Source organism: Saimiri boliviensis, chromosome 2 (assembly GCF_048565385.1).
Source record: "Saimiri boliviensis isolate mSaiBol1 chromosome 2, mSaiBol1.pri, whole genome shotgun sequence".
NCBI lineage: Eukaryota > Metazoa > Chordata > Mammalia > Primates > Cebidae > Saimiri > Saimiri boliviensis.
This window is the reverse complement of record NC_133450.1, coordinates 8,883,611-8,955,480: the sequence shown is the minus strand read 5'-3', so window position 1 is coordinate 8,955,480 and position 71,870 is coordinate 8,883,611. Positions and strand designations below refer to the sequence as shown.

The 71,870-nt window shown below is 47.5% G+C and overlaps 1 long non-coding RNA gene across 1 annotated transcript; it reads left to right on the top strand.

Annotated features, from left to right (window-relative positions):
• Nucleotides 1–20,425: 20,425 nt before the first annotated feature.
• On the top strand, nucleotides 20,426–65,952 carry LOC141583468 (uncharacterized). The gene is made up of 3 exons (XR_012516084.1): nucleotides 20,426–20,564; nucleotides 64,637–64,813; nucleotides 65,568–65,952. It is a non-coding gene; the product is annotated as an uncharacterized LOC141583468 (long non-coding RNA).
• Nucleotides 65,953–71,870: the final 5,918 nt, after the last annotated feature.

Genomic DNA, 71,870 nt, shown 5'->3' with positions numbered 1-71,870 from the left:
ACAGCTGGGCCTGGTGGCTCACGCCTATAATCCCACACTTTGGGAGTCTGAGGTGGGCAGATCACATGGTCAAGAGATCGAGACCATCCCGATCAATATGGTGAAACCCTGTCTCTACTAAAAACACAAAAATTAGCTGGGCATGGTGGCGTGCACCTGTAATCCCAGCTACTCAGGAGGCTGAGGCAGGAGAATCGCTGAGATCTGGGAGGCAGAGGTTGCAGTGAGCCGAGATCGCGTCACTGTACTCCAGCCTGGTGACAGAGCGAGACTCCATCTCAAAAACAAACAAACAAAAAATTACAGTCAAAATGCATCATCATGAGAATCACTTATCTTGCCCTATTATAAACGTCTCTGTATTCCCCTTACCCTCCACCTCCATCCCTGACTCCTAGAAACCATGAATCTATTCTCTACTTGAAGTATTTTGCCATTTCAAGAAAGTTATATAAATGGAATCACACAGTGTAGAACCTCTGTGATTACCTTCTTTTACCCAGGATAATTCTCCGGGGATTCATTCAGGTTGCTGCAAGCATCAATAATTCATTCCTTTTCATTGCTACACAGTATTCCATGGTATGGATGTACAGTAGTTTAACCAGTCACCACTGATGGACCTCTGGGCTGTTTCCAGTTTTGGTGACTACAAATAGAGCTGCTGTAAATGTTTGTGCACAAGCTTTTGTCAGAAAATGTCTTCATTTCTTTGGGATAAATGCCCAGGAGTGCAATTGCTGGATCATGTGGTAGATGCATATTTAGTTTTCAGAGAAACTGACAAATTGTTTTCCATAGTGGCTCTACCGTTTTACACTCCCACCAGCAATGTAGGAGTTATCTAGTTCCTCCATGGCCTCAGCAGCATTTGTTGTCATTACTCTGGTTTATTTTAGCCATTCTGATAGGTGTGTAGTGATATTTCACTGTGGTTTTAATTTTCATTTCCCTGATTGCTAATGGTGTTGAACGCCTTTTCATATGCTTATTTATGATCTATATATGCTCTTTGGTGAAATGCCTCTTCATTCATTCTGTTCATTTTTAAATTGCATTATTTGTTTTGTATTGCTGACTTGTGGGAGTTCTTTATATGTTTTAGATATGAATCCTTTGTTGAATATGTGGTTAGCAAATATTTTCTCCCATTCTGTAACTTGTCTTTTCATTCTTCTACCAGGGAAGATTATTTTCCTTGGAAAAGAAAACAAATTTAATTTTGATAAAGTCAATTCATCAATTTTCTTTTTATGGATTATGCTTTGGGTGTTGAGTCTAAGAACTGTGCCTAGTCGTATATCCCAAACATTTTCTTTTTGTTTGTTTGTTTTTTTTTTTAAAAAAAAGCTTTAGAGTTTTGCATTTTTCATTTTGAATTCATTTTTATATAATTATAAAGCATGAGACTTAGGTCAGCGTTCTTTTTTTCGTTTGTCTCTGAATGGTGTGCAGCTGCTCCAGCAGCATTTGTGGAAAAAACCATCTTTACTTCATGGAATTGTTTTTGTACCTTTGTCAAACATTGATTGGGCAGATTTGTGTGGGTCTATTCCTGGTTTCTCTTCTCTGTTGTACTGATTTATGTGTCAATTCTTCTGCCATTACTGCCCAGTCCTTATCAGAGTGGCTATTTGAGTCTTGAAATCTGGTAGACTGAATTCTTCCATCTTATACTTTTTTTTTTGAAATTGTTTTTAGCTATTTTAAGTTCTTTGCCTTACCATATAAATTTTAGAATAATCTTGTTCATATATACAAAAAATCTTGTTGGGATTTTGATAAGAATTGTATTAAACCTGTATATCATTTTGGAAAAATGGACATTTCTACTATGCCAAGTTTTCCTCTCCAGAAACCCAGTATGTCTCTCCATTTATTTAGATCTTTGATTTCTTTCATCAGCTGTTGTATAGTCTTCAGCATACAACTCCTATATAGGTTGTGTTGGATTTCTGTCCTGAGTATTTCTTTTTTTGAACAATTATACATGATATTGTATTTTTTGATGTTGGTGTCCATGTGTTCATTGCTAGCATATAGAAATACAACTGATTTTTATGTATTTGTCCTTTCTCTTGTGATATAACATCCCTGATTTGTTCTAGGAGGTTGCTGGTATTTTGTATTTTTGTAGTATCCTTGAAATTTTCTATGTAGACAATCATGCTGTAGCTGCACATAGAGACAGTTTTTCTTTTCTGATTTGTATGCTTTTTAGTTCCCTTGTTTGCCTTATTACATTGGCTAACACTTCCAGCACTGTGTTGAATAAGAGTGGTGAGTGTGGACACCCTTGCCTGTTTTAGTCTTAGAGGGAAAGCATTCCTTGCTCACTGTTAAGTATAATGTTACCTGAAGGTATTTGGTAGATGCTTTTTATCAGTTTGAGAACACGAATCCTCTATTCCTATTCTTTTTCTGAGAATTTTTATTGTGAATTATTGCTGAATTTGGCCAAATCCTTTTTTTAAATGCCTCAATTGATATGATCATATGATTTTTCTTATTTCACCTGTTAATATGGTTGATTACATTAATTAAGTTTCAAAATACTGAACCAGTGGGCATCTCTGGAATAAACCCCATTTGGTCATGGTATATAATTCTTTTTATGTATTGCTGAATTCTATTTGCTAAGATTTTGTTAAGAATTTTTGCACCTACATTCCTGAGGGATAATGACCTGTATCTTTGTCTGGTTTTGGTATGAGGGTAATACTAGCTTCATGCAAGAATTGGGAGTGTTCTTTTCCCTTCTGTTTTCTGGAATAGATTGTGTAGAACAGGTGTCAATTCTTCTTCAAATATCTGGTAGAATTCACCTATGAAACCATTTGGGCCTCAAGATTTGTTTTCGTGAATTAGAAAAAAAAATCATTAGATAAAGCAGACTCTGATGATTTTACTTCGAAGCCTATTTTATCTGATGACTCATCTAGCCACTCTTGCTTTCTTTTGAGTAATATTTGTATAATATATATTTCCCTTTGTTAAAAAACTTCCAGCTTGCTTTTGTCATTGTATTAGTCCATTCTCCTACTGCCATAAAGGAATATTTGAGGCTGCTTAATTTATAAAGAAAAGAGAAAAGGTTTAATTGGCTCACTGTTCCACAGACTGTATAGGAAGCATGGCAGCATCTGCTTATGAGGAGACCTCAGGGAACTTTTAGTCATGGTGGAAGGCAAAGCGGAAACAGGCATCTTACACAGAAGGAGCAGGACCAAGGTGGGGGCAAGGGAGGGGCTACACACTTTTAAACAACCAGATCTTGTGAGAGCTCTGTCATGGGAACAGCACCAAAGGGATGGTGCTAAACCATTCATGAAGAATCCACCCCTGTGATCCAATCACATCCCAACCAGGCCGCGTCTCCAACAATGGGGATTACAATCGAACATGAGATTTGGGTGGGGACACAGATCTGAACTATGTCAGTCATTCTATCTGAAGTGAGTGTGTTGTAGCAGCATTTAGTTGGGTCTTACTTTGCAATTGATTCTGGCAGTCTGTTTTCTAATTGGTGTATTTAAGCTGTTTACATTTAATTTCATTATCGATATGTCAGGGTTTAAGCTATTATTTTTTGTTTCTTGTTTGATTTCTGTTTCTGTTTGTTATTTTGTCTTCCTACGAGTTACTTGAACCCTTTTTGAGGATTTTATTTTATTTCTTTGTATAACTTTTTAGTAGTTGCTCTAGGTATTTATAGATATATATAAAATTACCAGTCCAGGTGAAGTGTGGAAACCTTCATATCCCTTTCTATGTCTTATCCATTCAAAACCACGTTAGACATTGTTATACATGTTGCTGCAACCATCAAACATGAATTATAAAACTAAATAACAAAAGGAAAGTCTATTGTTTTTACTCATATTTGTGCTTAATATGTTTTTTATTTCTTCCTGATATTCCAAAGTTTCTTCTTCAATAGTTTCCTTTCTGTTTAGAGAAATTTCTTTAGTTATTCTTTCAGGGTAGGTGTGTTGTAAATAAATTCCCTCAGTTTTTCTCTATCTGTGAATATCTTAATTTCTGTAAATATCCTTCGTTTTTGAAGGACAGTTTTGCTGAGTGTAGGATTCTGGATTGACACTTCTTTCACTGAGCACTTGAAAAATATTGTACTGCTTCTTCTGGCTTTTATGGTTTCTGATGAGAGAGCCACGGTCACTGAGTTTTTCTTCTCTAGGTAAGGTGTCATTTTTCTCTGGCTACTTTCAAGATTTTTTTCCTTGTTTTTAGTTTCCAGAAGTCTTGGCATGGATTTCATTGGCTTTATCCTCTTTGGTGTTCATTAAAATTTAGGAAATTTTCAGTCATTGTTTCATCTAGTACTTTGTCAGCCCTGCTCGCTCTTCTCCTTCTGGGACTCAGAGGACAGGAAATCAAGTATCTTCTGCTACAGTCTCACAGGTCTCTGAAAATGTGCATACGTGTGTGTGTGTGCGTGTGTGTGTGTGTGTGTGTGTGTGTGTGTGTGTGTTTTCTCCTTGATTTTCAGTTGGGCGTTTTTATTATTCTATCTTCCAGTTCATGGATTCCTTCCTCTCTTCCCTCTATTCTGCTTTTGAGCCCAATCATTGAGTTTTTCATTTAGGTTATTGCATTTTTCAATTCTAAAGTCTCTATTTGTTTCACATTTATATCTTCTATTTCCTGGCTGAGGCTATTTTGTCATTTGTTTCAAGCATGTTCATAAGTGCTACTGAAGCATTTTTATGATGACGGCTTTAAATGCTTTGTGAGATAACTTTCAATCTCTTGTCATTTCAGGGTTGAAATCTAGTCTCGATTTCTTTTTCATTCAGTTTGAGATCTTCCTTCTTGGTATGACGAGTGATTTCTAAATTTATATCTGGATATTTTTCATTATATGATGAGGCTCTGAGCCTTATCTTAAACCAACTGGTTTAGCCGGCTTTTTTTTTTTTTTTTACATTGTTTTAGCTGGGTGGGGATTGAACAGTGGGGAGCCTACTGCCTTGTTCCTGTGAGGCGGAGGTAGAAGTTCAGGTTCTCAACACCGTCCTCATTGATACATGCAAAGGGGGTCCCTCATTGCTGCTGGGTAGGGATGGGAGCTCCAACAGCCTCCACCGACAAGGTGTGGATGATCTTGTTACTGCTGAGCAATGGTAAAAGTCTTGGCTCTCCACTCGGCCTCCTCTAACATCATCTCAGTGGGATGGAATGCTTCCTTACTGCTAAGCAGGATAGAAGTTAGGCCACTCACTTGACCTTTGCTGGCATGGGAGGTGGTGGGGACATGATGTTTTTCTAGAATGAAGCAGTTATTGCTTGAATGTTTTCTGTCTCACTAGGCTGCCTTTTGCTTGTCCTTTGGCTAGAGAGAGCAGGCTTTTGTTAGGACTTTTCTTACCCGCTCCTGTTGGAGATTCTAGGTTGTTGGCTTCTTTAGCTCTAAGTCTAGGAGGTGCCGCACATAAAGAAAATCCACAGAACTCATCATTGTGCAGTTCCTTGAGTCTTAAGGTCCCTAGCCCATCTGCCTTCTATCCACCTTGCAAGAGTCTCCCTATGTTTATTTTATCTATCATATTGAGGACTTTTAGTTATACATAGCAGGACGAATAGGGAAAAGTACATCTACTCCATCTTCAGGAAGCAGAAGTAGATCTGCCCTTTACTTTTCATCTGCTGAGCCCTTCAACAGATCTTACAAGTGGAAGCCCAAGATTTTACATAGAAGAACGTTGTTCCAATTGAAGTGGGAGTGTGGAACTCAGCCCTGATCACTAGTGTTCTACCCCCAGTAGCCCTTTGAAGTATTTCCCAGAAGTCCTGGGGTTCCACAGAGAATGCAGGTTGAAAACCAGAGCATTAAATGACCTTCTCTTTTCCCACAATGTGGGACACAGCCACGAAGGGTGGCGGAATGAGGACTCGGGCATGGGGTACATTCTGGCCAGCAGGAGATGTCCAGCTCCTTCTCAAGTGGACCTCTGTTGCCTGCAGGAGTCACGTGCTCTTTAATTTATTTATTTAGAGACGGAGTCTTGCCCTGTCACTCAGGCTGGAGTTTAGCAGTGTGATCTGGCTCACTGCAACCTCTGCCAACCGGGTTCAAGTGATTCTCCTGTCTCAGCCTCCCGAAGAGCTGGGATTACAGGCGTGCTCCACCATGCTCGGCTAATTTTTGTATTTTAGTAGAGATGGGGTTTTGCCATGTTGGCCAGACTGGTTTTGAACTCCTGACCTCAAGTGATCCACCCTCCTTAGCCTCCGAAAGTACTGGGATTACAGGCGTGAGCCACCGGGCGCCCCGCCTCATCTGCTCTTTATGCCCTAAAATGGCTTCCTTCTCTTCCCTTTCTCACATCCACACACATCCTTCGATTACCTCTCAAATGAACTACTTTTCCTCAACTCCTTGTCTCAGGGTCTACTTATGGGGGGAGCCAAACTTAGAAGCACACAGATTTAATCAACGTAATCAGTGCTGTGTGTGAGAATGATGGTGGTGAGCTGACTTGGAAATGACAAAAAAGACCAATCTGTCTCCATGGCATCATCCTCTGAGTGCATTTCTCGTCATCATTTCAGACCCAACTGTGTTGCCACCGACGCCGGCAGTGCCCTGGGACCCAGGCCCTGCTGCGCAGAGCAGTGTCCTCCCACCCCCACGGCCTGCGTCTGAGATCGCGCTGCTTAGAACGGACAGTGGAACCTTGGTTCCGGGATATTTGCCAATGGGGCTTTTGTGTTTTTGCTGTTTGTTCTGGTTTACTCTGAAAATACCCGTTCTCAAAGCTGTGATTGAAGAAAACTTTTCCAGTGCTGTGGGCTGCTTTTCTGTCTTGGATCTTGTCCCCCGGTTTCCTGCTGGGGTTTTTCTTTGCTGTCGGAGGGCTCACAGGGACACCCTGCAACCAGGATCCCCACTGTCCTGCTCTGAGGCTGAAGTGGGAAAATGAGGGACCCCAGCCTTGTCTGGTCCCGGAGATTGTCCAACCTCAGTCTGCAGAGCTCCTCCCCAGGTCGGCTTGTTGATTCAGCCTTTGCTCCTTTGTCCCATAGGTGGGGAGCAGGCAGATTCTAGAACGTTCTGAGATTTCATCTCTGCTCTTAATCCCAAAGAGTGGCTCTTGTGGTGGAATCTCAGGCTCTGGGAGCAAGTTGTCCTGCAAGAGGTGGCTTCAGAGAAACTTCGTGCCTGATCAATAAAAAACAAATATACTTTGGTAGGGAGAGATTTTATTTGAAAGAGTCAGAGAGTAGGAGGGAACTGTTGCAAGAGAGAAAGTGTTCCGACTATGAGATCTGTAGGCATCACAGAGGTAAGACAGAAAGGGGCTTTTCTTGTATAAAAAGGGAGCAAACCAGGCTAGAAAGAACAGGCATGGGAAAGGGAGGTGATGGGCAGTGACCCCGGAACAGTAGATGGGAGAATGTTTTACCCTGAGGCCAGCCTGTCTTTGGAGGGACATTAGGAGAGGTGGCCTGCTGGCTCATACTGAGGGTGGGTTAAAATCCAGGGGCCTAGGTGAAGGAGAGAAACTTAATCCAAGTTTTGTTAAGGTGCCTTTTGTTCCAACTAATTAGTGGGAGCAAAAAACAGTTGACCGTTTATGAGACAAAGAATGGGGAATTTAAAGGGTCTGAGTCTGGTCTTGTCATAGGTAAGCAGGGGGACATCTAGGAGTCCTATCTAAGTCATACGGAGAGCACGTTTCATTGCTAAGCCTTTTCCTGGAACACAAAGAGGTGGGAGGATTTCTTTAACCATCATTATTTTCCAGAATCACAGAGCTCAGATAAAATTCAACATCGCAGCCCCATCCTGGGACTTGAGTTGCACCCTGCAGGAAACAGACCTGACCCAGCATTTCTCCATGAGGACGAGTTCCCCGTGGGAGCTGCTGTCACCTGGACAGAAGCTTCCTCCCTGCTCCAGTGGGCGTGGGCCAGGGCTCCGGGGGCTTTCCAGGCCTCAGCAGTGTTCTTGGGCGATGCTCAGAGCTCAGAGCTCAGCTTCCCTCCTCCCACCCTCCTACCCTCCCAGCTCCTGGCCACCCCCTTCTCCGCCTGCCACACAGCTGTTTTGCCAACATCATTGCCTGATTATCTTTCAAGTGGCTTCTCGGAGCAGATGTTCCCGGCTCCTTCCTGCCTCGAAAACAAACAGGCGCTGTCTCTCCTGGGGAAAATCCCTCTGCTGCCACAGACTCTTCTTGAGAGGTTCGGGGATGTCTGTGAAGTCTCTCTGGGCTGCTCTTTGCCAGGAATTTGGTTCTGGATGGATGGCAGGGGCTCCTCGGGTCTTTCAAGGTGTGTGTGGCCCCTCGAGGGGCATTGGGAGTGGGGAAGCACACTTTTAACAGAATCCAGTTCCAGTGTGGGTGAAGCAAGGGTTATATTTCCTTCTGTCACTGTGTCTCGGTCTTACTTAACCTTTTGAAAAACATCAACATCCATCAATTTTGATCCTGAAAGATCCTCTGGGAGGTTGTCCTTCCCTGGAAATTCCTTTTTGTTCCTGATAGACCCACCAACAAGACCATGTTGTCAGGCTTGCTTTTTGAGGTTTGCATTATGAAAGCAATAAGTTTTTGGTTTCCATTTTATGAATATGACAGTCTTGTATGAAGTTGAATGTGTCATTTAAAGTATGATCATCTCATCTCCTTACCTACAGTGAGAATCAGTGCTCCTAGTGGCCCCCAGGCAGCTGCTTACAGGGTGGGCAGGCACATCTGTGCCACACCCGGAAGGCCCTCTTGCCTCTCCAACCTGCTGTGTGCAAAAAATTGCGTCCTTAGCAATTCACTTTTTGGAGGGAAGGACTGAACACACAAGTAATACACCTTGGCCGTAGCCTGCAAACTGCTCTGGTGGAGGAAGAGAGAGGCACAGGCTGGGGCATGCCTGGGGAAGAAGTTGGGGCATTGAGGAAACCGCAGCGGTGAAGTCTCTCTGGAGGAGAGGGTCACCTGAGGATGCTGAGCTGGGAGGTGGGAAGGCAGGAAAAAGAAGCCCTCCTGGTGTGTGCAGAGGAACGCTGACTGCCAGCATTCCTGCTCTCCTCCGCCCTAGGACTCTGCGAGCTGGTAGCAGACAGGATAAAATTGAGGTGAAATATGTTTGAGGGTCTATTCCCAAGTTTTCCACTGATTTGGGATGATATCCTTGCTTGCTGTCCATTCTGGAATCCCCAACCCCTCTCTGACCTTGTTGCCAGAGTGTGCTCCTCTGCTGCACCCGGTCTGGTCTTATTTCTCTGTGACTCACCCCTGCATTCCCCTGGAGGCATGCACGTGGCTGCAACCCATGGCCCCTGTGCTCATTGTGCTTAGCAGACAGACTCCCTTGATCACCTGGGCCTGATTTGTCCCTACTGTGTCGGCCTCTGAGATACCACCCACTCCTGACTTCCCCCTTATTTCTCTGCATATCCCCTCTGTCTCCTTGGCTGGCTTTTCCTCACTGATCTGCAAATGTGCACATTTCTCAGTGACAGGGCCCCTGCCCTCCTGTATTCTTTTCTTAGACCAGTATTCTATACACCTCAGATGACATCCAGACACTCTGGGGTGATTGCCAAACATATAGACTCCTGAGCCCCATCTCTAGACATCTCTTTTGGGGGGCTTGGGAGCCCAGAAATTGGCATGTTCAACAAGCACCCCAAAGATTTCAATGCAATCAGTCCATGGCACGTACTCCAAGAGAGTTCTGTACCGCACTGCTGCATGGTTAAGCCCATCCAGTCCCAAGGCATTGTTGAGCATCCACCTGCCGACAACTTCTTGTTTCACATCTCCAGCCCCAGGCTTGTATCTCCGAAGCTACGTGACGCCTCCATTTGGATACCATCCAAGCATCTGAACCTGAGCATCTCCAGAAGGAAACTCTTGATCCTCCTCCCCAAACCATCTCTCCTTAGTTCCATCCTTGGAAATGAAAGTACCAATCCCCAGTGGCTCCTCCAGCCCTCCCATTCTGCCAGTCCCGTGTCCAAAACATTGGCAAATCCCACCAGCCATGTTTACCTTCAGAACACTTTTCTACCTGGCTGCATTTGCTTCCTCTGGTACCACTGCCACTCTGCTCCAAGCCACCTTTATTAACTGCCCAGATGTCCTCAGTGGGTGCCTAAATGGTCTCCTGCCCTAACTCATTCTGCACCAGCAAAGGAGGAAGTATGGAACAGCAACAGCCCCAGTCCTCCCCTTTAATGGCTCCTCATCGCACTTAGAATAAACTCCCCAGGCCCTGCGCCGTCTGGCCGCTGCCCAGCTCGCCCCCTGCTCCGTTGTCACTCTGTGCCTGGCTTCCTGGGCACTGTTCATGCTGACCTTCTTTCTGTTCTCTGAGTGGGCCAAACACTTTTTGCCTCAGGGCTTCTGCACATGCTGTTCTTTCTGCCCAGCATGCTCTTCCCTGGTTCTTTAAGAGCCTCTGGCTCCTCCTTATCATTTAGGTTGCAGCTTCCTGACTTCCTTGTTAAACATATTATTTCTTCTAGCCCATCATTTGTGATCATGGCGAGCTGTTTATTGTTTCACAGACACTCATAATTTGTAACCATACATGTGTTAATAATTATGTCTTTTTGGTTCCTTTTACAAGACAATGTGTTCTACGAGGGCAGGGAGTATTCTGTGTTCCCTACCTAGCACAGAGTAGCACTTGACAAACATTTGTTGAATGAATGAAGTGAATTTTATTTCATCCAGTTACCTACTGTTTGGCTCCGGCCCTATGATCCTGCTGCACTCTATTCTGTTGAGACCCGTTTGCATCTGTTTCACCCTGTGCTGGTCTACTGAATCCTATTCGATTCTGCTGCATCCTCTTCTAGACTCTTCTGTCCTGTTCCATTCTGTTCTGACTTGGTCTAGTCTCCTCTGCCCTGTTTTATTCTGTCCCATCTTGTTCTGTTCTGTTCCAACCTGTCCCAGGGTGGTTCAACCCGCTTTGTCTGTTCCATGCTCTCCTCCTCTGTTCCATGCTAGTTTGCTTTCTTCATCCTGCTTTTTTCTATCTGCACCGTGCTATCCTTCTTGCTTTGATTCCATCCCATCCTGTCCCAGTTCATACCATTTGCTCTGTTCTCACTGATTTCATCCCCTTTAGTCTCACTCCAGCACATTTCATCCTGATACTTTCCTCAATCTTTTTGGAATACCTGCTTTGTGCCCAGTCTTCTTCTAGGGATCCATAGATTATGATCGAAAGAAACGTCATCCTGGTCCTGAGATGACCCCTCTAAAGGGTAAGTGAATGGCTAGAGAGGAAAGGTTGACATCACGGGCTTTGCTGACCTATGATGGTTAGAAAGAGAAGGCAACAGCATGAGAGGAAGCAGCGAATGGGCCATGGGCCCCGGAGTGTGGGTGATGCACTGAGGCCTTCAGGCTGGGAAACTTAGGCAGGAGCCTGGGGCTAGGGCAGGCAGAGAGTACCAAGCAATGAGAGATCAAGGTGCAAAGGTAGGTTTTTCTCTTTCTGTGGTTGACTTGGCGTCAAAGAAGGGCACTTCCATGGTTTGGAAATAACTATGGGGGCTCCATCCAGCCTGCTGCTGTCAGGACATCAGGATAGAGAGTGTTACTCGGTGGAAAGGGAATCCACGGGCAGGCTGCCTAGCCTTCCTGGGCCTCGGTTCCCACATCCATAAAATGGTGATAATAACACCTACCTCGAGTTTTGTGAAGATAAATAGCTTACACTCCTGTGCAGAGGGCTGTTAAGCATTCATCCCAGAGCCTGGCCTCCTGTAGATGCCCACACAATGTTCACCCCCTCCTGCCTTGCCACTGATAGCTCTAGTCCACCCTGACTTTACAAGGTTAGCTCTGAACCTCAGTTCTCCCCACTGCGAAATGGATACAGTGTGAAACAAGCGTGAAGTATTAGGCTCTGAAGAAGTGCAGTTTTGGGCTTGAAGGGCCCAGATGCATGATCGATGTTTGTTGATTGAATGATTGATTACAACTCCTTACACCCATTGTAATAACTGAACATGGAGGTGGGAGCACACAGGAGGTACCTAATAAATAACCATGGACTTGTAACAAATATAAAAAGAACCTGAAAGAGTGGAAGGTGGCTGACACTCTTGCCAAAGCAAACCAGACAGGTAGATGCTGGGACTGGGTTGATGAAATTTGCACCAAACCTCCGAATGTATTCAGAATCAGGGAATTAGGAGACAACGGAGGAGGCTGCCAAAAGGAATTTATCTCGGAAGTGGAGCTTGGGGAATAGCACTAATATTTTCGGAAATTGAAACTCCAACCATGAAATTGCCTATCATTTATCATACATGGTCTCTCAAAGGGGAAATGGGAAAGCATTTAGTCTTATTGCTTTTTAAACACATGATTGCTGAGCAGAGCCATCCAGGCTGAGGTTTTAAGAGACGATGTGTCTGAAAGAGTCTGGCCAGCAAGTCCCTCCAACCTAAAGCAAGGCTGCTCTCTGCAGACTCTCCTCTGTCAAGCACCCGGAGCCATGTGTGGGGACGGTACAACCCAGGCCAGGCTTGGGTGACTGGGTGTGGTGCCAATGCTAGCGTGCATAGAAAACTCCAAGTCCGGATTTCCTCCAGCTCCTTCTTGATGCCCAATAGCTGTCTCATTATTAAAGTCATTTGCACTTTTAGTTCCAAGCTTCTTTGGAAAGGGTCCCACTGATGGCTTCCACTTCCACCTCTGTATTGATGCTTATCAAATTTTTCTCTCTTTCCTAGACCTACCGGGGATTTCAGGTCTCTACTTGCAGCCACTACCCAGGTCTCTCCATCTGAAGTGCCCATAGTTCATCAAATGCAGCATGTTTGAACTGCAGACACCATCCTCCCAAGCTTCTGGCTTGGTGAAGGGCATCACTGTTGCCTTGAGGGCTAGAACAGACTCTGAGGCACTGAGTGATGATCATCCATGTATGCCAGTGGTTTGAAGGTGGCATTCTGCTATCACATGGCTCATTATAGTTGATCTCCCAACAAGGGGCAGGTTGAGCATATGTACCGGTGGGTCTGAGATCAGTGAAAGGAGGCTGGGGGTTTTCTGGAGCAGCTCTTGGACTGATGTCTGTTTGAAATCATAAGGGAAACGGAAGGAGGACACAGACTAAAGTCCTCTCTTTAGATGTGCTTCTGCTCAGACCCCTTCTGCTCCCAATAACCTTGTAAGGAAAGCAAGGAAGGATCTGTTACATTTGTATTACCATCCACAGACAAAGAAGCTGAGTTTGTAGGAGACTGTGTAACTTATCCAAAGCCACAGAGCCGGAGGTGGTGACCATGAGATTCCCACCAGGCCTCCTGATGACCAGCATCATGTTCTTTCTCCTGAACAGAGAAGTGTCCAGGACAATGGCCAGTATACATGACAGGGAGTCAGAAGATACGAGTTCTCATTCCTGCATGCTCACTAAAAATACCCAGCTACTGTGTGCTCTCCAGTCTTTGATGGGCCTCTGGGAAATGGGGGTGTCTATGAAGCAGCACCCCCTGGGGCTCTACACTCTTCCTGGACAGGGTACTCTCATCCCTGGCTATGGTGACCATCTCTGTGCTGATAACATCTGGACCCCCATCTTTAACCCAATCTGTAGGACACCTCTCTTTGGAAACCCTACAGGCCCCACCCACTAAGCGAGTGTTTTGGGAATTCCAAGTTCCTTCCTGGAAACCTTCCTGTTGAGCCCTCATTAGCTTCATTCCCACCAGAAAGGCTCTTGAGTTAGGTTTCATTGATTTTCTCTCACGTTTCTTCCAGAACCACCACCACAAACGGTTACGTCATGAATGTACCTTTGCATTCTGTGAGGCAACTGCTGATTTTTGCATTGTCCTGCATGCTCTCCAGTGTCTCTTGTCTAAGAGTCACCGAGGCAAATGCCTGCTATAATTGAGTCCTGCCCAGAGCTGTGGCTGGGGTGGACACTGAGATCTCTGGAAACAGCAGTATTTTTCCTTTTATTAAACATCAGACTTGGCCATCTCTCTTCATAGGTTGGTTACCAGAAAGCTCAGGCATAATGATGTGCTCCATTCCAGCAATTGTATTAGCCCACATTGTAATATATATTTTTCTTTTTCTTTGTACATGTTTATTTTTTATTGTGGTAAAATGTACATAGCATAAAACATATTTTTTAAACTATTTTGAAGTGTACAGTTCAGTAGCATTAAATGCATTCATTTTTTTGTGCAGCCGTCAGCACTATCCATCTTGAGAACTTTTTTTTTTTTTTTTTTTTTTTTTTGAGACGGAGTCTCGCTCTGGCTGGAGTGCAGTGGCATGATCTCGGCTCAGTGCAACCTCCACCTCCCGGGTTTAAGCGTTTCTCTGGTCTCAGCCTCCCAAGTAGCTGGGATTACAGGTGCGTGCCACCATGCCCACCTAATTTTTTTGTATTTTTAGTAGAGATGGGGTTTTACCATGTTAGCCAGGATGGTCTTGATCTCCTGACCTCATGATCCACCCACCTTGGTCTCTCAAAGTGCTGGGATTACAGGCATGAGCCACTGTGCTCAGTCCACAGTTTTTTAATCTTCCCAAGCTGAAACCCTATACCCATTAAACAATAATTTCCCATTTCCTTCTCCCCTCAGCCTCTGGCAACCACCACTCTACTTTCATGTCTGTGAATTTGGCTTCTCTAGGCACTTCTGTTTGTGGGAACCTACAGTGTTTGTCTTTCTTGACTGGCTTATTACACTTAGCATAACATCCTTAAGGTTCACCATTGCAGCATATGCCAGAATTCCCTTCCATTTATTTACTTATTTGTTTGTTGTTTGTTTATTTATTTGAGCAGAGTCTCACTCTGTCGCCTAGGCTGGAGTGCAGTGATGTGATCTCGGCTCACTGCAACCTCCCACCTGCCTGGCTCCAGTGATACTCCTGCCTTAGCCACCTGAGCAGCTGGGATTACAGGTGCGCACCACCACTCCTGGTTAGTTTATATTTTGTATATTTAGTAGAGATAGGGTTTCACCATGGTCAGGAGTTGGCCAGGCTGGTCTTGAATGATCCTGACCTCAAGTGATCCACCCACCTTGGCCTCCCAAAGTGCTGGGATTACAGGCATGAGTCACCGCACCTGGCCCCTCCTTTCCTTTGAAAGGTTAAATAATATTACATGGTATGTATATACCACGTTTTGTTTATCCATTGATCCATCAGTAGACATCTTGGTTACTTTTACCTCTTGGCTGTCGTGAATAATTTTTCTGGGAATATGGGTGTTCAAATCCTGGCTTCGAATTCTTTCAAGTCTTTGTCTGTACGTGGTTTTTAATTTTCTGTTTTAACAGTATTATTGGATATATACCTATTAATATAAGAAGCAAATACACCTAACCTGTACTGGGTAGCACTGTATGCCTGGCACAGTTCTAGGTCTTTATGCTATGTTACTTGATCTTTGTAATGTATATTTTACAGTGGGCTCTTTTTGGGAAGAAGGGGGAATATCATTTGTAACAAAGCCATTAACTAACTGAGCTGCCTCTACTTTCTTACTCCTGATGTGTTCCCCAGCCTGAAGCAACATGCCTCCCCCACCAGCACCATGGAATCTGCTTTGGCAAAGTTCGCCAGTGGCTGTCATGTTGCCAAACCCTCTCACTTGATTTTTGACCCTGTTGACTACTCTCATCCTTCCTGAACTTTCTTCATCGGCACTTGGGACACCACCACTCTGTCCTGGCTCCCCCGCCATTTCTTTTTCTCTTCTCTCTCTCTTTGAAGGGTCCTTTCCTTCTGCAGACCCTCAAAGGTGGACACTTTTGATGGCTGTCTCCTTGAGCTACTGTTTTTCTCACTTGACAGTGTCTTTCCAGGTGACTCTCAGTCTCCCATGTCACTGTGATCACTGCCTTTCTGAGCTGATGACTCCCAAATCTCTACCTCTAGCCCTAGGCTCCACCCTGACCTTCAGTCTCACATAGCTAGCCTATTGCATTTCTCTCTAGAATGCTCCACAGTTATCTTAGCCTCAACATGTCCCAAGGGAAGCTCATTAGGGCACCTCCCCCTACCCTCTGCCCAGTCTCAGCAAATGACATCATAGACCCAATTGCCTAAGCCAACCGATTGACTGTCTTCCAGTTGATCATCAGACCTCACCAGTCCCACCTCCTTGCTACTTCTCAGGCTGATCCTTCCCTTCTATTCCTTCTCCTCTCTCCACATTCAGGTCTCCTTCTCTCTTGCCTGGAGTGTCAGAACTAGCTCTGGACTGGTCCCCCTCTCTCGAGTCTTGCCCTATTCAAATACATCTTCCACAGCTGCCAGATGGATTAATCGCAAACACAGAGCTGACCATGTTCCTTCTATATTTAAAACTCCCTACGTCTTCCTGGCCCCTGTAGGATATAATCTGAGCTCTGAGAATGGCGTTTACCCTTTTTCCTGCCACATCATCACCATTGCATGGTCCGTACTTCCTGTGAACGTGCACTGCGTTTCTACCATGCATCAGCAGTGATGGGCAGGGTGCTGGAACTGGGTGCAGTGATGCAAAATCACACATACTCTGGCCTCACAACCAGAGGGGAGAGAGATAGTCACCTGAGTCACTCAGGGCTGGGAGCAATAGCTCATACTTGTAATCCCAGCACTTTGGGAGGCCAAGACTGGCGGATCATGAGGTCAGGAGTTTAAGACCATCCTGGCTAACATGTGAAACCTCTTTCTACTAAAAATACAGGCAGGAGAATTGCTTGAACCTGGGAGGTGAAGGTTGCAGTGAACCAAGATCGCACCACTGCACTCCAGCCTGGGTCACAGAGCAAGACTCCGTCTCAAAAAAAAAAAAAAAAAAAAAAAAAGTATATATATATGTAAAGTCACTTAGTCTGGTCTGTTGCATGACGAAAAAGAATGTGGTGACAGAGGAGCATGGAAGGGGTAGGACTCAGGGGCAGGAGTAGATCTCCAAGCAGAGAGAAAGCCCGGTGCCTGATCTTCCCTGCTGCTTTGGTACTCTCTCTCTCTCTGTCTTCAGGATCCATCTCTTCTCCCTCTCCATTAATTCAGGCCTTCTTGATTTAGGATTGCTTTAATGTCTCCCTACGTGATCGCCCTGCCTCCGTCTCTTGACCCACCTCATCTACTGCTGCCAGAATGTCCTTTCTAAAACCCAAATCTGCCAGCCTGGGCAACATAGCGAGACCCCATCTTTACAGAAAATAGAAAAAATCAGCTGGTCACGGTGGCAAGTGCCTGCAGTCCTGGCTGCTCGGGAGGCTGAGGTGGGAGGATTGCTTGAGCCTGGGTGGTTGAGGTTGCAGTGAGCTGTGACTGTGACACAGTGAGACCCTGCCTCAAAAACAAAACAAAATAAAGCAAAAACAAAGAAGCTCACAAATCTGATCTTATTGCCCTTCAGCTGACACCCCTTCGATGACTGCTACAGGAAAATGTCAATTCCTGGTATGACCTCCGAGGCCCTTCACAGTGAGGTTTTCTTCTCTCCTATCCGAGCTGCCCTCCCCTCCTCCTCACCTCTCCTCCTCTTAGATTGCAACTCTGCCCCACTGTCATGAGTCCCCGAACAGGGGGTGTCCGTGCGCATCTCCACGCCTTGGGCCGTGCCACCCTCATCGCCGTATCGCTCCTTCTGCCTTCTCTGTTTCCTGCTTACAGCTCAAAGCCCCTCTCTGTGGAGCTGCCTCCTTTCTCTCAAGAAGGATGCCTGGAGCTAGGAGGATGCACGGACACAGGATGCAGTTTCTGTGCCTCTACGGCCCCTTCTGTGTCCACCTGTGCGGAAACTGACATGCCACAGTTTGCTGGGCGGCCTGTCTCCCAGCCTTAGTGAGCCTCTACAGGGGAAGAAAGGTGGCCAAAAAAAAAAAAAAAAGATCTCTTTTTTTTTTGAGACAGTGCTCTGTCACCAGGCTGGAGTGCAGTGGCGCAATCTTGGCTCACTGCAACCTCCACCTCCTTGCTTCAAGCAATGCTCCTGCCTCAGCCTCCTGAGTAGTTGGGACTACAGGCACGTGCCACCACGCCCAGCTAATTTTTGTATTTTTAGTAGAGATGGGGTTTCACCATGTGGGCCAGGATGGTTTCAATCTCTTGACCTTGTGATCCACCTGCCTTGGCTCAGAGTGCTGGGATTATAGGCATGAGCCACCGTGCCCGGCCTGGTTCATCTCTTTCATGCTGGGTCATGCAAGGGGTTTGACAAGGAAAAAAAAAAACCAGCTCTTCAGTAGCTGTTTACTGAACACAGGATTCCAAAATCTGAGCCTGACCCAGAAGAGAAGGCGTGGCCTCACTTCATGGAACTTTCAGTCTGTCTTGGAGGCACTGGTAGACCAGCCACTCCAGTCCCCATTTCTGCCTTCCTAGGTGACCCCACTTTTATTTAGGGCAGCAATAGGCACCTCTTAAAAAGTAAACAAATATTCCAGAGCTTTGGGAGGCTAAGCGAGAGGATTGCTTGAGACCAGGAGTTTGAGACCAGCCTGGGCAACATAGTGAGACTCTGTCTCTACAAAAAATTTAAAAAGCAACTAGCCAGGTGTGGTGGTGTGTGCCTGTAATCCCAGCTACTGAGAAGGCTGAGGCAGGGGAATCGATTGAGCCCAGGAGTTTGAAACTGCAATGAGCTCTGATTGCACCACTGCACTCCAACCTGGGCAACAGAGAGATACCCCGTCTCTAAAATGAATGAACAAACAAATTCTATTTCCCAAATTCTCCTAAAGCCACGGGTGTCCACGTGATGTGGTCTTGCCAGTGAGCTATAAGCAGACGTCTCCTGGATGGGGATCCCAGAAAGGTTATTACTATTGCGATGAAAATGGACGAGCTCCCAGGCAGGCCCCACTTTGCCCTTTTTCCTTCCCAGTCCTCCTGTCTGAAACCCTGATGAGATGCCTGCAGCTGCTGCCCTGTGAGCAGGAGGGAAAAGCCACAGCAAGGATGGTGGAGCAGGTGGGGAGCAGGCACTGGGGACCCTGTGTGGGATGAGAAGTTTCCTTTCTATTCAAAAGGTGCTGGAAGCCACTGGAGGCGTTTAAGCAGTGAAGTGGCGTGGCCTGATTTCCGTTATACAAAGCTGACCCCAGCTGCTGCTGCGTGGCGAGTGCAGTGGGAGGGCAATACTGAAGGCAGGGACCTGGCCTGGAGAGTCCACCCTCCTTCAGCCTGGAGGAACCCGTTTCCATAGAGATGCCCATTGGCCTGGCTCTTATGGTCCCTTCAGAGCCCAAACATTGCTGGAAACTTTGCCCAGGAATGTGATGCCTGGGGCCGCAGAGAATACACCACGCCACCTTTGCGTGTCCATTCTGCAGATGAGCAGTACCGACCCAGGGAGGCCTAAGGCTGCTTAGCTCTAAATAATGGCTCGCTCATCCAGTGTTTCCCATCTGGGGCTTAATCACTTGTGGTTAGAGACGGAGCCCTATGTTTGGTCAAGAAGGGATGGGGGCTGCAAGTAGAGGAGGGCATCAGTGAGGCCCAGGAGTGAGACTTTAGTCCAGCAGTGAAGTGGTGCTGGCCCAGACTGGGGTGGCCGTGAAGAGATGGAGGAACATGGACAGACTGGGGTGTGTGTTGGGGGTGGGATTGTCAGGGACTTGCCGATTGCTTGGGTGTGGGGGATGAAGAGAGGAATTTGAGATAACTCTGGGATATTTTGCTTAAGCACGAGTGGGTGGTGGTACCATTGACAGAGGTGGGATGTCTACGGAGCAGAGAGGAGGAGCAAGTTTGAAGGAAAAGCCAAGAGTTTAGTTTTGGCCATCTGTATTAATTTTGAGATGGCTCCTAGTCATTCTCCCATAGTGGAATCCACTCCCACAGTTGAATACACTCCCATGGTGGAATCCACTCCCACTGTGGAATCCACTCCCTCAGTGCAATACACTCCCACAGTTGAATACAGTCCCATGGTGGAATCTACTCCCACTGTGGAATGCACTCCCACAGTGGAATCCACTCTCACTGTGAAATCCACTCCCACAGTGGAATCCACAAGGAGTGGCTGAGGACTGGAGATGTGGACACATCCAGTCATGACAGAGACCTAGCATTTTATGCAATTGGATGGGATGAAGTTATCTTGGGACCACTGGGAAAGGAAAAAACAAAGAGGTCCATGGATTTGCCCTGAGATTTTTCTGCCCATAGAGGGTTGGACATGGAGGCAGAGTTGGCCAGATAGACTGAGAAGGAGTGGACAGGGAGTAAGAAGAAACCCAGAAGAAGAAGGAGTGGAGGCCAAATACAAAGCACAATAAGAAGTGGGAAGAGGTCCTGTATCAGTCACTACTGAAAGGTCAAGTGAAAGGAAGAGAATGTGGACTGGACACAGTGGTGACATGATGAACGCTGAGTCAGCTAAGCCATGGGAACAGAATGCCCACTAAGAAGGTGGAAGCAGGAACTGCAGATAATTTTTTAAACACTTTTTGCAGCGAACGGGAGCAGAACACTGAGATGGAAGCTGGAGAGAGAAGAGGAGCCCAATGGAGCTGTTCATGTAGCACAGGAGATCCTGAAGAAGCCCGCTGTGGATGACCTAATGGAGAAGGAGGAGGGGATGTGCAGAAAGACGAGGTACCTATGGTTCAGGTGACAGAAGTGGGATCCAAGCCCCACCTGGAGGGAATGGCCTTGGGCAGAGCAGTGGCCTTGGTCCACAGGAGCAAGAGGGAGGCTGCCAGGTTTCATGATGGGAAGATGGCCTTTGTGATTGATACTACTTTCTGAACAAAGCATGAGGCAAGTGGAGTTGGGGTGGTGAGGGGTATGGGGAGAGGAGAAAGGCTGAGACAGTTGCTCTAGAGAAGGAAAGCGCACACCTAGGCCACGAGACAACCGTAGCAGTGCTGCAGAGCAACGCAGGGCCCAGTGGGATGCCAGGCTATGAATTTAGAGGAAGCCGGTTTCTTTTTTCTCTACCTTTATTTTGCTGCATGGGTGCAGGCATTGAGCAGGTGGGTGATTGGATTTAACCAAGGTTGGACGTGGTCTTTAAGTATGACGAAGCAAGGGGAGAAGAGAAGATGAAAGATGGCTGTGATGGCAGAGGGCTGGTGGTGGTGACAGAGGAGGGTGAGGGGTGGGAGGGCGTGGTGAGGTGGAGGGATTGCTTGTCATCTGGATTGCTGGTCACCTGGTGGGATGCTTGAAGTGGAGACCATGTGGGTGGTGCAGTTTTCACAATGGTACAACGTGTGATGGCCATGGGAGTAGGTGGGGAGGAGGGGGACAAATGGTTGGACCAACCTGTAGAGGGACAGAGAAGCCCCAGTGTTGGGTGGATCTGCTGAGTGGATGTTGAAGTCACCAAAACTGATGACAGGAGGGGGTGGGGAGGGCAGATGTGTCAGTTGAGTCTGTGTTGAATGCGAGGTGCAACCCGTGGGCAGTGGCGAGAGGTCAAGTCTGTGGACATGGATTCAGAGGGGATGGGGCTTTGTAGGGGATAAGGGAGGGCAAATGTTTCGGGAAAAGCAATGGCAGGGTCCGTGGGGGTGTGGGAAAGGAAACAGGGGGAACTGGCGTATCGGGGGCAGCCGAATGTCAGTGAGGACAAGAGTTCAAAACAGAGGCTGAGGGTATGGGCTGCTTGTGATGACAGGGCCCGAGCCCCCAGCACCGAGACGGGGTGCTGTTCCTGGAGGCTGGAGGTCTCAGTTTCTGTGGGAGGCTCGGATCCCACATTCCTTTGGTTCCCAGTTCCTCAGAAGCAAAATGAGGTCACGGTCACTTGTGGGTAGGTGATAGGACGCTACAGGATGAGGGGTGTGGGTTCCACCCTGGGCTTGCTGGAGCTCTCTAGCTGTGCTCAGGCTAATGGGCGTGGAGTGCCCAGCCAGGCAGACCCACCAGGTGGTAGGAGGAGGCTAATGGGCGTGGAGTGCCCAGCCAGGCAGACCCACCAGGTGGTAGGAGGAGGCTAATGGCCTCACTTGCGGTGGGAGGCCCTGCCCTCCACGATGTCCAAGTTTTGCAGGTAAGAGATGAAACGCATTTCGAGGGTGACTGAGCACTGGCCGCTGTGCTTCGGCTTGGCAGGCACCCACGGCACAGGTGTGTGGGTAATTGTGATACATGGGAAGATACACAGAGCCGCCAGCCCTGGGCTGGCCTCGGGGGCAGGAGCAGAGAGGGGCTGGGCATAGGTGGGACAGGGACGTTACCTTCTTGCAATGGGAAGACACCTCAGGGCATAAGCCCGGGTTGGCGAGAACATTTGCATTTCTTTAGACAAATGCCAGAGACAGGGGAAACAGCCTAGAGGCGCCAGTTTCCATAGAGATGCCCATTGGCCTGGCCCTTATGGTCCCTTCACAGCCCAAACACTGCTGGAAACTGCCCAGGAAGAGAGACCCGGAGTGGCCTAAGGCTGCTTAGCTCTAAAATAATGGCTTACTCTTCCAGTGCTTCTAATCTGGGGCCTAATCACTTGTGGTTAGAGAGGGAGCCCCACATTGGGTCAGGAAGGGGTGGGGACTGCAGGTAGGGGAGGGCATTGCTCATGCCCAGAAGAGAGAAGAGGCTTCCTGGAGGAAGCAGATCTGAGCAGGACCTGGGAGGATAAGCTGGATTTGGGGAGCTGTGAGGATGGGCAGGGCCTTCCTCAGGGAGGGGATAGAAGGGACAAAGGGGTGGCAGTGGAAGAGCCAGCATGTTGCTAGGACAGTGAGGGGTTTGCTGAGTGTTTCCAGGCTGCAGAATTAATTGTTCAACTTGGCTGCTTTTGCACAGCTTGATTTAGGTGATCTCTTAGGCTGCTGTCAGCCCAGCTACCTTCTTTAGACTCTAAGCTTGTTGGCTGGAAGGGAAAAGTGTTCATCTGGTCTGCTCCGGTGGTCTCACTTAATCTTCTCATTAGCTCCTAGAAGCAGATCCTCTTGGCTGTATTGTGTAGCTAAGGAAGCCGAGGAGCCACTGAAAGCTGAGGGCTTGACCCCATCCCTCTCACTGCCTACAGGGCTATAGACAGAGCTAGGAGCATGCATTGTGTTCTCCTGACTGAGTATCCAGAAGAGAGAAGGCTCAGGTGATCCCAAGGGCATCCCCTCAAAGTCTGATGATCCTCTGCCCCTTGTCGGGGCTGCCTTGCAGAGCAGCAGGAAGAGCTATGAAGTCAGAAGCCCAGGCCAGGACACCAGCCCTGCCCCTCACTGGCTGGGCCACCATGAACCAGTCAATTCCCTCTCTGCCTCTGATGCCCAATCTCTAGCATGCAGTGTTGGGCTGAACAATCTCCAAGTCCCTTCAGCTCTGTGAGCTGGGGTCACTAAGCTTCATTTTTTGCCTCCAGCCTGCTCGAGGCCGAGAACCTGGTTCGTGCCTGCCTCTGAACCTCCCCAGCCATGGATTTGATACTTGGTCTCCTCTTGCCTAAACATGTCAGAAGCTGAGACCTGTCTCATCATAGCCTCAAGCCAGGGGGTATTGTCTCAAATAGGCTCACCTGCTGGTCCCAGCCCCATCCCTCATGAGCCTTTTAGATCTGCATTCCCCGTGGAAAGCAGACATTCACCCAGCCGTGCATGTGGTAGATCCACCGGGGCTCTGATACTAGCAGCTGTCATTGACTGAATGCCTGCTATGTCAGACACGTTCCGTATTTTGCATCTGCACACACTTCCTGCCAGGAATGGAGTTGTTTCCCTGTTACGCTGTTGAAAAACTGCAGCCCAGAAAGGTTAAGTGACTTGACTAAGTTCTCACGACTTGGAAGTGGAAGAGTGGGGATTAGAACCCAGAACTCTGTGACTTCAAAGCCTGGGTATCAGTGAGATGGCCGTTCCTGCCTGGGCCCGAGGACCCAGAGACATCCCATCAGTCACCCTACCCACAAGGCACTCTCAGCAGCTTCTCCTCCTCAAGTCTAGGAGTCTACAATCCTGGGCTATTCCCTTCCTGGGGCCCCTCCCCAGAAAGGACAATCAGACCAACTGAGTGATCTTTCTGTGACACCGTGTGGACAGGGGCCTACCTCTCTGGCGTGGGCAGGCAGGCGTGTGCTACTGTCGTCTCTAGGCAGCGATCGGATGAATAACGGATGGTGATTAGCTAAATCATAACATCGCTCATGCCATGCATAAGTGATGAGCCAACTGGTGCCAGGCCGCGATGAGCGGCAACGGGCACCCCCACTTCACCCCCCAGCCCGGAGAAGCCACCACTGCGCTGCCTCCCTGTGTTATCTGGCACATCAAGTGCTGCGACAATGAATATAGATTGACCTTATTATAGCAGCCGGCTGCTGGTGCCAGGCGCAGCCAGGCATACTTTGCACAAATTAAAGGTGTCAGCATGTAATTTACGGTTCATGGCGAAAAGGGGTAGTGGGGGTTGGGGAGGTACTGAGGCAGGTAGAAAGGAAGGTGGGCTGGCTGCAGGGCTGGCACCAGGAGCCCAGGCGCTAATGACAGGAGGCACAGCCGAGATGTCATTTTCCTCCCGGTTTGCTCATTTTTAGCTACTTCTTGCTCAAGGCGGGGGTGGGGGGGCAGCCCCCTCTCCTGAGCTCTCCCCGACACGCTCTGTGTGCATGTGTGCGTGTGTGTATTTTTCAGCTAAATTACTGGTTTTACCTGAAGAGCGTAAAGTAGGTGTGCTAATTTACGGCTCGGCAGATAAAGCTGCAGTGTGCGGAGCTGTCTGGGAGGCCTGTGATCCGACATCATTTTACTAACACACCCGAGAGCAGCTTGACACGTCGAGTCGGGCCTGTGATTAAAGCTGTAGTCTTCTTTCCCCCTCCCTCTCTCTTCTCCAACACGGAGAACAGATTAAACTCTAAGTAATAGATCTCGGTTTTCTTGCCATCCCACTGATATACACAGTACACAGTTTGACACAAAGAGTAAGTTATACATCACAAACAACAGCGTCTGCTCTTTACCGCCCAGAATTAATTTTCCATTTGCTACGCCTCCCTCCTCTCCAAGCCCATTTTCCTGTCCAGCAGGGTTCTCTCCTCTCTTGAAAAGGCAGGGGAGAAGTGCAGGTCAGGCCTGGAAGAGGTGGCTCAGGACAGATAGTTTAACCCCGATGGTTTAAGGATGAGGAAACGGAGGCCTGGAGTGAAGCGACTTCCTGATGTCACCCTTTGTGTCTTTGGTAGAGGTGAGGCTCAAACCTGCCTTCTGGTTGATGAGCCAGGGCCCCTCCCACACCCAGGCAGCGGAGGCTGCCCAAGGAGCTGCTTGGTTGCCCTGCTCTTCGCTGCAACCTGCCAGGCAGACTGTCTCTGCTTCTCTGCCCTGCTCTGTGCCCCACGAGGGGACCTCTCGGGGCTGCCCATGCCTCTGGCCACTGCCTGGGCTTGGCTGGTGGGAGGTCCCAGAATGAGAAGCAATGGTGGGAGGAGAGAGGGGCCGGGCTATTTCTCCCCTGCTTCTGCCTCTGGGAGGCGCGTCTCTGGGAAGAGCTGCCTCCCTCTGTGACTGTGCTCCTGTGGGGCGGCCCTCCTCCACAGCGCCCACTCCTGCTGGCCTCTGGCCACACCATCCTGCCCTGCCCTGCAGGTCTGGGCTGGGGACCGCTGTCAGCTGCTGTAGCCCAGGAGCTTCCCCATCCCTTTCGGATTTCCTTACTCCTGCCCACCTCAGTCACCAGCCCCTCCATCTGTGTCTCCAGTTGAGCCACCTGGGGGAATTCTGTTTCCTCTGGGGACCCTGAGTGACACTGGGGTGGACCCATTCTTTATTGAGGATCTACACTGGCGACCATCTGCCTAAAGGCACATACCGGGAGGAAGGGATCCAGGCCTCCCAGGGTAACACGCGTCCCTCTGGGAGAATCCCCCCGGCTTGCTTTCCTGGCCGCTGACACCCCTTCTCAGGCCTCACCGCAGGGGCTTCGTGTGCCACCTCACGGGAGCCTCGCATGTGGCCCTGTGAGGCAGGGTCTGGCCAGGCCTTCTAAGGGAGGTGGAAATGGAGGCTCAGGGAGGCTACGTCTCTTCTCCAGGGTCACCCAGCCTTGGGCAGCAGAGTCCAGTTCCCAACGTGGGGTTAGCTGGCTCCAGCGCCAAGCAAGTTCCTCTGCACTGTGTAGGAGGTCCGTCTTGCTGAATTCACGTAGAACACACGCACATGTGCACAGCCAGGCACGAACGAGCAGTAAGAGAGCATGGGCACAGGGGCAGGGCCAGAAGTGAGGAGGGTTAGATGTGGCAAATAGGGCTGGGTAAATCCAGGAGGGCATTTTGGAGGAGGCAAATAAGTCCTGGAGAGAAATGGAAACTACATGGAAACACACAACCAGGAGCTTTCTAGCCACGCCTCCATAGACTGGCTGCCCAGAATCAGGGGTGTGCTTTAAAATCAGACTCCCAGGCCTCATCTCTAATGCAGAGAATCAGAATCTCTGGGGGTGCAGCCCAAGAATCTGCTTTGTTTTGCTTTGACATGCAGCTAGTCATGAGAGCCACAAATCGTTCCCACTTCCCCATCTTACGTGTCGGGGAAGTAGGTAAAGGAAGTCCAGAGAGGCCTAGGGACTCGCCCAGGGTCTCACAGCAACCAATTCCAAAGCCAGGGCTGGCGCCCAGGCCGCTGGCTTCCCCGCTCGATGCTCAGCTGATGGCTCATTCACCCTCGGGCTTCTCAGTGGGCAGGGTGGAAACACAGCTTCCCTGGATATGGTCTCAGCCTCCTCCCCCCGCCCCAGCCACCCTGCAGCCGGTTCTCAAGATGGCAAGTGGGGGGTGGATGAAGGTGGTGGCAAAGCGAGAAAGCGCCTGGAATAACACGACATTTCGAAATGTGAATCACTGGCACTTTCTGTTTTCTCCTGCTCCCTCTCTGCACCCTCCCATTCGCCGCACCCCACCAGGCACTCTTTGAGCTGCAGGAGCACCGGGCCTGGACATCCACCCAGTGTGTGAAACCAGCCGGGGAAGCCACCTGAGTGGAAGAGTGGGTGGAGTCTGAGATGAGAGCAGAGACCGGGGCTCTGGGCCTACTGCTGCCCCTTCTTGCTGTGTGACTTTGGGCAAGGCGCTGTACCTCTCTGGACCTCAGCACTGGGATGCTCACCATAAGGCTTGTTGATACCCTTGGGCTGTCACATGATGGGGACCCTGCAGGACATATTCTATCCTGAACCCCTCTTTTGCTCTGTTGTACTGTCATTCCATCGTTTGTATTCTGGTCTTTTGAACCCCGAGTAATGGGACCCCAGGACGTTGCTGGTGGGAGGGTGCTGGGAAAGGGGGAAGCTACGGAGGGGGCAGTTAGGGCTGCTGAGTGGAACGAGGGCCACCCAGCCACTGAATGAGTGTCTGGATGTCCCTCCTTCCCCCGCCAGACTCTTCCTCCACATTCCCTTGACTCAAAAGCTAATGATTCAGAAACAGATCAGCTCTTGGCTCTATTGTCACCATGCAGGCATGAGCCAGAGCAAGCCGGCAGTACCCTGGGGCTCAGGGGGCTCATGCCCTCCTCGGTGTGAAAGGTCACTGGACATTCCATAAGTGCCTCCAGCGCTGGGGCAGCCCCTCAGGCAGCAAGCAGTGAGTTGCCTCCGCGTGTGCTTGCGTCCTCATTCCCAGGTCACGCCTGATTCACCCCCTGTCCCCACAGTCCAACACAGTGCGGGGTGCACAGCAGGGGCCCCAGGGACATCCCTACGTGGAATTCGTGCTGCCTGGCCAGGATCTCCTCTGTGTCAGCAGGCAGGAGCCTTGGTCCCAAGAGGGTTGCCTTTGGGGAAGGCTTTTTTCAGGCCCTTAGTGATGACATTTCTAAAATAGCGGCAGTGGCCAGGCTCACAGGCTGAGGAGCTCTTTCTGCTCTTACCTGCCACAGGGTCCCTCTGCCTCAGCAGGAGAGCAGGCCAGAGTGCAGATTCTGAGTGTGAGGCAGCTGTGCATGTGCAGGAACTCAGACAGGGCTGGCACATAGCAGTTGCTTAGTTAACATCTATGAGGGAAAGGAAGGAGAAGGAGGGAAGAGGCGGACAGAGGGTCGGGCTGGTGTGTGCAGCCCCATCAGCCGGTTCTGTGCCTGTGTGATCCCTCCTGATCCCCCAGCTGACTCCTGCCCACCCTCCTTGACTTCCTCCTGTGGCCTTTGCCCCTCCTCCCGAGAAGGTGATGCTGGAAGGGATGGTGGGGCGGGCACGGGAGAGCGCGCCATAGAAAGTGGAGCTCTGTTCTAGAGACTAGGGAAACTGGGCCATAAGTCTCCAGATCTTCTCTGAGGAGCCCTCCATATAGCGGGAGGTGCTCAAAGCTAAGTGTCCCAACCCCGAACCTGGCAAACTACCTAACCCTAACACCGCACTGACGGCACCCCAGGTGTAGACCTCTGTCTGGGTGGGAGGGATGGTGTTGAGTTTGCCACTGCATGAGGGTGGTGGTGGAGGGTGGGGCTGTAAGAGAGTAAAGCACCCCAGGAAGTGGGAAACCAAGAGTGAGGAGAGTTCCGTGCTCTGGAGCCCAGGGCCTATCTGTGGCTGCTCCTGCTCACCAGGTTTTGTCACCTGGCCACTGGCTCCTCACCATTGATCAGAAACAGTCCTCTGCTTGCCCTTTACGGGCGGCTGGGCTGTGGTCAGAGCACCCGACCCAGGCCGGGGCTGGGCTGCACCAGCATCCTGGCCAGCCCTGCCCCAAATGAGACAGGAAGTGCTTGGAAGTGCCTCTGTAGCTGACAGGGGCCGGGGTAGGGGGACCCTGCCAACAGCTAGCAGGGAGAGTTTGGCTTACGTTTTGCAGTGTTTCCAAGGTCAATTTCTTCTTCCTTGTTACCTGTCCTTCTTGTTTCTCCTAACGGCCATCTGGAAAGAGGATATGGTCCAGAGCATTTCTATTCTCTCTCTGAACCTGAACACAGTTCCCCAAGGATGTGTTATCTTGGCTGGCACAGGGATTGGAGAGGATATGGGGACAGGGTGGGCCCTAGCTTAGAATCCAAGCCGCAGGGACTTTAAAGTCAAGAGAAAAAAACTTGGAAAGCTAACACCGGGTCATTTTACCAATGAGGAAGCACGTCCTAGGGAGGTGAAGTGACTTTCCTAGTGACTTAAAAAACCCACAGAATTGCCGTTTGATAGATGAAGAGACAACGTTATAGCGACAAAATGTGACCTGCCTAGGGAAACACCTTAGTGGCAGAATTCTGGCTGGACCCCAATCACTGGGCTTTGTGCTCCCTTCCGTCCTGCAGGACAGCTCTATGTGTGTGATCTACTGATAAAGTAGTTACGCTCATCTCCACTTACAGATGAGGAAACTGAATCTCAGAACCATGGCATACTTGGAAAATGAGGACTCCTTCAGCTCTGCTAAGATCAGATGCAGCATGTCTGGTGGAGGCCGAGGCCCCGGCTCCTCTAGGAAGCCTGTCCCGACTATTCCAGGGCACGTGGAGTCCTTCCTTCTCCAAAGTCTTTCTGCACTTATTTTGAGTAATAAAAAATAATGCTAAGAAAGAAGCAAGAAAACACTCATGCAATGCTCATGGCACACTGTGTACCATGCCAGCGCTCAGGGGCTCCTAGGGACCACCTTGAGCAAGACTCAGGATGACCTTCCTTTTTTTTTTTTTTTTTTTTTTTTTCCCAGACAGAGTCTCACTCTGTCACCAGGCATCAGGCTGGAGTGCAGTGGCGTGATCTCCGCTCACTGTAACTTCCACCTCCCGGGTTCAAGCAATTCTCCTGCCTCAGCCTCCCGAGTAGCTGGGACTACAGGCGTGTGCTACCACGCCCAGGTAATTTTTTTTTTTTTGCACTTTTTAGTAGAGACAGGGTTTCACCATGTTGGCCTGGATGGTCTCGATCTCTTGACCTTGTGATCTGCCCGCCTCAGCTTCCCAAAGTGCTGGGATTATAGGCATGAGCCACCGCACCCAGCTGAGACTCCTTTTACAGGCAAGGAAACTGAGGGTCAGAGGGCTCACATCCCAACCCATGTCTGTCTGACTCCCAAGTTCAATGTGCTTTTCTCTTACTCAGCCCCATATTCTACTCCTCTAGAATCATTTCCTGAGTGCTTTCTTGTCTCTGCAATTTGGCTGTAAGTTCATCAGTCATAGAGATCGTGTCCCTGCTTGCACCCCATGCAGCTGACCTGGGCTTGACCTCGGCAGAGGGTCAGCACAGACTCTAGGCCTTGAGAAGGAGGTGGAGATGTAGCAGAGCAGCAGGCCGGCTCCAACTCCCCTCAACCACTTCCTAGCGCAGTGAGGGCTGTTAGTTTATTTCGCAGACCCTCAGTTTCCTCATCTATCAAATGGGGTGGTACTCATGGAGTCTCAGACTCGCTGAGTGAAGGTGGGGTTCGGTAAGGAGCTCTGAGTGTCAAGAGCCCAGTGTGAAGCCTGGCGCATAGTGGGTACGTAATATGAACTGGGGTTACTCCTGTCAGCCTGTTTATTTCATGGGGCATCTCTGGGGTGCCCTCTCACCCCCAGCAACTATGACTCAGCCTTCCTTTCCTGAAGGAAGCCTGCCTCTCCCTGGACCCTGTGTGTGTAGGGGCTGGGTCCAGCTGATAGACACACAGGGGACAGTGTTTCTGTGTCACTCACTTTGGGTGGTGGCTGTGAACACTGCAGTCTGTGTGTCCCTGCCCTGCCTCCAGACTTTGTCAGTCCTGCGAGCTGAGGGTTTGTCGGTGCTTCCAGACACCCAGAGGGAGGAGAGGGCCTTAGCCAAGACACTGCTTTTCCCTGGCTGGCCTGCCTCGAGCTAGGGAGAAACTCTTCAAGATGAGCTCCCAGCTTCACAGCCCAGCGGGTGGGTGACTGACTGCAGGGGCAGAGCACAGCCCAGGAGACACGTCACTGCAGACACGCCGCCAGTCACATCTCAATTACCACGAGGGCAGGAGCTGCCAGGCCCCCTTATGATGGAGGAGAGACCTGGAGGTGGGGAGAAGAAAGCCTCGCAAGTCAGGGAGCAGGGGTGGGATGGGGCGGGCCATCTGCATGATCTGAACTTCCAGCTTAGCTTAGTCCCCCCAGTCTCAGGTCGTAAGTGGCAAGGGCTCCCTTGGATGCTCAAACCAGGCAGATCTCTCAAAGGTGAGTTTGGACCTGTCTGGGGCAGGAGTGCTGGTGCCCATGGGTGGTGTTTTCTCTGCACTGAGTTATCACCTGGCTATTCGCGCAGCCCTGCCTGCATCCCGCCCTTGCTCCCTCAGCCCCAACCACTCTGCACTTTCTTCTGTCCCTTGAATAAACCAAACACATTCTTTCCCCAGGCCTTTGCCTCAACTCTTTCCTCCGCTCGGACTGCTTTTCCTTCCGACTTTACACAGGGCATCCTTTCTCATCAAGGCCACCCCGCTCATGGGGACCCCCATTCCCCAGGGCAGGTGGCCCTCTTATATGACCTTCATGGCCCATATCTCCAGTGGGAATTACCCTTATTAGATTGTTTCTGGCTTCTTTTTTGCTTCCCCCGCCGCAATGGAAACTCCTTGAGAGTCTGGATTCTTAATCTGTGCTGAGACCCAGTGCCTCGCGCTGAAGGTGCTCAGGAAATACCTTCTGAATGAACAGAAACCCTTGTCATCTGCTAAGCTGGATCTATGAGACAGAAGTCGAGGAATGTGAGGTTCATCTAGAGAGTTCTTGTGAATTTTCCAAGGGTATACCTGATACCTAGCTCATCAGGTCCCAGGATAACCCGCAGCCCCTACTTCATGCAGCACAGATGAAAGTACTGAGACCTGGAGAGGGGCGGGATCCCCATGAAGGTGACATACCTGACTGGAGGGACAGCAGCAGGAGTGTGGCCCCTTCCGGTAACTGCAGGCTTACGAAACGAAATGTAAGGAGAGCACATTTTCACCTGGACAGGGTGCCTCAGCCTCACAGGTCCTGATGGGGTCAAGACCCCTATGGTAAAGCCCCTCCTGCTTGCAAACAAGGAAGCTGAGATCCAGGGAGGTGCATGGCTGGTCAGAGTCCCCACCACTACTTAGAAGTAGTCTTCAGATTGTAGATGCATCTGTTTCTTTGTGTGCTAAGCCGGTGGGGAAGTCAAGCCTGCCAGTGTCCACATGGGGCTAAAGGATCTCAGATGAGAACCCCAGAAAGGATCCTGAGGAGAGAGGGCCAGGTTGCCTGGAGCCCCTCTGTGGAAGCCCTGGGCAGGGGTCAGTACAAGGGAGGAGTGAAGATCAGTGGTCTTAAAGCTTTTCAGTCAAGAACAAAAATCAGACCACACAGTCATCAATACATGTATATATATATTTGTTTACTCACTGTGTACATTCAAATATAATAGTATGTGTGAAAACGTGCAAAAATAGAAATGTTGAAATGAGATTTTAAAGCATATGTAACATTTCTGTTATCTTCTCACAGGACAATCATGTCCAGCCCTGGGTATTAGGGCACTCCCTGTACAGAGCACTCACTAGGCACAGGCGCTTTGGGGCCCAACAGACCTGTGTTTGAATCTAGGACTTTCTTGCCTTTATCTGCGGCTTTAGGGCAGCTTCTGGGACACAGTCTCTTCCTCTGTAAAACGAGACAACAATTTCTACTTTGCTATATGGTTTAATTGAGGTAATACTTAAACAGTGCTTGGTACCGGGCTTGGCAGCATGAAAGAGCCGTATATGGTAACTATGGTGATTATTATTGCCATGATCGGGCTCCTCCTTGTTTGCTAAAATTAATGAAACTCAACTCTGAATACCATAGACCCGCAGGCTTGTTTCATGAGCTGCCCCATCCTCGCCAGAGATGCCGGGTCACCGCTGAGTATAAGCCTAGAATGAAGATGACAGTTTCCCTTGGCCGGATCCGATGCCCCCAGCATTGATGCAGATGGACCTGGAACCTGGATAAAGTCCGAGGCTGGGCGTCCCCGAGGGTGGGGCTGAGAGGCTGGTCAGATTTCAGCTTCCTCTGTGTTCCTTTTAAAATAATTGAAGTGTCAGCTTGGGTTCATGGGCTGGTCACGGTTTCCATCCCTCCCTAACTTCATAAGGCAAGTCCATGAATTATACAGCGCCAGAGCAGACGGTGCTAAGTAAGGATGCATCACAAGCCGGGCTTAATAAGGACACTCCAGCTATTCTTGGAAGGCATTTGCAAGTCAAAAATATGGTGCATGGAGATCTGATGTCGACTTCAAAATCTGAAGATTTCAGCTGGGTCAGCATTATTTTATGTTAAATTCCATCAAAACAAAAAATAAAGAAATAAGGAAGCGGTATAGTACATGGTTTTGCTTTGTTTTTGATTTTAACTTTTTAGTAATAACACAAATGGTCAAATGTGCCTACCTCCTCCACCCACCCCAACCCCATCTCCCATTCCCACACCCCCTCTAAGTAATGTCAACACACATTCTCATGGACTCATATGGTGTGGGTAGACATTCCCTTGCTGTGGAATTAGAAAATGTTCCTACCATTATAATTGTGTGCCAAATAGTGAGAAGATAAAAGCTTTCTCATTTTCTTTTCTTCACCAAGGTTTTGCATGACCCATACCTGCTCTTTTCTATAACATGTCCACGTGTTAGAAACTCAGCTATTTATCAAAAAAATAGGGACTGACATCTATTTAAAAAATTAAATTGCACTGGGGAATAAGAACCAGGAACCATAGTAAAAGCTGGGAGACTTTTCTTCTCTACTCCAGGAGGGTAGCATTTCATCCAAAATGCCCCAGGAGGGAGGGCTGACCATTCTAGATGGCTCCTTCCTGAGAATCAGCTGCCTCCGTAGGAAATGCTAGATCCTGTAGTGCAGGGATCCCACTTAGACTTCCCTTTATGGGTTTGCAGGTGGCTTTGTTTATAAGCACAGTATTTCAGGGGAAAGGCAAGCAGGCATCACGCGCCAGGAGGTGAGGGGAGCACCGAAGCAGGAATATCTAAGAGGCCCCTGCAAACCTTTTCTGGCCATTGATGGCAAAAAAGGATCATGGTTTCCCTAACTCACCTCCTTGCAAACTGGAGAACCACTAGCGTCTTTGTGTACACAAGGGCCAGGTTTATTTTGGGAATCCTTAAATGTAAACCCAATATGGCAGCGATGAGAGTATTTATATCAGCAACAAAGTGCAGGAAAAGCCTGTGAATTGGAAACCTCTTGGGTTGGAAAAGTCCAAGTGCTCAGAAGAAGGTGTGTAGACTAGCATTTCTCAAACTGAAATATGCCCAAGAATCCCCCTGGGGATCTTATTAAAATAAAGACCAAGATTCTGCGAAGAGCCTGGGATGTTGCATTTCTAAAAGTGCCCAGGTGATGCTGCTGCTGCTGGTCCATGGATCCCACTTTGAGTGGTGAGGGTATAGGCTAGGTGGCTTCTTCTAATAAGGCTTGCATTCAGGTTACTGGGCTCAGGTGCTGTGATGGGGGGTGGGGAGACATGGCTTCACGTCTTCTTCTAGATCGTGCCCTAGATGGACATGATTGGCTCATACAGGATGGTGACCAAGGGGTGCTGGGCAGGCAGAGGCATGGGACAGAACACAAGACCATAAGTCAGGAGAAGAATTTATTCTCCTGGCACCACCTGGCTCCCCTACCCAGCCTTGGAGTAGTAGAGAGTACTTGATGATAGGTAGGTCATTGGCAGCTTTCCTAAGAGCAGATATGAAGTCTCTAGGATATGCTAAGTTAAAAACCTAAGTGTAATGTGGTGTGTATGGTAGGTTGACACCGAGTAAAGAAAGTGAGGGAACACATACACATAGATGTGTTTGTGAAAATGGAGAACATCTCATTCTGAAAAGATGCACAGGAAACCATGAACGGTGGTCGCCTTTGTGGGGAGAGACTGGGAACGAAGACACGTGGAGCGAGAAGAGCCTCCCGCCAATGGAAACGCTCACTTCTCTGGCCACAGTGATTGGTTCAGTGGGCTTGGACATGTGACATGCCCTGGTCCAATCAGAGCGAGTCTCTGGATATTTGCCAGAGTGTGTTACTCTCCATGTCCACTGTCATTCATCACTCTGCCCTCGTTCCAATGAGGCTCACTTGTCAGCATCTGCTGAGATCTGCCATCCAGTGTGGGGTTTGGACAGTTGTTCCCCTCCTTGCTGGCATAAGCTGGGACATGACAGTGTCCTCGTCTGATCTCACAGGACATCCTCTCCGATTGTTGTGAGTCCCCTGGGAGGAGGCTCTGCCTTTTAGTTGACTCCCTGTGGGCGTGGAGAAGCCCATCTATTCTCTCTGCACCACGCTGAGGGAGTGGCACTCTCTGGGTCCATATATCTGGGCTCCTCCACTGGACAGGCATCTCTCTCTAAGGTTTGCTGTCATCCCAAGGCCTCTCCCTTCTTGTTTCCCAAACTGGCCAGAGATTTCTGGGTCTGATACTTCCTCTCCCACTGAGATGGAACCACAAGAGGAGTCAAGCATGTGACTCCTTGTCCCCGCCTCACACATCAGTAGCTCCTTCTGCTGCTCTCACCTCTGCCTCCGCCCACCCCACCCCTCTTAGTTATCCGTGTCTAATCTCGGCAGCATGGCAGTCTGGTTCTCCAGCTCTCCTTTTTCTAATCTAGACTTTATGCCCCAATTCCTTCAGAGCTTTGCTTCTGATGATGCTAAAACTAGGCTTTTAGAACTGGAAAAAAAAAAAAAAAAAGAGTTTTTGCAAATCAAAAGACTTATCTTTCAAGAACTTGTCTCTGCTATGAGCACAAAAGTTCTATTTTGAAATGAAAAGAGTTGACTGTTTCTCTCCTCCTTGCATTCCATGTTCCTGATGTAATAGTCCTTATCTTGCTTGAAGCCAGGCACCTTTGCCTTGGGTCCATGGGTGTGGGAAATACGATTGTCATGCTGTGGTGTCAGGGGTCCATCAGCTCCCCGCAGCCTTCCTAAGTTCTGCAGGGGAACGAGAGGAAGCAGTTTTGGAGTTGAGGCACCCAGTGGCAGAACTAGTCCCACTTCTGCCACTCAATTGTTGCATGATCTAGGGAAGTCACTGAATCCTTTTGAACCTTGCTTTCCTTATCTGCAAAATGGGGAGAGCAACAACCACCTCTCAAGGTCGTTTCAGGATCAAGGGAGAGAGCATACGTGAAAGTGCTTTGCAAATTACAAAGTATAGTATAAACATGAAGCATCATTACTTTTCGGTGTTCTTAATTTCTTCCTGTAGTTTTCCTTGCCAAAGACTTCTGTTTTGAACTCCCATGGCCATTTGTTCACAGAGCCATGAACGTATTGTAGTGTGCAGAACTTACATTTTAACGTGTCCGCTGGCTTCTTGCACTGTATGTGAGTGCTTGGAAGACAGGGACCACACCCATGTGATCTTGCCACCTGCTGCCTTCAGCCAGTGTCTGGCATAGAGTAGGTGCACAGTATGTGTTTGTCGATGAAGGGGTGGGTACTTAGCAAGCACTTAGCTAATTAAATGGATAATTAGCCAGGAGCAGCAATGGGCTGGGACTTCTGTAGACTCGTGGTTTTCAACTGGGAGCAATTTTGCCCCCTTCTGCTTAGAGGGTATTTGGCAATCTGGAGATGTTTTTGGTTGTCATAACTTGGGGGGTGCTACAGGTATCTAGTGGGTAGAAGCCAGGATGCTGCTAAACATCCCACAATACACAGGACAGCCCCCTATAACAAATAATATTTCAGGCTAGAATGTCGAGACTGCCATGGCCTAGAAGCCCTGCTGTAAGCTCTCTTTTTAAACAGTCCTGAGAAATAAGTCTTGTGAATCCAGAATTGGAAGGGAGCCTTAGACTTTGGGTTTAAAAATGATTTCTTGATAATCTTTGATGAATGGAGGGGCGAGGGTGGAGATATGGTGGTTAATGATGAAGATTTTGAACATTATGACTGCCTGAGGGTGGGAGAGGCAAGAGACTTTGGAAAATGTCTAACTGAAGAAGAGAAGAGGGTTGGCATCAGACAGGATGGGGTGGAGCCCTAGTGTGCTAGGAGTCACTGAGAGAACCTCTGAGTAGAGAAGGGAAACGTGCTGAGCTCTCTGACTGTCCATCAGTTCCCTCTCCTCCTTCTGTAGGAGGCACCTGTTGAACTCAGGCATGAGCATGTGACTTGATTTGGCCAATGAAATGTGAGAGAAGTGACTTCCACTTTGGGGCAGACACTTTCCAAGTGAGTATGTACTTCCCCATGTTCCCCAGTGTGGCTGCTTAGCCAGCCTGGGCCCCAGAATGAGATAACAGCAACATAGAGCATGACCTGTAATTGCCATGAAGATGAGAGGGAAACAGACCTGGGATGCCTTACACCACTGCAGTTTTTTGGATTGTGTTTTATTGCACCATAATCTATCCTATCTTGAGAATGTACTATATTTGGGCTGATGTAGATTGCAAGCCTGTGTAACTAAAGATCAGCTCATCTTTCCTCTGCCCTTTGAATTGGTTTGCACAGGGATCTTTGAGGTGTCCTGGCTGAGACAGACAAACGCCAAGTGACTTGGACCCCTAACTGTTGTCAACGAAAAGAGTCAAACTCTGTAAAATATTTGGAGAGGTTTATTCTGAGCCAAATATGAATGACCAATGGCCTGTGCCACAGCTCTTGGGAGAGAGATCCTGAGAACATGTGCCCAAGGTGGTCAGGCTACATCCTGATTTTATACATTTTAGGAGGACATATATCATCAATCAATATATGGAGGATATACATTGGTTCAGTTGGGAAAGGTGGGACAACATGATTCAACCATTTTCTGATTGGCAGTTGGTCAAAAGAATTATTATTTAAAGACTTGGAATCAATAGACAAGAATATCTGGGTTTACAATAAGGGGTTTTGGAGACCAAAGTTTACTATGCAGATGAAGCCTCCAGGTAGGAGGCTTCAGAGAGAGGTGCAATCTTGGCTCACTGCAATCTCCACCTCCTGGGTTCAAGCAAATCTCATGCCTTAGCCTCCTGAGTAGCTGAAATTACAGGTATCTGCCACCGTGCCTGGCTAATTTTTATATTTTTAGTAGAGATGGGATTTCACCATGTTGGCCAGGGTGGTCTCTAACTGCTGACCTCAAGTGATCTGCCTGCCTTGGCCTCCCAAAATGCTGGGATTACAGGTGTGAGCCACCGCCCCCAGCCACTTGACTGTCTATGTTTCTTATCAGATGTAAAGAGTATTCTATCAGTCATTCCAAAAGGGAGGAGGGTATAATGAGGCATGCCCAGCTCCCTGTTCCCATCATGTCCTGAATAAGTGTTTCAGGTTAACTTTGGAACACTCTTGGCCAAGAGAAAGGGTCCATTTAGATGGCTGCGGGGCTTAGAATTTTATTTTTGGTTTATGCTGTCCATCTGCATTCTCACAGCTCCAGGAGGCAGGAGCCATGATGGGTCCAGGGGAAGGCAACTGACACTCCAAAACTCCCCCCTCACTGCTGGTTAAATGCCAGCTTCACAGAAAGATATATGATGGTTCTATTTATTCAGTCATCACAAATGTCTCTATTATCACAGATGACATTAATTTTTAAGAGAAAAGGAAGAAAATATGTCACATTTCTTTTTTGTGCATATGCTGATTGAATGAAAAGTTTATACCAGATGCCAACTTAAAATAAGGACATATAAATATTTAATTGTTTGTATGTATGTATACATTGCTATATACACAATATGTATCTATACAGACACAGAGCACTGATTCTCAGTGGGAGGTGATTTTACTTTCCAGGGGGACATATGGCAATGTCAGGAGAATTTTTTGGTTGTCCCAGCTGAGGGCTTGGGGGTACTCCTGATAACCAGTTGGTAGAGGCCTGGGCTGGTGCTAAGCATCCTTCAGTGTACAGGGCAGTCCATAGTATCTGAACTGTGCTGAGGTTTGGAGAACCTGGCCTGGATGTACATCTAAAGCCAGGAGTTCTGGGGCTGTTGTGTGCGAAGCCATGAGTGCTGGCATCTTTCTTCAAAGCATCATTGACAAACACTGCTTGATTCATTTCATGTCCCCACCTTGGCTGACTCATCTAGAAGAAACCACAAGTCACAGATCAGTGGGGGGGCCAGCCCTCGTGGTCCTTACAATATAGCTTCGATGGCACTGGGCTTCCCCTGGGAACACACACGGTCAAGCATAGCCGCCCTGCTCAGTTCTCAGGATGACAACGATTGATTCACACCTAGTGTGCTTTGTGCCACACTTGGGATGGGAGTTGCAACTGTGGAAAGGTAACGGTGTGGGAGGAAGGTAGTGAGAAGGGGACCCAGAGAAGGGAGGGCAAGCCATGTTAGTTTTATGAAGATATGAGAATTTGCATATCATTTAAAACATTGCTTGTAAGGACTGCTTAGGCACAATTTGTCTATATTGAAGACATTGAGATATGTGATTTATAGCTATAGCTATATGTAATCTATATGCCTACACATGTGTGTATATGTGTGTGTTTGTGTGTGTGCGTGTATACATTAGTGATGAGGTGAACCATCTACTGTCCTTACAGCTGGCAGCAACATTCCACATGGGACGGGAACCGATTTTGAGAAACTTTCTAGATAAGTCACTGGACTGAAGAGAGAGACTTGGAGGGCAAACATGTCAGCTGGATCCCCAGAGAATAAGCTACCTTGCTGCTGAAGATGGAAACCTTCCACTTCTGTTCCTAAGATGGGAGATTCAGTAAAAAGGAAAGAAAGAAAGAAAACAAAAATACAGAAAAAGGAGGAAGACAGAGTAGCCAGAAAGGTGATGAGATACTAGGAGGCTCTATGGGTGGCAGAGCCCATGAGAAATGTGTGGTGGGCTTTGGGGACAGGGGTGAAGTCAGAAGGCCATTAGGAAGCAGAGTGTGGCACTCCTTTGTCACTTTTCTAAGTGGGGGAGAAAAGAAAGAATGACAGCGTGGCCCTGGGCTGTTTGTCATGCAGTGTGCTTAGAACTATATTAGGACGTCTTTCCAGTCCTGTCTGATGCTCTGTGCGAGCAGGTTTGAGCTGCCCAGGGAAGAGGCTCAGCCTCCCTTCCCCTGTGCCCTCCCTCGCCCCGTGTCCTGCTTCACACCTCCACGTGGTGTGTGAGGGAGGGCACTAGAGGCTGAAGCCATGTTTGGACCCTAAGCTCCAGCCTAACCCAGTGAAGTCTCAGGGGAGACCTTGAAACATAAGGCAGGGGTTAGTGTTTCCAGCCACATGCATCTAGATGCTAAGAAAGCCAGGGAGCTCCAGCTGACAGGTGGGAAACCAGACATACTCCACCAAACGATTAGACCAGATGCCAACCCATTTCCAGATCCCGTTGCCAGAGATACTAGAAAAGCGCTGAGGTAAAACAAAGCGAGGAATCGGAGGCAGACACAAATCCACCAAGTGGAGAATCCACAGACTTGCAGCAATGTCACTAACGCTTTGAAGGAGGCAAATTCCTCAGACTTGTCACATATTTGCAGTTTCAGTCTCCTGAGATTCTGGAGCCTGGGATCTGGGACCGGGGTGAAGGGAGGCATGCTTTAGCCACATCCTGCCCTGTACTGCTGAATTCTGCACGTGCTCAAGGGCTTGCAAATGAAAGGTCACCTGGGCCTCCATCAGGCGTGTGGCCTGTGGACAATGAGCAGCCTGGCAAAGGCAGAGGTCTGTGAGGCGGGGGCATTGGGACTTCATGGCCACGTTTGCCCATGCCTGAGCTCCAGGTCCTTACTCTAACACAGGCACACTGCAGAGAGATTGCCGGTTGGGTTCCAGACCACCACAATAAAGTAAATATCACATAAAGCAAATCACACGATTTTTTTTGGTGTTCCAGTACATATAAAAGTTATGTTTACGCTATATTGTTGTCTATTAAGTGAGCAATAGCAGTATGTCCTAAAAACAATGTATACACCTTAGTTAGAAATACTTTATTGATAAAAATGCTAATGATCATCAGAATATTTAGGGTGTTGTAATCGTTTTGCTGGTGGAGGGTCTTCCTTCAGTGTTGATGGCTGCTGATTGATCTGCGTGGTGGTTACTGAAGACTGGGATGACACTGGGAGTTTCTTTTTTTTTTTTTTTTTTTGTTTTACATGTGTTTTTTTTTATTGCATTTTAGGTTTTGGGGTACATGTGAAGAACATGCAAGATTGTTGCATAGGTACACACATGGCAGTGTGGTTTGCTGCCTTCCTTCCCCTCACCTGTATCTGTCATTTCTCCCCATGCTATCTCTTCCCACCTCCCCACCCCCTCGTCCTTTCCCCATTTCCCCCCAACGGACCCCAGACACTGGGAGTTTCTTAAAGGTCAAAAACAATGAAGTTCCTTGTGTCAATTGACTCTTCCTTTCAAAAAAGATCTCTCTGGAACATGAAAGGTTTGATAACATTTATCCACAGCAGAACTTCTTTCAAAATTGGAGTCAATCCTCTTAATCCCTGTTCCTGCTTTATCAATTAAGTTTGTGATATTCTAAATACTTTGTTGTCATTTTAACAATGTTCACAGCTTTTGCACCAGTAGATTCCACCTCAAGAAACCACTTTCTTTGTGTATCTGTCAGAAGCAACTCCTCGTCTACTGAAGTTTTATTATAAAACTGCAACAATTCAATATCATCTTCAGGCTCCACTTACAATTTTGTATCTCTGCCACTTCTGCAATTACGTCCTGCACCGAAGTCTGAAGCCCTCAAAATCATTCATGAGAGTTGGAATCCACTTCTTCCAAACTCCTGTTGCTATTTTAACCTCCTTGTATGAATCACAAATGCTCTTAATGGCATCTAGAAGAAGGAATCCTTTCTAGAAAGGTTTCAATTTATTTTCCCCAGATCCATCTAAGGAATCACTATCTATGACACTAAAACTTTTTAAAAAATTATTCCTTGAATGATAAGACTTGAAAGTTGAAATTACTCCTTGATCCATGGGCTAAGAATGGATGTTGTGCTAGTGGTCATGAAACATGAATTGTATGTCTCTTTGTATGTCTCCATCAGAGTTTTTGGGTGACCAGGTCCATTGGCAATGAACAGTCATATTTTGAAAGGAATCTTTTTTTCCTGAGCAGTAGGTCTCAACATTAGGCTTAAAATACTCTGGAAACCATGTTGTAAACAAATGTGCTATCATCCAAGCTTTATTGTTCCACTGACAGCACAGGGAGAGTAGATTTAGCATTATTCTTAATGGCCCTGGGATTTTTGTGATGGTAAAGGAGGAATGGGCTTCCATTTAAAGTCTCCAACTGCATTAGCCCCTAAGAAGAGAGTCAACCCGTCCTTTGAAGTATGGAAATCAGGCATTGACTCTTCTTTATCTATGAAAGTCCTGGATGGCAACTTCTTCCAGCAGTAGGCTGTTTCATCTACATTGCAAATCTGTTGTTTAGTGCAGCTACTTTCATCAATCATCTTAGCTAGGTCTTCTATATAACTTGCTGCAGCTTCTCAATCAGCACTTTCTGCTTCACTTTGTACTTTTACATTCTGGAGATGGCTTCTCTCCTTAAACCTCATGAACCAACCTCTGCTAGCTTTCAACTCTTCTTCTGAGCTTCCACAGCTCTCTCAGCCTTTGTAGAATTAAAAGAGGATTAGGCTTCTGATTAGGCTTTGGCTTAAGGGAATGTTGTGGCTGATTTGATCTTTCATCCAGACCACTCAAACTTTCTCCATGTCAGCAATAAGGATGTTTCGCTTTCCTGCAATTCATGTGTTCACTGGCATAGCACTTTTGTTTCCTTCAAGAACATTTCCTTGGCATTCTCAGCTTGGCTAACTGTTTGGTGTGAGAGGCCTAGCTTCAGCCTCTCTTGGCTTTTGACACACCTTCCTCACACACTTCATCTTTTCTAGCTTTTGGTTGAAAGTGACAGACTGTGACTCTTATTTCCACTTGATTAATTAATAATCCATTGTAGGATTGTTAATTGGCCTAATGTCCATATTTTTTGTGTTTCAAGAAATAGGGAGGCCCAAGGAGAGGGACCAAGACAGGGACTAGCCAGTAGGAGCAGTCAGAACACACACACACCATTTATCAAGTTCTCTGTGGGTGTGGTTCATGGCACCCCAAAATTATTACAATAGTAACATCAAAGATCACTGATCACAGATCACCATAACAGATGTCATAATAATGACTAAGTTTGAAATATCATGAGAATTACCAAAATGTGACAACGGAGACACAAAGTAAGCACAACCTGTAGGAAAAATAGCCCTGAGAGACTTGCTGTATGCAGGATTGCTGCAGCCTTCAACTTGTACAGTAGCAGCATCTGCTCAGCACAAGCAGGTGAGCTCAGTACCATGAAGTACGCCTGTAAACAGCACGAGGTCTCCTAGTTTCCCTTCCCTCACCTGCAGGAGTCTTTAAACCTGAGACCTGAGTTGGGTATTGTCCGCTGGTTTTCAGCACCCATCCTCACCTCTTTCTATGGCATCTCCCTGGGCTGTCAGGGGAGGTAAGATAAAAATGACATTTCTCAAACTCCACTGCAGCCATTGCCCTGGCAGTATGCTTCGATCTGCCAATGAGATGCCATCAAGCTGAGATGTAGAGCGGAAGTGAGGCAGAGGCTCCCTTTCTGTCCCTTGGCGCAGTTTTCTGTGAGAGAGGTAGAGATGTGGGGCCCTCTGCCCCAGTGTTTCTGCATTCTAGCTCCTGCCTTGCTAAAGGTGAGAAAAACGGCTGTGATGACTTTATGACCTTAGCTCCTGGCCTCAGATCCCTGGACCACAGCTAAGGGGCCACGTTCTTGAAGAAAGAGCGGTGGTCTCCCGACTCTCCCCCGCCCTGGCTGTGTCAGAGGGAGCAGCTCTCTCAGTGGGTCGGTTTTGTGATTTTTGGAGAGACATTCTTGGAGGCACGGACAAGAGCCTGCTGCCCTAGCCCTTCCAATGCTTGTTTGTTTTATTTTATTTTACTTTAAGTTATGGGATACATGTGCAGAACATCCAGGTTTGCTACATAGGTATACGTGTACTATGGTGGTTTACTGCACCTATCAACCCGTCATCTAGGTTTTAAGCCCCGGATGCATTAGGTGTTTGTCCTAATACTCTCCCTTCCCTTGCCCCCCACCCCCTGACAGGCCCCGATAGTGTGATGCCCTCTCCCTGTGTCCATGTATTCTCATTGTTCACCACTGCCTATGAGTGAACATGTGACGTTTGGTTTTCTGTTCCTGTGTTAGTTTACTGGGAATGATGGTTTCCAGCTTCATCCATGTCCCTGCAAAGGACATGAACTCATTTTTTTTTATATCTGCATTGTATTCCATTTTTTAAAAAAAATCCCTGTATTAGATGCTTTTCTGTGGAAAATGGCTACACTGGGCCAGGCGCAGTAACTCAGGCCTGTAGTTCCAGCACTTTGGGAGGCCGAAGTGGGTGGGTCACCTGAGATCAGGAGTTCAAGACCAACCTGGCCAACACGGTGAAACCCCATCTCTACCAATAATACAAAAATTAACTGAGCTTGGTGGTGCACACCTGTAATCCCAGCTACTCAGGAGGCTGAGGCAGGAGAACTGCTTGAACCAGGGAGTCGGAGTTTGCAGTGAGCCGAGATCCCACCACTGCATTCCAGCCTGGGCAACAGAGCAAAACTCTGTCTCAAAAAAAAAAAAAAAGAAAAAGAAAAAAAGAAAAGAAAAGAAAAGAAACAAATAAACAAACAAAAGAAAAATAGCTACACTGGTTTCTGTTTCCCATTAACTGACACAGGACCTTATAAAGACTGCCAGAGGCATTGTTAAGAACCATTGAACGAATACCCTGGATATAGAACACAAAGTTCGCAACACACAAACAGCCACAAAGGAGGTAGAGTGGGGTCCTTTCCCAGCCAGCACTTCCTCCTCTCTGAGAGTTAAACCTGGATTGTCATGGACAAGGGGACTGTCCTGACTCCTCCGGCCCCCAACACATTCCTTTCTCCCAGGCTGGGCTGGGACTAGGGTGAGGCAAAGGTGCCTAGGCACAGAACTGAAGGATGCACTCACCCCCAGGGCTGCACTAGTGCAGGCTGACCCCCCCGGGATCCAGTGCCTCTGTAAATTTTTTACTTTACTTGCCTCACCCCAGCCCTGGCCTCCTCAAAAATCTGACCTAGGTGGACCTAGCTGGCATCAATGTTGAGTGCAGAGAACTCGGCTTCTTCTCATGCTGTGGCTCAAAGATCAGTCTGTAAGCAGCTCCTCTGGAGGGCTCTCCAGCCAGCCCTGTACCTCACGCGGTGCCTAGGTGAGGCTGCAGCTCCCAAAACCTCTCTGCATTCTCTCTGCTGTGTCATCCCTATCCCACTGCCAGGAGGGAGGACCTTTGGTCCCAAGCTTAAAACAGGTGCCCACTAGCTATACCAACATGACATTTTCAAGTAACATAAGACACTCCCAGGGGAATGGCAGCTTGGGGCATTGCTCTGTGAGAACTTCATGCCCAGTGCCCAATCATTAGGCTGTATGAACAGAAGCACACTATGCAAAACAAGGGAGGGGAGAGTTCTGCTCCACTCCAACTCACCAAACACACCTGGAGAGGCTCCACTTCCAAGGGGCTGGAGTCCTTGAAGGAAGAACAATTGGCAAACAGCTAATCAACATACGGGTGTTGCTCAATTTTAATAGAAAGCAGGGAGGTGCAAATGAAAGCAGCAGAGCAGGAAGGAAGTTTTTGCACTTATCAGATTGTCAGAAGTTAGAATGGCTGGGCACCGGGGCTCATGCCTACAATTCTAGCACCATGGGAGGCCGAAGTGGGAGGACTGCTTGAGCCCAGGAGTTTAAGATCGGCCTGGGCAACGTAATGAGACCCCATCTTGACAAAAAGAAAGAAAGATTTAAATCAAAAAAGGAAAAATATTAGAAGCATGAACGATTCAGTAGCAAAGTCTAGAGCTGGGTGCTGCCTCATACTGGCTGAGGGAAAGCAGAGAAGGCAATGGAGGAGTGGTGTCATTGCTTTTAGAAAAGAGGGAAATGAAAATGGGCTCTTCTGTCTGTGTTTCATAATGGCCGCCTACCTGGCAAGAGGCAGATAGCAAAGCCGTGGCATTCCCTTCCATCCTGTTCACAGTCATTTCTCATCTGCCTGGAAAGTTCACTGGGGGAGCACGAGGGAGCAGCTGCCGAGGCAGGCCGTTCATGGAAGATTTCAGCCTTAGAACCTACTTGGATGAGCACACTGCTCTCCTTGCATGGGCTGTGAAGATATCTCAATCTGGATTTCCAGGAAACCCTGGAAACACATCTGGAGTGGGGGCGGAGGAAGCCAGCCTGCAATAGCCTACATAGCCATGGACTATGACCTGTTATTACCTGATGGAAGTATAGCCCCTAAGTGCTAGGTGCGAGCAAGGGTGCTGGGGTGGTGCAGGGTAAGGGGAGAGGTAAAGAGGGGGAGAGGGAAGCTCTTGATGACAGGGGATCACGTACATCTCCAGGAGGTTTTGTGAGTGCCAGGCGCAATCATGATGGGTAAAGACACACTGGTAACTCCTGGAGAATCGTTAGCACATGGGAAGAGGGAAGTCGGGAAGGGGGCGATTTCTCTTTAGAGAGGTGGCGTCATGTGGCTATTTTAGTGAGAAAGTAAGTCTCACCTTGGTCTCTGTCTTGCAATGTGACCTGAACCTGTTTGCTCAACCCCTCTGAGTTCCAGTGTGCGCATTGTAACGTGCTAGCATTCTTACTTAGAATGTGAAAGCAAAAATAAGAGTATGTATACAGATATGTTGAGATGTTTCCGCTGTTACATAAATGAAGGGATTGGGCGTTATGTCCACATCTCCCGTCCGGCTCTTCCCTCTCTACCTCCAGCCTAATCTTCCCCGGCTCCACCTCACTCTGTCCTCAGCCTCACTGGCCTTCATTAGGTTCTAGAAAGATTCATCCTCTTTCCTGCCTCTGAGCCTTAAGACATGCTGCTCCCTGTTCCTGTAATATTCTTCTCTTTTTAAATTACTGCTATTTGATTTTTGAGATGGGATCTCCCTCTGTCACCCAGGCTGGAGTGCAGTGGCACGATCTCAGCTCACTGCATCCTAGGCTTAAGTGATTCTCCCACCTCAGCCTCCCAAGTAACAGGGATTACAGGCGTGTGCCACCACACCTGGCTAATTTTTTGTATTTTTGGTAGAGATGGGGTTTCCTCATGTTGTCCAGGCTGGTCTTGAACTCCTGAGCTCAAGTGATCCATCTGCCTTGGCTTCCCAAAGTGTCGAGATTACAGGCGTGAGCCACTGTGCCTGGCTTTCTTCTCTGGTTAGAGGAGCTCATCCCCCAGAGCTCAGCACGGGTATCAACTCCTTAGGGAAGTCTTCCATGACTTTCCTGATTAGGTCAACTCTTTATTTGTACTCATATGAGCAAAAGTACATCCTTTTCGTTGTACTGATCTTAACTGTAGTTTTACATTGTATTTGTATGATAAGATGATTATTATCAGTCTCATTAGAGGCCTGTTGTGAGGATCATCAGGCAGCTCTACTGAACGGGTCCCATAGAAAGGAACGTAAACCCTCAGCCAGCTCCAACTCAGCAGCCACGTGAATGAGCCACCGTGAGAAAGGATCCTCCATCCCAGTCAAGCCCGCAGATGACTGTAGCTTGAGCTGACGTATGTCTGCAACCTCGTGAGGCATCCTGAACTAGCATTACCCAGCCGAGGCACTTCTGAATTCCTGACCCACGGAAACAGAGAGAATAAATGATTACTATTTTTTTTTTTTTTTGGAGGCAGTCTTGCTCTGTTGCCCAGGCTAGAGTGCAGAGGTGTGATCTCAGCTCACTGAAACCTCCACCTCCCGGGTTCAAGTGATTTTCCTGCCTCAGCTTCATGAGTAGCTGGGATTACAGATACCTGCCACTGTGCCTGGCTAATTTTTTGTATTTTTAGTAGAGACGGGGTTTCACCATCTTGGCCAGGCTGGTCTTGAACTCCTGACCTTGTGATATAGCCACCTTGGCCTCCCAAAGTGCTGGGATTACAGGCATGAGCCACTGTGCCCGGTCATGATTACTATTGTTTTAAGTCACCAAGTTTTGGGGTATTTACTATACAGCAATGGAAATGGTGCAGATTCAGATGCCTGGAAGTGTGGTGCTGCCGTAACAAACGTGGGAGTGGCTTTGGCACCGGATTTAGGCAGAAGCTGGGAGGAGAGGGTGCATGATAGGTTAAAGGGACTTCAAGAGACTTCACAGATGCCTGATGGCTCTGATGACGATGCAAGAAGAGTTTAAGAGACAGTGAGGAGGGTCAGGTACTCATGCTTGTAATCCCAACACTTTAGGAAGCTAAACTGGGAGGATCACATGGGGCCTGGAGTTTAAGACAAGCCTGGGCAACATAGTGAGACCCCATCTATACAACAAATTTTAAAAAATTACTGGAGCATGGCAGTGTGTACCTGTAGTCCTAGCTATTCAGGAGGCTGAGGCACTTGAGCCCAGGAGTTCAAGGTTATAGGGAGCTATGATCATGCCACCGCATTTCAGCCTGGGTAATGAGTGAAACTCTATCTCTCTCTCTTTTTTTTTTTTTTTTTTTTTTTTTTGAGACAGAGTCTTGCTCCGTTGCCAGGTGCCAGGCTGGAGTGCAGTGGTGTGATCTCAGCTCACTGCAACCTCTGCCTCCCGGGTTCAAGCAATTCTCCTGCCTCACCCTCCTGAGTAGCTGGGACTACAAGTGTGTGTCATCATGCCCAGCTAGTTTTTGCATTTTTAGTAGAGACCGGGTTTCACCATTGTTGTCCAGGATGGTCTCGATCTCTTGACCTCGTGATCTGCCCATGTCAGCCTCCCGAAGTGCTGGGATGAGCCACCGCGCCCGGCCGTGAGATTCTATCTCTAAAAAAACAAAAGTAAAAGTAAAAGTAAAGCACTTAAGAGAAGAGATTCTTTGTTATGTAATGGTAAAAAGTTTAGCAACACTGTCACTTGTGTTAACCTGGAAAATAGCAAGTGGTCCTAATGAACAAGAGTTCTGGCAGTGCTGAAGAAACATTAAGTATCATTTCTGGGCAGTGGTAGGACTGAATCCCAATCAAGAAATGATTAACAACTGCTCTGTTGGATTTCAAAATTGCTATGGGCCAGTGACTTCCGTATGCCTCTTGCTTTCCCCATTTTTGAATGAAGAAAGAGAATTTAGGGGCAATGATTCTATGCCTGTCCGCCATTGGAAATTGGGTGTGTGGGGGTGCAGATAACGTATATCTTTAGTTTACAGTTTTAGGATGGAGAGGAACTATACTCTAGGAGCTGTACTTGCGGAGCCACATCATGGGATCTTCATTTATGCCAGGACCTGATTTAAATAATAAGATACTGGACCTCAAGCTTATGTTGTCATTGGGTGATTTTTTGGGCATGTTGACAGGCTTGGGGGTCTGATAATTTTAATTGAAGGGGGATGTGAATTACAGAGGGCAAGAAGGCAGACCAATGATTGCACGCATCTGAGATGGTCCCTACTGAGCCTCACATCATGGTACCTATTCTCTGTGTGGTTAGTTCCTTCCCCCACGGTGAGTGCTTTGTGACCAATAGGATTCTGTGGAAATGACAGTGTGTGTGACTTCTTAGACCAGGTGATAAGAAGTATTGCAACTTCCGCATTGGTCTCTGGAATTGCTCACTCTGGGGGAAGTCAGCCACCATGTCAGGAGGACACTCAAGCAGCCTGTGGGGAGACCCACCTGAGAGGAACTAGGACCTCCTGCCAACATCCACCACCAACTTGCCAGCCATGGGAATGGGCTACCTTGGAAACGGACCTTTCAGCTCCTGTCAGGGCTTCAGGGACCACAGCCCTGGCCAACATCTTGACTGTCGCCTTGTGAGAGGTTCTGATCTAGTGCCTGCATAAGATAAGAAGGGATGATTGTTGTTTCAAACCGTGTTTTTTTTTTTTTTTTTCTGGAGGTGATTTGTCATGCAGCAATAGATAACTAATACAGCCAATCCTCTCCTCTCTGGTCTGCCTTTTCCTGGGTAAACGCACTTGCTTTGACCTCATATTCAATTTGCGAGCAGAACCAGGATGAGAAAAAGGTGAGGGGGTCCTTAAGGCTTCCTTCAGTTTTGTGCCTGAGGTGTCTTGCTTGACCCTCGCTCCGGTCTTGTGTGTGGTTTCTGCATGGTGTGATAAAAAGTCAGCGCCTGGTGATCTTGCCCTTAACCTTGCAGCCCAGCTACTGCCAGCCCCCTGTGCCTGACTTGGCTTCCTGTGGAGAAGCCTGTGCAGTCAGGTGGACAACCCCTGTGGTCCTTTAAGAAGGCAGGCAAAAGGAGGAGGAGGCTGGGAACCACCAAGTGAGGACAGTTCTCACAGAATTCTGGAACCTAGCACGTCCTCACATTGGCCCTGAGGCAGGTAGAGAGAGAGGCCCTTGGTGCTGGAGTGCATCAGGTGGTTGCGACATCTTGACCCTAGGGTGTAAACAGGCCTCAGGGGTGCAGGGCAGCCCCAGAGGGGGCCATGAGAGAATGGCCTTCCTCCAGGTAGACATTGGAGCCCATGTGGGACATTCATATATAGAAGCAGAAGGAAAGTAACACTGGTAACACATTGAGTGACTCCTCCAAGCCAGCCACTGGCTTTATCTCATCCAGTTCTTCTGACAGCCCAGTGAGGAATGAACCTATCATCCCTTAACCCCAGTTTCAAATACCCAAAAAGTGGTAGGGTGTGGTGGCTCACACCTGTGATCTCAGCACTTTGGGAGGCTGAGGTGGGAAGATCCCTTGAAGCCAGGAGTCTGAGAACAGTCTGAGCAACAAAGCAAGACCCCTGTCCTGGGAAACTGAGGCAGGAGCATCACTTGAGCCCAAGAGTTGGAGGCTGTAGTGAGCTATAATCATGCCACTGCACTCCAGCCTGTGTGACAGAGCAAGACCCTGTCTCCGAAAATAATTCAAAAAGCTGACAACCAAAAGATTTTTATAACTCACTTGGTGGCGAGTCCTGGACTGAACTGATGTGAGACTATTTACGGTCTTAATTATGCCATTTACTGTAAATATCTATAAGTTTCCCTACAAAAATATTAATGCATTTGATTACAGGGTGTTCCCCAGAACCCACTGAGTGCTCATAATATAGTGTTATGCACCATAGAACTTTTCTAAAACCCAGCATTTCTGAATGTTGAAACATCTGGTCCAAAGATAAAGCACAGTGGGCGTCTTAGTCTATTTTCTGATGCTATAACAGAATATCTGAAACCGAGTAATTTACAATGAATAGAAATGTATTTGGCTCATGATTCTAGAGGCTTGGAAGTCCAAGAGAATGGTGCTGACATCTGGTGAGGGCCATCATGCTGTACCATTCCGTGATGGGAGGCAGAAGGGCAAGTGAGCATTTGAACCAGAGAGAGGGTGGGGACTGCCCACTCCCATGACACTTAACCCACTTCTGCCATAATGGCATGAATCCATTCTTGAGGGCAGGGCTTGAATGACCTAACTCCCTCTTAAAGAACCCACCTCTTAATATCATCAATTACATTTCAACATGAATTTTGGAGGGGACATTCAAGCCACGGCAGTGAGCCTGTATTATTTTTTTTTCCATTTTATGTATCTAAAAAAGTGAAGTTTCATGAAGAATGATGGCATTTTCTAATTGCACAGTGACAGACATTCCCCGCCTCCTGTTCATAAGAGAACTATGTGGCAATCCTGAGACTCTTGTTACCTACAAGTTCCTGATGGGATTCGGCACTCTTAGATCTTTCTTTCTAGAGCCCTTTCAGTTTTTTTTTCATAATAAACTTCCAGACCCTTTCTGTGCTTTGGGTATTAATTGTTTCTGGACAAGTGGCAATCAGAGATTTATCCACAGAAACTCCCTGGAGTTTAAGGAAGCCTTTTGTACAGCAAATGTGCTCATGTGATTAAAATAGAATAAACTCTTGGGGGTTTCTTTTCACTGTCCCTCCTTCTCTCCAAACCCTGGCTTGCCCTGTGCCCTCACCAGAACTTCCCTTGATCCCATTCTCATTTCATAATTAATTCACTCAACAAACATTGATAGAGTCTGTGCTGCTGCCCCCAATGTGGTAGAAGAGGTTTTATGGTTTATTAGGCGAGCACTGGTTTGACAGAAAAAAGGTTAAGCCTCTGGTTCTGTAAGAGTTCAGACAAGATCTTTTCCTTTTTGCTCTAGACCTCGGTTTAACCTTAGCTAAGTGTGAAGTAAGAAGATAATTGAGAGGATGTAAAAACCATCATCACATAGTCTAGAATCCTAATGCAAACAGGACTGAACAATACCAAGGGTGGGCTTTGGCACAGTCTGCCCAGGATGCTGGCTGTGCAGTTCTCTTGATTCAGTCCTCCTCTGAGTATCCTTTTAATTTTCGGTGTGGCTTATCTCATGATCACAAAAAGGCTGCCAGCAGCCTCTGCAATCACACGCTTTACAGCCAGGGTGGGAGAGGTGGAACTATTTCAGGCATTAAGCTCTGTTGCCAAAGTGGTTGCTCTGAGCTGGGTCTATTCCAATGGAGCCTACGCTAGTTTCAGGGGTTCAGAGCCTGAGCTGGGAAGATTAGCAAATATTTTGACCATTGCTCCTTGAAAGAGTGTTATTTCTAATAATCATCACACGGAAGTCCAGACTTTAAGCCGATTGGCTTAGGCTGGAGTTGCCTGACAAATTCCACGGCAGGAGGCTTAGGATTGCCCCAACTGGCTTGGAACTATTAGGCCTACTCCAAGAACTGGGATTGAGGTCAGCTTTGCTCAAATTGCATACTCTTTGCAGATGAGCTTTTGGGGTTGCATACAGGGGTGCAACCAAAATGTGCTCCGCTTGCTCTAAGTTCCCTTCTCATTCTTTCTTTGTTTCTATGTGTTGACCCCACACACATGACGCTGCAAAGGATATCCCCATCTTAACATTCCTTTTTACCACTCGTTTACTTTAGACGAGTCACACTGTCTGCGGATTCTACCACCACATTCTAATCTTCCAAGACTGCTCCTCTAAATCTGAAGGCAAGAAGTGGAAACCAAGATATGGCACACTGCTGGTTTGACGTGTCAGCCCGGGCTCGGTGGGAGAAAGATTGCTGGGGGCAAAATCTCCACATCTGCAGGGCTTCCCCTTTGCTGTCACTCAAATGGCATTGAATTCATGAATTTTCATCAGTTTTTCAAAATATAACAGTAATAAGTGTTCAAAACCCAAAAGACTACATGAAACATGCTCTTCCCCGTCTGATACCTCCGACTGCCAATTCCCAGAGTGAATCACTGTCATCTACTTTTTGTGTATTCTCCCAGCTATGTTCTGTACATACACCAAAATATATAAATAGTATTTACATAGGTATAGTGTAGATATACAACCAAAGCCTCCTTCTATACATAGGGATTATAGTACAAATGTTTGGTGAATGAATAAATGAATGACTCACAGTAACTGGGGGGCTCTGACTGTGAGACACTCTCATCTATGCCCTCGAAGACTGTCAGGAAAACAGAGCTCACACAAGTTGTTTGAACAGAGAGATTTTAATGTAGAGAATTGAGTAAACAGGAATTGGAGGCACAGAAAGAGAGTGGCCACTGAGGACTTATGGAGATAGTAACTGCCACGAAGCAGTTATACCTTTAAGGCGGAGAAACAGCAGCAACAGAAAGATCAGGGTCATCGGAACCTGGAAGCCCGGAGAAGCAACCGCAGAGCTAGGACTTGAAACTCAGAGCAGCCAGCGCAGGCTGATTGGTGCTGATGTCACTGTCCATGCTGTGATGGGTTCCGAGGGTGTGGCAAAAAGCAGAGAACTGGAATCAACTACCGGTGGGTGTTGCTGCCAGGAGTAGGCAGCAAATGGGATAGACGGGGTCTCTCCTTCTGCCTCCCTTTTCCCTCCAAGAGTCAGTGGGAAAGGGCTTAGCAAGGAGAAGCTGGCGAAGGGGAAATGTGGTTTGCAGGGTTTCACCTCCAGAAGCACAAAGTAGAGAACAGAAGGGTGGATTTGGAGCCGAGGGACAAGCGTTTCATAACCAGTGCACCTTGATTTTGTTTGTTTAAGCTTTTGTACAAATTAGAAAAAAGTATACCCTCTGGGCAGAATTGGCCCTGGGTCAGGGTGCATGGTGTGGTGAGCAGAGTAAGGTGCTGCACCGTACCTGCACATAAGATGGGCACGAGAATGTGGGCTGGTTTTTAGCCCCCGACTATCCTTTTGACCAGGAGTATTTGTATAGGGTACAACCCGGTACAGTCATGTGTAATAGCCCTGCAACTGTCCAGCTACAGGCATTATAGTGCATTGGGATATATGTGGGCTTCACACACACACACACACACACACACACACACACACCCCATGGCACACCATGAAAGCACATTCTTACATTCTTTTCTTTTCTTCTTTGGGAGCAGGGGTTTGGGGTGGTATATCAGTCAGGAGGCCTCTGTGATCCCTGCTGGATCATAACTCACTGGGTACGGGCCCCTTCTCCACATCAGGACCCAGGGTCTGACTTGTACAAATGTGCTTCTATAGACAAAGCATTGACAGCATAAACATAATTTTCTCAGTACAGCTAGGATGGGAAGCTGTTTCTGAGGGGGCTGTGGTGAACAAAGATGGGAATTTAGGACTTTTTAGACAGTAGGCAGAGAGGCTCTTTCAGAATGCTTCATAACAGAGTTTTCAAGTTGGATGGGAGTCTAGAAATGACCTGGTAGTAATGATTATGGTGGTAAGAATAGCTGTCTTACACTGGGCTCTCTGGATCCAGACTGAGACAGAGGTGGTGTGAGAAGCTGGGGGGTGCTCGTGGAAAATCACCTGCAGGGAGGTGAGGAGGCTGACGGGACAGAGGGAGAAGCTGACGGCTGTGCAGCTGCACCAGAGGCCCTGGCTGATCCTACGGGGACCTCTGGCACAAGTGTGGCCCTTCAGGGTGGTCTCCAATTTAGGTAAGAAGACTGGGTTGTGTGTCCACACCTCAGCATTCTTTGGCCATGGCCCACTGGGGAGGACGCATGGCCTCGGGAGGGGAGCAGCTTTCTGGTGAGTGACAACTATGACCTTCCCATTGGCTGGAGGATTGGGGTCTTGGCTCTGAAGAAGGGATCTGAGCAGCACACCACAGCATCCACTACAGTAGTGATAAGGGTGTCAATAGCTACCACCTGGCCATCACCTACACCAAGCCAGATGCTTTGATCATGAAGCTGGTCCTCTCCAAGTCTCCCCCATCTGAGTGAGAGGCATTAACCTCCAACCCCACTGCTCAAGACGAAATCACCAGAGTCCTCCTTGATTCTCTCCTTTTCTCCTCTCAATCTGTCAGTAGGAATTATTGGTGAGTCTGTCCACATCTCTCCATTTCCATCCCTCTGGCCCAAGCCATCAGGTCCTCCGTGACCAACTGTAACAGCTTCCTAACAGACCTCTCTCTTTCCACCCAGGTAGCCCTGATAGCCACTCTCCATACTGCTGCCAGGAGGACCTTGAACTATTGATCTTTTTAATTACAAGGCAAAGCTCTTCAATTGCTTTTGTTGCATTTAAGATTCAAACTTCTTACCACAGAGTGAAAGGCCCCACATAACTGGTCCTTTCTTCTCCAACCTCCGTTTTTCTCTGACCCACCACGTGCCAGCTGCATGGGCTCTCTGCTGATTCCTCGTACGTGTCAAGCTCACTCTCGCCCCAGAGCCTGTAGTTGTTCCCTCTGCCTGGAATGGCCTTCCCCAGAACCTGCCGTGGCTGGTCCTTCTTGCTGTTCAAACCTCAGCTCCCACAGCACCTCCTCTTAGGCCTCCCCTGACCACTCTAATTAAATTCCCACTGGAGACATCAGTCCACCTGGTTTCAGGGGCCAGGGCTTTCTCTTGCAGCCTAGGGGCTCTTTGCAGACCGCTCAAAGCTCCCTTTGCACAACTCAACCTGGCAGTGGGGTCTTGCTTTCTATTTTCCTGATCGCATAGATGTCTAGAGACCTCACTGGCCTGGCTACAGCACATCCTAACTGGGCATTGAGTTGGAAGAGCTCAGGAGGGTCTAATCTGACCTAGCTCGTCCAAGTGGGCAAATTACCAAGTGGAGAAGAGAAGCCCTTTACCATTGCATTTTTAATTGTACTGGAAATGGCCTACCCCTCTGGTAGAACAATAAAGGGAAATTTGGTTACTTGGTCTAGAGGCCTGCAGCAAGCAGGAACAGAGATGAGGTAGGAAACATGTTTAACACGTGGGCTTTCTTCAGTCATTAAAACGGGAAAACAAGCTCTTACAATGTTCAAAGGAAACCATCATGCAATTTGCAAGTAGTTATTAGATTCTGGCTGTGACCAAGACGTTGAAAGACTTGGACTGAGCTTTGGGGCCACTGGAGTATGATGAGGTCCCTTTTGTCATAGCGCTGACTTCTAGGAAGGGAGGTGGAGCAGAGGCAAAGGGCACAGGGACCACGTCACGGAGCACCATGCTGCATTGGGCACTGCGTTTGGTTTCTCTCACATGCAGAGCAATCAATTAATTGCATAGCAGGCCGTGTGTGCCCGGACCCACGGGTCTGGCCAGGCAGAGAGGCCTGGGACTGCCCAGGAAGGGGAGGAGGTGAGCTCTGAGGAGCAGAGGGCATGAGAAAAGGCTTCCTGCAGGAGATGGACTTGGAACCGGCTCCACGTGCACCATGGACTCTGAACGCACACTGTGGACTGTGAACACAAAATAATGGGCCATGAAATTCATTCCTCCAGCACTATTTGGCTTCTCTGTTCCTTCTCCTTTCTCCGTCATTTCTTCCCCCTGGCTGGAGAGCACTCAGGAATGCCTTGCTGTGCCCAGTCAGGCCTCCGGAGGCCACCCTACCTGGCTAATGTATTATTATCAACAGCAAACACACACCAGAGGCGGTATCTTGGCTGGGAAGCACCTTGGCACCTTGGAAGCGCTTCTTGGAAAAAGTAAAGGATTGGCTGGCATTTGAGCCTCCTCATTGATTCTTTCGGAGGAGGCAGAAACCGCTGCCCAGAGGGATGAAGAGGTGAAGCAGAAAAACATGGGCTGGCTTCAAAGTGGAGCACGGGAGGCTGGGAACAGTTCTGCTTTGTGAACAAAGTCCTGCGAAAGGCAGAGAGAGAGAGAGAGACAAAGATAGAGAGAGAGCACGCAGGAGAGCGAGGCGGGAGGGAGTCAGCGTTGGCTAATTTGAATTTTGAATTGCCTTGAAAATCACCATGCAGCAGTATCCGGTTCCGCCTTTGATGGTCGAAAGGAACCAGCTGCTTTTATTTCCTCTTCAGGTCTTGTTTTCCCCCCAGCAGTGAAGCAAATGAAGCAAAGGAACAGTGGAAGTTGTAGTTGGCATGATATCTCAGGCCAAGGTCAGGGTGATTGCTGGTGGGGGACCGTGAAGACAAGGCACACACTCTAGGTGTTGGTATTTCTCACTCCTGCTCCCCATGATGTCACTTTGGCGTTTTCAAACATGACCACCTTGGCACGCTTTCTTTACACGCTAAGAACTCTTGTCCTAAGCCCTAGCCTTTCTGCACCATGCTAGGCATTTGGGCAGATAGTAGATGGCCCCTTTGCCCAAGTCAGGGTACAGGAGTGGCAAACCTTGAGACACATCCCAAGATATCCTGTAACCCTGTCCTTAATTTGCAACATCAACAGGGCAGGTATTTGCCAGTGAGTGTAGTCTCATGTTTTCCTGCTGACTTTTGTTTTTTAAATCATCAACTCAGTTGTAAAAATTAATATCACGGAGACTTCCTTGAAGGATATGCAATGTGTACTTGTCCCTAGAAAGTCTAAAATGTACGTTTGTATCAGATTTAAGCAGCCACCTGGGAAGCTTGCCTGTGCTGTTTGGGGCCCTGGTAGAGCTGTTTTGAATGAGTGGCATACTGGCAGGATGCCAGCTGCCTGAGAGGAGGAACCGGGAGGTGCTTGACCCTGTGATGGGTAGAAGAAGGAAAAATTGCCATTTCAAAATAGCAAGTGGTTTCTCTCTTGATAGAGGTGGAGACTTTCATCTTTAGGGCAGACTTTTCCTTTGTGTGGTTGTAACTATCAGAATGGACCCTCGGGGACAGCTGGGCAGTCATCTGAGTGCTGATATTGTAGATGGGAATATAGGAGATTAACTTCTTGCATGTGGCTACGCCAGAGCAAGTTCTCTCCTTTTCAACTCCTTCTCTCCCTTCCTTCCTTGCTGTGCTCTGCTCACCTCCTCCTGATCCATACACCTTAGGAAGGCAGTGTGGTCATTGAATGCTGCTGTCCAGAAAGAGATTCTCTCCCTTTGGCTGCTTCTTGACTAACGAGCAAGGTAAAAGAGATGATGAAGTAGAGGGGGTGGGTAATCAGACCTATTTTGAAAACTCAAGATTCTGCCCTGACCATTTCTAGGCATGATACATCTCTCTTTCCCTTAAGAGCAACCCCAGGGTAGCCCAAAGAAGGCCTGGAGGAGCTAAATGCAATTCTGGTTTGGCCTCCTGGATTCTCTTGTTGGATTGACCTGACCTTAAGTCATTAAGATAGTGACCACATGGCTGAGAACACAGCTCACTCAGACCCCTGTTGTGGCTCACATCGACCAAAGTGGGGGATATAACGGATCTCCCCGTGTTTTATGAAAATGCTCTTGTCACTCTTGCAGTTGAACCTTCTAGATTAAAGATCTATGTATGAGTAGGAGATTATTGGGGAAAGGTGGTGTTATATGTGCTGGAAGGGCAGTGGAGAAAGGGCATTGACTGTGGCACCCACGGAGGGAATACCTTAGCCTGAGCTTGTACTTAGAGGTACAAGGGAGGAAGGGACGCTGATGAAATCTGTCTTTCAGAACCGCTCCTGGAGTCTTCCTCCCAAGAGCGAGGCCCTGGTGCTGCTCTCTCAGACTGTTCAAGTGCCTTATTTCAATGGACTGCTGGCTCTGCCGGCCCCTCCCACTGGCTCTAACCATGGCTTGGTTCCCACTCCCCTTCACCCCAGCTCCTGCACTTCCCATGCAAAGCACCTGCCAGCACCTCTGGGTAATTTTCCCACCCATATTTTCATATATTTGCTCAATCATTCCATGGGGCAAGAGAATGTCATCTGACTAGGAGTGTAGCCAGGCAGACTCTCTGAAAACAGGGGCTCCATTATTGGCACTGAAACCCTATGGCTTACCACTCGTGGAGAGGCCATATTGAAGGTAGTCCACCTGTGCCCCCAGCTGATGTAGTCCCATTTGGGGATCCCCAACAACTGTGAACAACACTTTCTTCCTAGGGGTACAATATGCATTCCTGGGGGCTGGAATTGTGTGGAAGCCAGATGTTAACTTGTCTCCCTCCTGCAAACACAGTGACCTTCCCAGACAGATAACTGAGTCATTATTTATGAGTACCCAGTGAACTGCTCTCCCTATAATGGGACTCCTCCAACTAGAAAAGGAGGCATAAGAGGTGTCCCTGACTTTAGCTGACCCCACCTTGGCCTGGGCCCCGGAAGGCATTTGTTTCAGCCTCCGCTCACTGACTAGGGCTGTGATCAACGGCAGCAGAATTACCACAGACTTCTTCCTTGGAGGCCAGGATGGAGTCTGCAATTCTGAATACATCCTGCTCTACCTTCTTTGAGCTGGGAGGAAAGGTCCATAGAGAAATGTATCCACCTGGCTTTCTCAGGTAGACCCAGGTTGTTGATGGCATCTGTTCACCTGGCTGGATGCAGGACCCTGGGGAGGTCGTGGCTGAGGCCAGTGCGGCAGGTTAGTCTCATCTCGCTTCATGGATCCTGTTGTTAGTGGCCTTAATTAAATGTTGTAGGAGACTAACCGAATGGATTTAGTCCCACCTTCTGTTGGCGGGACTAAATTAATCAGAGTGGTGGACAGAGTGATGTACTCGAGGAAGGATTTGCTAGAAGCTAAGGCTGTAAAAACCAGGGCTGGATTTGGTATGAGACAATTCTCCATGGGTCTTCTGAGTTTCTGCATGGTGTGTGAGCAGAGGCACTGACTGACTTTGTTGCAAGTGATGTTTTTGAGGATGTTGTACCACAAGCATGGGAGATAGTGTCTCTCACTGAAGCCAAGGGCAGGCAGGCTTAGTGTTCCTTAGGAAAGATTCACCTTCCCTCTGCTTGGGGTTTCTCTCCTGCAGTGCAGGTGTGTGAAGGAGCTGTGTGACCCTTCCTGTGCTGCCCTGTATTTGGAGCTTAGGGAGCCGATGCAAGGAAGCACTACTACTTTTGTGAATCACGAAATCTTTGATCTCCAGGAGTCTCATGTCTTCTGCTAGCCTCCAAGCAGGGTAAAGTCATCTCAGACACCTCACCGTTCTTGATTACCAGGTCTTGCCAGGACCACCCTTGAGTCCTGGCATGTCTGTGAACATCATCATCGTGTGCATTGTCGGAAGATAAAAGCCAGCTGCTCTTGACATCACCAGACCATGCTGGATGACAGGTGTGAGGGGGGTCACCATCCACCACTTTCCACTGTCCAGTGCAGGTGATCAGTTCTACATAAAGATCCGGGAGGCTGGCTGGAGAGGGCTGAAGAAGCCTCAGGAGTCTGACCATGTGGGTTTCTATCATGTTCTTCCACACCCTACAGCCTCTATTTGCCCATCTGTCAAGCAGGGATAACAACAGCACCGACTTCAGAGGGGTTTTGTGGGGATTCAATAGTATAGCTCTGAACAGGAAAGCACTGATGAAGGCAGCCCTTGTTACTTGTGGTTACCCTTATTATTATTATCCGTAACATTATTCTTCCCACCTGGACTTACTCTGTGTAAGGCTTGCCTCTCCTTCTGAACAGCCTGTCTATAATCTAAGTTTATCTTTCCTGTAACAAAATTGGCCAATTTATGTGGCACCCCTCACCACCATTGCTGGATGTGCCTCTAATCTAATTAGACTAATTTCAATTTCCTGGATTTAATTACTTTTAATTTAATTAATTTAGAATGCAGTACACTAGGTGATTAATTAGGAGATGTTACTGAGGGATTCGGAAGGTGAATTGCAGCATGTAAGTGTTTAAATATTATTGTGACCACAGCCACCAGTTGTCACTTTATACGGGAGGCTGCCAAGGCCCTGGGAGGGGCAGAGCTTGGAGAACTGGGGTGGGACAGGGACTCAGACAGAAGTCTCCTGGCAGCAAGCACAGAGGTCTTTCCTGTCACTGCTTTTGGCAACTCCCAGTGGAGGCAAATAAGAGGCAGCTGATTCCAGTGACCAGCAAGTTGGAATCAAGTCACGAATTGTGGGAGGTGAGATCACACTTGGTCTTTTAATAGATATTTTACTGCGTTTTTCATGTACATGGTAAATAAGCAAACCATAGGTCTCCCTCTGAGCTATTGCACACTTCCATTATTTTTCTTTTTTACTATACACACTTACTGAGTACCTGGAATAATGAACAGTCATCACCATCACCATCATCTTAACAAACATGTGTGTGGCCCTACATGCCAGATATTGTTCTGGATGCTTTTACATTGATTAGCTCATTCAATTTTCATTGGAGTTAAGTACCGTCAGTGAAGTACTATTGCTTCCATTGTCTAGAGGAGGGATCTGAGGCACAGAGTTAGCTCTGCCAGGGATATCTATTATTTGTATTGCACAAAGGGACAAGACTTAGTGAATTTCAGGTCTGTGCCAGGCAGGTGGAGGAGACAGTTTAGGGCTGGGCCCTTTAGATCACACAGGTTTGCTACTCCACTTCCAAGAGGTAATAATAATACCAGCAAACATTTGCAGAGCCCTGACTGTGTGCCAAGTATGCTTCTGAATCGTGTTGTATACTCTGGACACGGCTGCCCTACCCACTCCTCCCTGAGTGTAGATTGAGCTATGGCTTTCTCATAGCTCTGTTTTTCGATCAGGACTTGAGACTGCAGTTCTGATGGACCCTTGGAGGCAGAGCTGGGCCAGACCCTCTACCCTAAATGAACCCTGCAGCATGAGCTAGATCCTTCACTCGGAAATCCAGCTCCAACTCCAAGGTCACTCATTTTCCAAATGAATCCACGGGGCATTGTCAGGGTTTTGACCCCCATTCTCCTGGAATGTTGGGCTAGGATACAGGTAAGAAGCCAGCGTGGTGGAGGACTTCCCTCTGATGCACGAGCCATGCCTGCTAGGCCGGGACCCTCTTGCAAGGAGAAGTAAAGAAGTAAGAGCTGTCTTCAGTATATTCCCTGTGTGGGGACCAGGGCCTCAGGGAGACTTTCCTCTTTCTAAATGAATTTTCTAATAGTCTGATCTGTCTTAACTGCGATGGACTTGTCAACAGGCCATCCCTTGGGGTATCCAAACAGAAACCAATTGACAATTTGCTCACTTGGTCTTCTCTTCCTGGAAGGCCCATCGCTATCCTTTGCCAGTTAACTCCTGTTCAAATGTTAAGACTCAGTCCAAGTGTCACTTATTCCAGAAAGGCTTCCCTATAAACCCCAACCCAACCGCAGACTAAGCCAGATGTCCTTTGTGTTCCCATAATGTCTCAGGCATATCTTCATTATCACACTCACTATATATTACAAGGACCTGCATCTCTATCCTTTTTGTCAGTTAACACCTATTCAACTTTTAAGACTCAGTCCAGACATCACTTCCTCCAGGAAGGCTTCCCTGAAAACCCCAACCTAACTTCCAGACTGGGCCAGCTGTTCTTTGTGTTCCCATAATGTTCCAGGCGTATCTTTATTATTGCACTCACTATATATTGCAATGACCCGCTTATGAGTTTGCCTCCTCTACGTTCTGTCTGTGTCACCACCATCTTCAATAACCACGTGAGGTAGACACCATTTCCCCCATTTGGAGTATGGAGAAGTGAGGCTCGGGATCTTGCCCACGGAGGCAAGAGGAGACAAAGATGACTAGGTCTGCCTTCCAAACCTAAAGACCACGATCTGTCCACTGCGGAACACGGCAGGCCCTTCAGTTCTGTCTATTGTGAGGGCGTGGGCTTGTGTAGTCCTGGGCAACCAGAGCAGCAGAAGCAATGCATGAGGGCCATCTTCGGAGCCATGCCAGCCTGCCAATCCTCGGCATACTCTGTACATAGATAACCTCACAAGCTCACCTCATCTGCTCACACTCACCCTCTGAACACTTTTAAGGTCAAAGAGAAGGCAGGGAAAAATGAGAACCAGGACAGTCAAAGCCATGGCCGCTCCTGGAGCTTTGGGGCTTGTTTCCAGATCCAAAGCCCCTCTTAGCAGCCTTATTCCTTCATTTAACGAAGGTGAGGAGAGCCCGGCCCTGTGGTTTCAAGGCTGGATTCCATTACTATTAAAACTACTGCCGGCCCTGAAAGATGAACTCAACAGTCACCCCTGTGAAAGCTGATCCGAGTGGAAAATTGAGTTAGAAAATTCTGCCTTCCCTTCCCTCACACCTCAGCAGATTAAGGGGAAGGCCTGATGCTGAGTTATGGGGATTTATGGGAATGTGCAGTTGCTGGCTTTTAAATGCTCACTCTTTGGAATGTTGGCAACCTTGCTTCCTATAAATCGTTGCTGGTATTTCTTAGCCTTTCCTTGCCAGCAACGCGGAGGCCTGCAACACCTTTTCCGTGCAGTAGCCTGTGAAAATATTGAAGCTGGGCCCAGAAAAACACCAGCATAGAAAGGGGAAACTTTGATGTTTGCTAGTTCTTTTCAGACAACTCTTGCCAAATCTTAATTTTTCCAGTTTACAAGTAAGGGATTCTGACCATCTGTCTGCTGTCAACCGATGTTTGTTTGGATGAAGATTTTATTTTTTTTTCTCCCAATCTAGCACTCCTGTTCTTACAAGTAGTTTATTGGACTTCATAAATGTCAGCTTTTTGCAGGCATTTTGTAAGCAGCTTATGATTTAGTATTTAATCAAAATTGAGCAGTCAGTGTCTGTAATCAATCTGAAGCAGGAGTAACAATGAGATTGAAGCTCAAAATGCACCAGGACCACAATTTATGTTTCCCAACTATCTTTATAAAAAACGAAGTTGGCACCTGAAGGTCTGGGGTGGGTAGACGATGGAAGGAATCAACACTTACTGAGCACCTATTGTGTGCCATTTTATGATTGTGTCAGTTATTAATTGCCAAAATAATACTGTACAACAAACCATCCCAAACTCAGTAGTTAAAAAAAATCAGTGCTTCTTGCTTGCTGATCTAACGAGTGAGATGGGAGGTCCTCTTGGCCTTGACGAAGCTCTTTACATGTTGGAGATGAGTTGGCTGTTGGGTGACCTTTGCTGGCCTTGTCTGGGACAACCAGGGCACATCGGCTCCATTCTGTGTGTTTCTCATCCTCCAGCAGGCTAGCTGAGGCATGTTCTCATGGCCATGACAGAGTACAAAAGCAAGCAGACCCAGTCTGCAAGCACTTTCCCAAACATCTGCTTGTGTCACATGTGTTAACATCTCACCGGCCAAAGCAAGTGACGTGGCTGAACTCTGAATCACAGAGGGGATGTCTTCATTCACTCAGGCTGCTCTAACAAAATTCTATAGACTCGGTGGCTTAGAAACAACACAAATTTATTTCTCAGAGTTTTGGAGGTTGGAAAGTCCGAGATCAAGGTGTGCAGGCAGATTTGGTGTCTAGTGAGGACCTGCTTCCTGGTTCATGGATGTTGTCTTCTTACTGTGTCTTCATGTGGCGAAATGGGCAAGGCAGCTCTCTGGGGCCTTTTTTAGAAGAGTAGTAATCCCATTCGTGGGATTACTCATGACCTAAGCATCTCCCAAAGGCCCCATCTTCTAATACCATCATGTTGGTGTTTACGTTTCAGCATATACATTTTGGAAGAAGGCAAACATTCCAACCACCATAGGGGGCCAGACTGTCTCTTCACAGCAGGAGGACTTACAAAGTCACAGGCAAAGTTCATGGGCACAGGGAAGGGTGACGAATCAGAGTCCTAAATCAATCAGTCTATCACAGTGATGCCGGAAGTCCCACGAAGGAGGTAATTATTATCACCCCCATATCCAGATGGAGAAATTCAGAGATTAAACCATTTGCCCAAGGTTCTCAGCAGTTAGCAAATAAGTCAGGATTCTTTCTTGTCCCAAATCTTAAACAGTTTATTTTTGTCTCTCTGAATCTACTTTTCTCTAGAAATAGGTAAAGCAAGAGTAGTGGAAGGCTCTCAGAAATCATCAGTTTGCCACCCTCATTTTAAAGATGTCCTCTAGAAAGGGAGCTATTTGCATAAGGTCTTTTACCAGGAAGGACACAGGAAGGCTGAGCTTTCAGCACAGCATTCTTCCTGCGCCCAGGAGGAGCCATGCTTCTCCAATCTGTCACAGTGCTGTCTTCTACAGGAAGCCGCTGAGGACTTTAGGCACTTGCTCCCAGACACGAACATGGTACCCACTGGGCAGGCTCTGCAGAGACCTGGCTTGGTCATGGCAGCCTTAGGAAAATGTAGCAAAATTACTGTAAGGGGCTCCCAGATAAAGTCAGGATGGCAAAAGCCTTTGTTAGGTTTACTAGAGAGGAATACCAAATGTTGCCAGCGTTTTACGTCATCATGATTAAATTCCTTCCTCGGTTGGTCCTATGAACTGAATTGTTTCCTACCTCCACCAAATCCATACGTTGAAGCCCAAACTCCCAATGTGACTGTATCTGGAGACAGGATCTTTAGGAAATAATTAAGTTAAATTAAGTCATAAGTGCGGGGCCCTAATCTAACAGTACTGTGCCCTTATATACAGGGAATAAAGAGAGATTTCTGCCAAGTGAGTCACCGCAAGAAGGTGACTGTCTGCAAACCAGGAGGAGAGTCCTCACCAGAACTCAACTGTGCTGGCACCCATCATGATCTCAGACTTCTGGTTTCCAGAATGGTGAGAAAACACACGTATGTTATTTCAGCCACCCAGTCTATGGTATTTTGTTGTAGCAGCCTGGGCTGATTATGACAGATGAGGAATCAAATTATCAAAGGGTCATTTATATATCCTCTCAGGCATTTAACTTATATGTATTAAGTATATATTGTGTGCAAACTTTTCATGCTACAGTGGGGTAGGAGCCTGGGATTTTCCCTGGAGAGTGGAGGAATGGCCTTCCTTGTTGCCATGATTTGCCCCCAGTCCTTCATGTAAGCTGCCAGCAAAGCCTTCACTGTGCAGATTTTTCCCTCTTGGCTTAATAAGCTAGTGGTTTTCAAGGAGGCTGGGATGGCCACCTGGCTGACTGTCCCCAGGGGAGTGGGGGTGGGGGCTGTATTAGTCCATTTTTATGCTGTTGATAAAGGCATACCTGAGGCTGGGAAGAAAAGAGGTTTAATTGGACTTACAGTTCCACACGACTGGGAGGTCTCATAATCATGGTAGAGGGCGAAAGGCACTTCTTACGTGGCAGCAGCAAGAGAGAACGAGGAAGAAGCAAAAGTGGAAACTCCTGATAAACCATCAGATCTCCTGAGACTCATTATCACAAGAATAGCATGGGGAAGACCAGGCCCCATGATTCAGTCACCTCTCCCTGGGGCCCTCCCACAACATGTGGGAATTCTGGACCATACAATTCAAGTTGAGATTTGAATGGGTACATGGCCAAACCATATCATTCTCCCCCACCAGCCCCTCCAAAAACCTCATCTCCTCACATTTCAAAACCAATCACGCCTTCCCAACAGTCCCCCAAAGTCTTAACTCTGTTCAGCATTAACCCAAAGATCCCCATTACTAAGTCTCATCTGAGACAACACAAGTTCCTTCCACCCATGAGCCTATAAAATCAAAAGCAAGCTAGTTACTTCCTGGATACAATGGGATTATGGCTATTGGGTAAACACAGCTCTTCTGAATGGGAGAAATTGACCAAAACAAAGGGGTTACAGGACTCGCGTTAAGTCCAAAATCCAGTGGGGCAGTCAAAATTTAAAGCTCCAAAATGATCTCTTTTGACTCCAGATCTCACATCCAGATCATGCTGATGTAAGAGGTGGGTTCTCATGGTCTTGGGCAGCTCCGCCCTTGTGGGTTTGGAGGATACAGGCTCCCTCCCAGTTGCTTTCATGGGCTGGCACTGAGTGGCTGTGGCTTTTCCAGGTGCATAGTGCAAGCTGTTAGTGGATTCTGGGATCTGGAGGACAGTGGCCCTCTTCTCACAGTTCCATTAGGCAGTGCTCCAGTAAGGACTCAGTGTCGGGGCTCTGATCCCACATTTCCCTTCCACACTGCGCTAGCAGAGGTTATCCATCAGGACCACACTCCTACAGCAAACTTTTGCCTGGGCATTCAGGCATTTCCATATATCTTCTGCAATCTAGACGGAGGTTCCTAAACCTCAGTTATTGACTTCTGTGCACCTGTAGGCTCCACACCATGTGGAAGCTGCCAAGGCTTGGGGCTTCCACCTTCTGAAGCCAAAGTTGAGCTGTATGTTGGCCCCTTTCAGTCATGGCTGCAGTGGCTGGACACAGGGCACCAAGTCCTCAGGCTGCATACAACACAGGGACCCTGGACTCAGCCCACAAAGCCACTTTTTCTCTCCTGGGCCTCTGGGCCTGTGATGGCAAGGGCTGCTGTGAAGGTCTCTGATTTGGCCTGGAGACATTTTCTCCATGGTCTTGGGGATTACCATTAGGATCCTTGTTACTTATGCAAATTTCTGCAGCTAGCTTGAATTTCTCCCCAGAAAATGGGTTTTTCTTTTCTACTGCATCATCAGGCTGCAAATTTTCTGAACTTTTATGCTGTGTTTCTCTTTTAAAATGGAATGCTTTTAACAGCACCCAAGTCACATTTTGAATGCTTAGAAATTTCTTCTGCCAGATACACTAAATCATCTTTCTCAGGTTCAAAGTTCCACGAATTTCTAGGTCAGGGGCAAAATGCTGCCAGTCTCTCCACTAACACATAAGAAGAGTCACCTTTGCTCCAGTTCCCAACAAGTTCCTCATCTCCAACTGAGGCAGTTCCAGAAAAGTTCCTCATATCTGAGGAACACCATCTGAGGCCACCTCAGCCTGGACCTTATCATCCACGTCACTATCAGGTTTTTGGCCAAAGCCATTCAACAAGTCTCTAGGAAGTTCCAAACTTTCTCACATTTTCCTGTCTTCTTCAGAGTCCTCCAAACTGTTCCAACCTCTGCCTGATACCCAGTTCCAAAGTCACTTTCATATTTTCAGGTATCATTTTTTCAACAACACCTCATTCCTGGTACCAATTTACAGTATTAGTCCATTTTTATGCTGCTGATAAAGACACACCCGAGGCTGGGGGGAAAAAGAAGTTTAAGTGGACTTACAGTTCCACATGGCTGGCAAGATCTCATAATCATGGCGGAGGGTGAAAGGCACTTCTTACAGGGCAGCAGCAAAAGAGAATGAGGAAGAAGCAAAAGCAGAGACCCCTGATAAACCCATCCGCTCTCATGAGACTTATTCACTATCACAAGAATAGCATGGGAAAAGCCAGGCCCCCATGATTCAATTACTTCCCCTGGGACCTTCCCACTACACATAGGAATTCTGGGAGATACAATTCAAAGTGAGATTTGAATGGGGAGACAGCCAAACCGTATCAAGGCCTTTAGCAGAGATTGCTGTGCCTGTTCTTACTCTCCTGCGGAGCTCCTCAATAGGTCATGTGAGCAGTGAGATTTTTTTTTTTTTTTTTTTTTTTTTTGGTACATCAAATCTGATGTTTCCTAAAGCCTTCAGAATCATGGATTCCAATGTTGGTTAACTGATCCTAACACCGTAGGCTTGATTTTTGTCTTGTTTTTCTTTTTCTTTTTTATTTTATTGTACTTTAGGTTCTGGGGTACATGTGCAGATCATGCAGGATTGTTGCATAGATACACAAATGGCAAGTTGGTTTGCTGCCTTCATCCCTCCATCACTCACATATGGTATTTCTCCCCTCGTTATCCCTTCCCACCCTCCCCACCAACTGATGTCCCTTCCCTACCCCCTGCAACTGTCTGCAGTGTGTCGTGCTCCCCTCCCTGTATCCACATGTTCTAATTGTTCAACATGTGCCTATGAGTGAGAACATGCGGTATTCGGTTTTTTGTCCTTGTGTCAGTTTGCTGAGAATGATGGTTTCCAGATTCATCCATGTCCCTATGAAGGACACAAAGTGATCATTTTTTATGGCTGCATAGTATTCCATGGTGTATATGTGCCACATTTTCTTTATCCAGTCTATCATTGATGGACATTTGGGTTGGTTCCAGGTCTTTGCTATTGTAAACAGTGCCACAATGAACATACATGTGCATGTGTCTTTATAATAGAACAATTTATAATTCTTTGGGTATATACTCAGTAATAGGATTGCTGGGTCAAATGGAATTTCTACTTCTAGTTCCTTGAGGAATCACTACACTGTCTTCCATAATGGTTGAACTAATTTGCACTCCCACCAACAGTATAAAAGTGTTCCTGTTTCTCCGCATCCTCTCCAGCATCTGTTGTCTCCAGATTTTTTAATGATCGTCATTTTAACTGGCATGAGATGGTAGGTCAATGTAGTTTTGATTTGCATTTCTTTAATGACCGGTGATGATGAGCATTTTTTTCATATGTTTGTTGGCCTCATAGATGTCTTCTTTTGTAAGGTGTCTGTTCATACCCTTCACCCACTTTTGAATGGATTTTTTTTTAATAAATCATTTTAGTTCTTTGTAGATTCTGGATATTAGCCCTTTGTCAGATGGGTAGATTGCAAAAATTGTTTCCCATTCTGTTGGTTGCCTGTTCACCCGAATGATTGTTTACTTTGCTGTACAGAAGCTCTGTTTAATTAGGTCCCATTTGTCTATTTTGGCTTTTGTTGCCATTGCTTTTGGTGTTTTAGCCATGAAGTCCTTGCCTATGCCTATGTCCTGAATAGTTTTGCCTAGGTTTTCTTCTAGGATTTTTATGGTGTTAGGTCTTACGTTTAGATCTTTAATCCATCTGGAGTTAATTTTAGTGTAAGGTGTCAGGAAGGGGTCAAGTTTCTGCTTTCTGCACATGGCTAGCCAGTTTTTCCAACACCATTTATTAAACAGGGAATCATTTCCCCATTGCTTGTTTTTCTCAGATTTGTCAAAGATCAGATGATTGTAGATGTGTAGTGTTGCTTCTGAGGCCTCTGTTCTGTTCCACTGGTCTATGTCTCTGTTTTGGTACCAGTACCATGCTGTTTTGATTACTGTGGCCTTGTATGGTTTGAAGTCAGGCAGCATGGTGCCTCCAGCTTTGTTCTTTTTGCTTAAGATTGTTTTGTCTATGTGGGCTCTCTTTTGGTTCCATACGAAGTTTGAAGTGTTTTTTTCCAGTTCTGTGAAGAAGGTCATTGGGAGCTTGATGAGGATGGTGTTGAATCTATACATTGCTTTGGGCAGTATGGTCATTTTCACAATGTTGATTCTTCCCAACCATGAGCATGGAATGTTTTTCCATCTGTTTGTGTCCTCTTTTATTTCCTTCAGCAGTGGTTTGTAGTTCTCCTTGAAGAGGTCCTTTACATCCTTTGTTAGTTGTATTCCTATGTATTTTATTCTCTTTGTAGCAATTGTGAATGAGGGTTCACTTTTGATTTGGCTCTCTGTCTGTCATTGGTGTATAGAAATGCTTGTGATTTCTGCACATTGATTTTGTATCCGGAGACTTTGTTGAAGTTGCTTATCAGTTTCAGGAGATTTTTGGCTGAGACGATGGGGTCTTCTAAATATACAATCATGTCATCTGAAATAGAGACAATTTGGCTTCATCTTTTCCTAACTGAATACCCTTTATTTCTTTTTCTTGCCTGATTGCTTTGGCTAGGACTTCCAATACTATACTGAATAAGAGTGGTGATAGAGGGCATCCTTGTCTTGTGCCAGATTTCAAAGGGAATGCTTCCAGTTTTTGCCCATTCAGTATGATATTGGCTGTGGGTTTGTCATAAAGAGCTTTTACTATTTTGTGTATGTACCATTGATACCTAGTTTATTCAGTTTTTAGCATAAAGGGCTGTTGAATTTTGTCGAAGGCCTTCTCTACATCTATTGAGATGATCATGTGATTTTTGTCTTTGGTTCTGTTTATGTGATGGATTACATTTATAGACTTGCATGCGTTGAACCAGACTTGCATCCCGGGGATGACACCTACTTGATCATGATGAATAAACTTTTTGATTTGCTATTGCATTCTGTTTGCCAGTATTTTATTGAAGATTTTTGTGTCGATGTTCATGATATCGGCCTGAAGTTTTCTTTTTTGGTTGCATCTCTGCCTGGTTTTGGTGTCAGGATGATGTTGGTCTCATAAAATGAGTTGGGGAGGATGCCCTCCTTTTGTATTGTTTGGAATAGTTTCAGAAGGAATGATACCAGCTCCTCTTTTTATGTCTGGTAGAATTTGGCTGTAAACCCGTCTGGAACTGGAGTGTCATGGAAAATGCCCCAGGAGATGGAAGGGAATTGCTAACCAAGAGCAGAAAGCACTGACTGGTTAGACCAGCAGGGAGGAGCAGTGGCTGAAATGGATACGGGGAGAAAAAAGATGGCTCAGTATCTTTTGCTTCTAGCTCAAAGAATCAGCCTCACGTTACAAAGTGTGGTAAAAATTGTAACGAGTGAAACTCATACGAGAAACCAAGGTATTCTTAAGAATCGAACTTGCCAGTGCCTGCTGTGTCCATGCCCTGTCTTGCCTCAGCCTCCTTGACCTCTCCCCTCCCCGGCCCTTCTTCCCTCTGGATGATTCTGACCCACACACCCCACCGACCAGCCTATGCACCTGCATTCCCTTGGCTCCTCCCAGACTTCAGTATCCATCTCTCCATCCTGACCTCTCTGTGGCCATTGCGGTGTCAGGGAAAGAGCTAGCCTGACCTAGGTTAGACTCCACTCAGTGGCTGTTAGGAAACCTCTGTAAGCCTCAGTTTCCTCCTCTGTAAAATAGTGGGACACAGGTTATCATGTGGTTGCTATAAACACTTACAGTCACACCCAAGAGGATGTCTTTCTCATGGATATTAAATTAATATTCTTTCATTGGCCCCTCCCTATCAGACTCCCTC